Genomic DNA, 72089 nt, shown 5'->3' with positions numbered 1-72089 from the left:
GGAGACACCGAGCAGCTTCCAAAACTCAAGCCCCAACTCTCACCCCGGTCAATAAAAAAAAGGGAAACATGCCCGCTGCTGGCAAGATGCATCACAACAAGCTGTAACTTGGAAACATCTTGAACAATGTCACCACGACCAAAGAAGAGACAAGAGACCTCCTCAGTGAGGTGAGGAAACAATTGGATATGAATTGCTCCAGGTGTGTGATTTCTCTAACTTTGTTGTTAAAGATTGTATTTACCTTAATTTACTGCATTTTAAATTGTCGCACCTCAGGCTTATGAATAGTCCCAGGCTTTATGTTATATTAGTTGTCCATGTTTGTCCAGAGGGTGATGGGTCTTCCTAATTTGTTTCTCCCAGATGAAATCACAAGATGAGACCAAAACAAAAAACCAAAAACCAGAGGAAAGGCCATACCAGAGAGAAAAAGGCTGTACCACATGTGGCAATCATAGCAGTATTACAGAACGCATTTCAGACTAGGCTAATTCAATGGCTTAATAAAAGAGCACTGTAGATAATACCTACAAACATCTCCATTTCTTCCTTCCAAAGACCTCACTGAAAAACCCACCAGCAGTCTCATTTTTTTTTTAATCAAAGATGATTTCACACAAAATTATAATGCCCTTTTACAGCAAATGTCCTTATTCCAAGCATCCTGATTAAACAAAGAAAAACACAGGCCCAACAGTAGCTTAATACCAATTTCCATGTGTAAGAGCAAAGCCCCTGAGTCACAGCAAATCTATCCTGATCAGTCTTCACCTCAGGTTGCCACAGAAAAGCCCTCAAGGACAAGGAGAAAACGTGCTGTTTGCCTGACCCAGCCCCTAAATCTCTGAAATAACTCTTCTCCACACACTATAGAGCTCCTGCCAGATTGCAGCATAGGAGTAATTATTTGCTTGCTGGGTTAGCGTAGTTCTTCCACATTCCCTTTTCTGCTTTAGGCATTTGCATTGCACCTATCTGGCCCCCACTGAATGGGACTTGCACACCATTTGTTATGTGGCAAAATTTGAAACAAGAGGAACTGCAAATGCTTAATGGCTCATACCTGTCAATCACAAAACAAAAATTATAAATGTTAGAAGCCAGACAGGAACGTCTCACACAAGTATTTTTTTCCACTGGACAAAAAGGCAAGTCATCAAAACAAACAAAGTTGGTTTTAGGAAATCTCCTGACTCTATATGTTTTAATAGTTTTCAAGACTTTAAGTGAGGTTTTACAATATTTTTTAAAACAGGTTTCAATTAGTTTTAAAGCTCTTAAATAGTACATGAATACAAATTTAGTAAATTGAGACTGAGGTCTGATTGAGACTGATTGAGAAAAGGTCAAAATCTAAATGAAACATTTTGAACTTGTCTAAATAAATTGCTTCAATTGATCAGAAGTGAGATACTTTGCCATTTGTTGGTACATAACACACTTTGGAAATGTTAAATGTTTTTCAAGATCTTGGAAATGTTTATGAGTTGGTAGTAGGATCAGAGTGTTGTTGTAGCCAGAACAGTCTAGGAAAGGTTGGATGGGCAAGACGCTTTTGTGATACCTTTTATTGGACCAACTGTATACTTGGAAGAGCTGTTAGACAAAGTTTCAGATATCAGGTGCCCTTCCTCAGGTCTGAAGAAGCAGCAGACACATGCAGGCTATGCTAAATATTAAAGAAATATTCCCTGCAAATGCAAACAGTCTGCAGGGAGGAATGGAGGATGACCGGGAATGAAGAGGTATAAACAAGCCATTAGAGGACGTAAGTGCAGTGGCATAGACAATCAGCAAGACAGTTCAAGACAGAAGTAGCAGGAAGATGACTGTTGCAATGAGCCATTGTCTACATTAAAACCAGATGGTAAACTTGGGTCCTGTTAAGGTCAAACAAATAGGTGGCCTGTATTTGTTGACAGAACTGTTTTAAACATTAAATGCTCACTCAAATACAACAGAGAAAATGAGATTCTTTTGAAATCAAATCTTACATTCGATTTTAAAAGAATACACTGCAGTACCATCCCCCACTCCCTAGTTACAAGTAGACGCTATTGTATTCCCCCCACCCCTACCCTCACTGTCTTAAACTCTTGCATAATGCTGTAGGTCAGTGCAAAACAGCTGGTTTATTCCAATGCAGGCAAATGAGTCCTGTGTATATACCTAGAAAGCAGAATCGGGATCATTTCAAGGTCAATGGCCCTAAATAGCATGGACCAAATCCCGTTGCAGATGTAAATGAGTTTAGCTCCACTGAAATCAATAGAGCTAAAGAGTTATGTTAGTTTACAGCATTTGGGGGCCCGGGCTTCTAAATGACAGGTCTGGTTCTTAAAGGTGGTAGATAAAGTGTGTGGTAGATAAAGTGTCTTTCTTCTGTATGTTAACAAGCACCTTTCATGTACATAGCAACCACTGTAGAGAATGTGAAAATTAATGCATTAACATAAAGACAAAAAGGGAGAGATTGCAAAGGCTTGCCTTGCTGTGTTTCCAGCTTCCCAGGGAGTACAGGCAACACGCAGCTGAGATGCAGCGCACCTGCTCTTCAGGTGGGAGTACTGAATGTACATCTGCTTCTCCCTGCTAGAGTAGTTGTGACCATTGGCCCTCCTTTTAATAAACCTGCTTCTTCTCATTCCCCAGTCACCATAAACTAAAGTATGCTGTAAACAACACAAGCTATCATTCATTGCTTGGATCTGTACTGTTGCCAGGTATCAGTACCACTGTAACTTGGTGAATGCCGAGTCGGGCATCACAGCGTATATTGAGATACAATCCATATATGGGGAATAACCTTTTGCAAATAAGTGCATGTCAGTGCAGAAATGCAAGGTGTTTCTAACTCTTTCACTGCACCAGCATAACTTCACCTTCCTGCCAGTTCCTACAATTCTCAGCTGCGTATCTGTTTTTCAAAGCCAGCCTGATTAGAGGATGTAACATTTCCATGTGCTAACATATTCTCATGCAGCGCTCGACATGCGAATGTGATGTGACGAATTCTATGAAGTGCAAGATTAGGGCTTTTAAAATAATTGTGATAAATGATAGCATCTGCATGCGCTAATTTTCCTCAAGATGTGTTAGATTAAATTAATGAAGTGAATGTCCAGAATAGCAAACATTAGCCATTTGTGTGACCACTGCTTGGAATCCTCCCACTTCTTTATGTGCTTTCAAGCCATTGTGAGGGTAGGTAGAAGGAAGAAAAAGAGTAAGTTAACCCTATTTTCTCCCTGAACATCTAGTGGATAAATGGAATTTGCTCACCCAACCAAAATGCCCAGATTTGAAAACTGAGTTTATAGTGTCACAAGATGGCTAAGGGCCCATGTTTCCTTTGATTCTATAACTTGAAACAAAGACATGTTCATGTTATATATTTATTACTATTGACGTACAATATTCAAGCCTGACCCTGAAACTGAATCATGACAAATTTCCACTGGACTACAATGGCCTTTTGCCCAAGCAAAAATTGTTGGATTGGGTCTGTTCTTGTGAAGACCATGAATTATTAGCGATAGCCCTGGATTTAGGACTCTGGATTCTGACTTTCCAAGAGTCTGCCAAGATGCAGAAGTAAGTGGTGAGGGGGAAGGGAGAAGCGTGCACCAAAAACTTGTTTCCCCATTATTGCACCCTTGCAAGAATCTGTGCATCTGTAACAACGTATGCCACTTTTCCTCTACTGGGCCGATCCCCCTCCCAACAGATTGTGCCAATGATCAAAATTGCTGTGATCAGTTCTCTAGGTCCCCCTTAGAGTGGTTCAGGGTGCAGGTTTGGGAAGGCACCAGCTTGAGTCAGACATCAGAATCTCAGCTTTAAAGTTAATTGTGTCTAGCCCTGCTAGTTTGAAGTAAAGCTCAAACATGTGGCTCAGATATAACAATGCAGCAATATCAGCTTGAACCTGTAGAATGAATGAGAGGCAAAAACAGGCACTAATTCCAGGGAAGAACTCACCTCCCTGGCCCTCCCAAAGTGTTGAAGGTATAGACACCTCAGCAAGCTCTATAGAGTTGACTTCCTGATGGTAATCCATTGCACTGCTTGCTTCTTTCTGCTTCTTAAGTCAGACTTGGGGGAAAAGTGGCAGACCTCTCTCAAACACCGTCCATTCGCGGGGGACAAAATGAAAAATCATTGACAGAGGGTTATGAAGATCACAAAGGTTTCTCTCCCTTCCCTCTTTCCTTCCTTACATGCTTTAAATCAGCATTAAAATAAGTAACAACAATGAAAGCTTGGATGCTCGTTGTGATAATGATAAAACCCCCATTTGAATAAATGTGGCGGTTAGCAATAAAGCTATTGTTTCAGGGTCTTTGGACTGCATCAGCTCTACTGGTTTCATATTTTCAAGGTTTCCTCTGCAACCAGTTCAAATGAAAACTCTGTTTCTGGAAAAGAATATGACAGCCTTAGAAATAAATGTTAGGTGAGCAACCTAATCCAATATAGCCCAGACAAATGCCAAACCTGTGTGCTCTATAATCAGAGTGAAGCTGCATTGATTTTCCTTCTGCCAAATATCTAATTTGCCTTATTTTGCAGCTCTTACACATATGAACAGTCCCACTCAAATCAGTAAATTACTTGATGAGTAAGTGATTTAGTTTTTGGTTTAAGGGGTTCAACCCAACACTTTATGATATATGGTTTCTCCTCATGTATTAGTTTGACTGTTGATGTTAGAAGTAAAACAGTCTTACAGTATTTGCTGGACACTAATAGATATCTAAGGACCAAACCTAATGCATATGTGGTTTTTGGCTTTCTACACAGTGGACAGTGAGGTATTACCTACCCATGGCAAAGCACAGCAGCTGTAGAATCAGCTTAGCTGCAATTTTCCTTTTTCTAACTGGCTCCAGAGATTAGTATTGGGTAGCAGTTCTCAACAGCCTTCACACAGGGAGTGTTGTAACACTTAATCATGCTCTTTCTTCTTGTCAAGATGCAAGACCTTTGGGGGGATGTCAAAATATTCAGCTATTTACAGAAGCCTATTGCTAAAGTAGTGCTTAATGTATGTATATATGTAAATAGTTAATAGCTAAGGTGCCAGTAGACAGCATTCAAAAGTACTTCCAGTTCCTGGGTTTTGTCTAATCCATGCTCTGAAAGGAGCTTCCTCTCTGTAGTTCTTCCATAAAGTCCTTTACTCTAGCAGGAAGGAGGAATGTGAATGAGGACCCGAAAAGAAGAGAAGATACATATGCACCAAAACAAAGGATAAAAAAAAGTAAATTGTTTGAACTTAAACCCAGTACTTTTATGCCCATCCTGATACTAGGTTTGATACCTATGTATTATGGCAGTGGCTAGCTTTAAATGAGATTAACCATAGATTCTTCATTAAAAAGGAAGGCATTATGGAAAGTGCAAAGATTATTTCATTTACCTTAGAAGGTGTAGCACTTTAATTGGCTATACAACCAGTCAGATATGCAGCATACACACAGCTTCTCTCTGAGCAGGAACAACTGAATACACATTTTTGAAAATATATAAAGTATAATTTTTATTAATAAAACTGTAAAGGTAGTTGTTGTCTACCAAAATAATTTGTGACATTTAAGTAATGTTATATTTAAAATCTTACTGGGTATTAAATGAATTTGAAATTTAAAACATTTTTAGAGAAACTATATTAAAATGTAGTGCTTTGTGCAGTGGTTGTTCACCATTTCTTTCCAGTTTTAAGCTAACTTTGAATGCTGTACAATCAACAGCTCAGCTCAACTTCTTCCATCTAAAGTAGTAAAGCCATGACCAAGCCAGAAACCTGTTTCATAACACACTGGAAATATCAGAGACATCCAGATCTGAACCTGAACTTCACCATTGAGACCTCTTCATAAAATATGCCTGAACTGGTATCTCACTTTGGGAGACCTTGTATTTTAGGAAATCTTGATTTTGGATGTATAATTAGATTGACACAAAATGGGGTATATTTCAGATTAAGATTTGCCTTAGGCAAAGGAGAAAAAAGCCCCAGAAAAGATTAAATAATGAGAGTGGAAACTATGATTACAGTCACTAAGAGACAGACCTTTATTTCATTTTCATCTATAGATGTATTAAGCCAAATGTGACGTATTTCTGTCAAAAAGTGCATTTCATCCCACCATAAAATAGGCCATTTTCATGGTGTCTGGATAGAGAAGATATCAGTAGGGATCTCCATGGCATGTATGCAAAATGTTCACATAACGCACACCCTTTTAGTTTTCTTTCCAATGGAAAAAAGACGGCTTTGTTCAGCATAAGACTCTCATGACAGGACTGAGATTGAAATGAGACTTGTCACATTCACTTAACAGAAAGCATTTACAAAAATAGCTTTAGTTTTAAACCACATGGATTTATTTCCCCACCAGAATATTAGGATGAAATGCACACTTTCTTCTCCTCTTTAAATCCAGGCAAAATTCCTATGATCAACCAAGTTCTACATTTTGACCACGCGGCATCACAATTCAGAGGTCTAACCTATTGCTTGATTGAGAAGTTTGATCTTTATGGCCTCTTTTTTAACCAAAGAAATGTGTTTCTTAAAAGGAAGACTCACTGAAGGATAAAATTTGTTTTATTTAAGTCCATGATTTTAAAATTACAATTTAACCCTTTAAAAATAATATATTGATATCATTTGCAGCTACTTTTCATCTGTTTGAATGTGATATTGCGTTACTGGGTTCCAGGATTATGGTTAATATCAGCCATTTCCTCAGGTCCTGTTTGTGATCTGAAGAGTTTGTGAAAAACATGAGTCCCAGTTCCTAATCTTCATAGTTTCATCATTTCATAGTTAGTAGGGTTGGAAGGGACCTGAGCAGATCATCAAGTCCGACCCCTGCCGCCACGGCAGGAAAAAGTACTAGGGTCAAACGACCCCAGCAAGGTGTACATCTAGCCTCCTCTTAAAGATCCCCAGGGTAGGAGCCAGCACCACTTCTCTTGGAAGTTGTGTGAGGGATAATGAAGCTCTTTACTAGATTAGTTTATTCATGAAACTTAGGGTATAGACAGACATTCATTTGAAGCACTCCAAATCTCTCTCCAATTTAGAATACTCCAAATTCAAAATATTTCATCTCTATGCAGAAGTGTAGCCCCCATCCTCTCCCTCTGGAGTGCTTCAAAATGGCTGAAGGGATGCAGCAGGGAAGCTACTTTTGAGCCAAGAAATCCAAGGGGCTGGAGACCAGGAATGCATCTCAGCTTCCAAAGATCCAAGAGCCAAGCATGCAGCAAAGTTCATCGGCCGTCTCCACTTGAGGTTGTGGGGAGTGGAGCACTGAGGAGTGCTGGAAAACAGAGAAATCTCCTGTGGCAATAGGCTGGGGGGTGCATGCATTTCAGGAGTCACTTTAAAATGAAGCACTTCACAGAGATCCCTCTTTTTTTTAGGGGCATTTTTGAAACCCTTCTTTGAGCCTGAACATCTGTACCCTTGCTAGGTGTAGTGTTTCAGGAGGACTTAGACTGCTTCAAACAGCACATCTGTCTACAGCCTACAACACACGGTGGCATGATACATTTCATATAATTGGCTAGATGTCAAAACATTTTTTTTTTTTTTATTTGGAATCATATTCAAAGATTATCTTTCTGGTCATTATGATGAGTGAAACGAACAATTCACTATTCCCAGGAAGAACAGATTGTAGCTAGCTATCAAGATAAAAGCAGAGCCCTACCAGCCGACAAAGGCTGACTGTCAAAATTAGAAGGCTTTTTCCAATAGAAAAGCCTACATTTCAGCTTAATGCTCAGATAATCTCTCTCAACCTTTATTCACTTTAATGGGTGTGAACAGAGGACTGACTTGTCTATTTTCAACCAAAGAAGATGTAAGAAGATAGTAAATGTGCAGTGGAAGTGACACCAGAAGCAAGCACTTCTTGGTCAAATTAAAATGTATGGTGTTAAGCTGTTTGTGTGTGGGCACACAGAACCTGTAAGCATATGACCTTAAGTTGGAGATGTTTAATGTTTTTTTCTCAGGAAGTACATTTTGCCATAGCTTGAGCTTGTTTAATTGAGGCTGTCAATTAACTATAACAGAACTGATATGGATAGAGCTCAATGTTTAATTCAGAAGGGCAACCTGAAAAAAGTTCCTCAGAGATGCACATGGAATCCCCCACCGAGACAAGAGCACCCATCTACAAAATACATTATACAGAGTTGTTTTCCTCCGTTCTTGTGCCCAACGTCACAAAAGAGAACTACTTAATTTTGTGGTGCTGCTTCTGGACTAAGAGCTCAGGAGAAATCAGTAGTGTTTGGTCACTAAATGGAAAAGATCCTTCATAGCTGCATGGCACAATACACAATGGCAAAGATACAGTATTGCAAATACATTGGAAAACTACAAACCATTACCTAAAGTTTGATTTCCTTGGTCCATTCCTTCCCAGCCTCTGTCCTCTCCCTCTACAAACTCCTGTTTTCTCATCTTTTCAAGACGTACCAGCGGCACATTGCTTAGTCCACAAGACAGACTGCTATACTGTATGGATGGGCCACGGCAGTACTACTGCCAACCCTTATGACTATGGTGGGCCTTGAGACATTTGGAGTTTCTCTACATCCCAGCTCTTAGAGTTAAATAATTAAAAAAAATCTGAAAGCTAAAAGAGTCTTAATTCATTTCTACACTTCATGATGAGAGGGGAAAGCTTGGCAATGCAACCAGTGTATTCTAAAGGCTCAAAACCCAGAAGGCAATGACAAAGCAGCAACAATATTGGTTTTTTTTCTATTCAAAATCTTATGATTCAAGTCACTCATGAATTGGTGATGGGTTCTGGCTCTCAGTTTTGAACACTTGGGGTTGGCAATAGTCTAGCAGACATTTCTTTTCTGCAAAGAAAAGACATTTCTGCAAAGGCAGGCAAACGCTATTCTTTTATCTTCCATAATCAAGTGCAGTTTGGAAATAAGGTTAAAAGCTTTTCCTGATGCTGGTACATGAGCCTGGATCCAAACACTTTTTAAAGGCATAGTTGGAAGTGGCTGTGGGGTAAAGAAAATTATTCTGTCATCATTAATCTATAGCCAATGCTTAGGAGGGAAAATGCTAGTCTTCAAAGCATTTGCACTGATTCTGAACACACAGAGGATAGTGTAAGAGGATGCCATTTCTTTGTAGTTACTTCACAATAGAGCCACTTTTTAAAAAGTAAAAGACTAAGCTCTGGGTCTTCTGTGAACCCAGTCACAAGGAAGAGGCAGATGGCTAAGCAAAAGACTATATGCCAATTGAAATAATTTAATGAAACAGAAATAACTTAATTTTTTTCAGTTACTTGGAAAAGCCACAGAAATAATAGAAATAGAAGAAATGTAGATGTTGAGGGAGAACCCCTTCCCCCACCAGTGTTTCCACTACCTCTCCAACCAAAAACCTGACCTGTAGTAAAGCTAAATTTTGATTTTTCAAATTGGAAGGCAGATTCAATTTGGCAGTTTGAGATTTGAATTAGAAAAACAGGTAGATGATCAATCAAAGCATCTGAGAGAGACACAGTTCAAATATCTCTGGAATTTGGCGAGTGGAAGAAAAAAAAAGCAGCAGCAGCAAAAACAGTTTTACCCTAAACAAAAAAAAAAAAAAATCCCCTCTCTTTTCATTTCACCAATTGAAAAAAAAATGATCTCCCAGATAGAGTAAAACTGTTACTATAATTGAACTAGAGTGCAATCGTACTACAGCCAGTGCTAGTAATAACATTTATTCAGTCCAAATCTTTGTTCTTTGTGGTTTCAAATACATCAATGCATTTGCCTAGGACAGCCTTCCTGTTTTACTATTTCATTTGCTCTTGGGTGGGAAGAGGAGTCCTAGAAAAGCACAGCATACATTTCAGTTTCTCGATTCCCCCCCTAACCATGCGAACCCTCTCCTCTCAAAAAACAAAGTGTAAGCTCTCACTGTACACTGAGAATGTTTACAATATCCAAAATGAAAAATAATGTTTTACAGGTGTAAAAAGATGTTGTTGACAATCCTTTTGGCACTGTGTCTGGTGTACACCATTCATTTCACTTGCATTAGCAGCTAGAACTCGGTGTACACTTACGAGCATTTTGATTTTGTCTCTCTATTGTTTTCAATTAGAAGCTTTTTTGCATGTGATGCACCAAGGGAAAAACAACACTTAGAGTTAGGAATAAGGTACTCCCGGAGACAAATATGATTAATGGGATAATCTTGTAGATTACAATAGTTAGAGGCAGTTCCTGCCATTTCCCACTCTCTGAGGACTGGTTCTGCTCGCATCCAATACAAACAGCTGTAGATTCCTCAATACCATTATTATCCAATGTAGGACTATGTTCTGCATGTTAAAACTCCTATAACATGCATCTTCTATAATTGTCTATTGTCTAGCATGAGCTTTACAAGCTAAATCTTCTAATTTTGTGATTGCTTGATTAAGGGAGGATTTGTGAAGTTACAATTAAGTTTTAAAGTGTGTGTGTGTGGGGGGGGGGGGGTTTATACAAACGTATCAATCTATATATAGATTCCACAGGATTACAAATGCACAGACTGTTCAGGTATATTGTTGATACACTATTTTAAAAACTTTAATCAGATCCTACATCAAGATCTAGTAGACCACATTCTATCAATTGCCTTCATTAGAAAAAAAGTGATCAAAAGGGATTACCTGACTGATAATATTATTTGCTGACTTCTTAATGTGATTTCTATTCGAGTGGGGTTTAAACATATAGAATAAGCAAGGCCCTCTATTCTCTATAGGAAGCTAGACCTAAATTCTGGGGCAAGATGCTTATGTTGTATAGCACTACATGCTACAGAAGTGAGAAGCTGGGGCAGCTCTTGATACATTTAAAACTTAAGTGTCTATCAATTAAATTAGAACTGAAAACTTTGATACTGAGCTCAGTTTATTATATACTGCCCCTTTAATTTAGAGTGTACTGGAGAAATATATTGAACACAAATCTATATGCTGGACATTTTTCACAGAAGCTAGAGATCTTGGCAAATATTTTGGCAGGCTATTTTAGGAGTAGCATTCCTGAATTCATACAGGGGGTTGGATCAGATGAATCTTGAGGTCCCTTCCAACCCTATGGCTACAAACAGATGTCACATCTGTCCCAGAATAAACCACATTATCCCAGAACAAGAGTGCAGTTGCGCAGATGTCCATGTTCATTGGTCCAGGGTAAAAGGTTGGGATAACCTAAAAAGGTTATCTTAAAAAGGTTCACAGAATAAGAAGTATAGGGTGCCATCATTGAATCAGCAACAGAAAAGTGATAGTGCATTAGGGGACTCACTAAACCCTAATTAAAAGGGCAATGCGAGTTACACGTCAGTTCTGGGATATTTCTGTTCTGGGACAGACACGGGCACAACTTGTCCAGAGACAAATTCAACATTTGTTCCTACCCCGAGATTCTATGATCAGTTCAGTGTTGTAGCATAAGCATACGAGAATGATGTTTCAATTAAAATCATCAGGAGTGGAAAAAAATTAATAATAGTTGTATATAAACTATTGCCACTAGTCTTCATACGTAACACCACACAGATGCGTGAAGTATGCTCCTTCTAAAGAATTCTTTTGAGTTGCTCTGAAAAAATCAGATGAGATAAAAAGCATAATGCTTCCCATGCTAGGGGAAAAATTAAATACAATAGAGGATAAGTCTGGTAAACTCCACTGCTACCAAATTTCAGAGTAAACAAGTTATATGCATTATCCTAGAAGCCCTTTCAAGTATGCATGGTCTGCCTGGACACCTGCACCCCTGCCTCAAACTTTTTGGTCTGTATTTCTGAATTCATTTTCGTATATACCTTTCATCATCTCAAATCTATTCCTACTCATATACAATAGGTATCACAGATACCGACACAAAGTTAACGTTTAATTACATCAACGTTCTCTCTCAAATAAAAAAAGAAAAACAAGTGTAACCTTACCCATTGGTATCACCAAGGACGTTTCTGTTTCTGTAATCTCCCTTTCATAGAAATCCTTCCTTTGCCTTCTTCCTCATAGCTATCCTCATTTTCTCCCTACTTAATAAGACTTTGAATAATCTTTGTGCAGTTATTCCTCCAAGAGCAAGAAACAAACTTGAAATTACTTATCTGGATATAGCTGATTCTTTCCTCCTTTAATATTGTTTCATTCCATCAATTAGAACTTCCTCCTTGTTTGGTCTTATTTCAGAAGTACAACTGAGCATGGGGAAACTGGAAAGTTCAGGGAGCAAGATAGTTCAAGGATTAAACCTGAATTACTTTGCTCCCAATTGTTGACGTCCATAGTATTTTGCTTTTTGATTACATTGGTCATTGTCTGTGGCCCCTTGACTATGACTGACAAAACTTTTTTTTTAAATGAATTTCTTCAAAGTAAACATGTAGGGCTCTCAGAACTTAGTGCCATATATCTGTGCCCACTGACAACTTCATTTTTGAAATCCCCTTAAGATACAGCCTTCAATCAGAAGAAACCCAAATTTGTATTTCCTTCTCTTTGCTAACAAAAATGTATCTTCAGAAATATTGCCTTCCTATCTAGCTGAAGAAATACTCCAACTGGGAAGTAGTCCTAGACACAGGCATCTTCAAATGTTAGTCCTACACACACCAGCATTTGTAAGATCCTTTCACCTGTCAAGAGGCTTAAATCCCCATCACTTCACTCTACTCCCTTCCCAGGCTCCACAGAAGTAATCAACTCTTCCTGAACTTTAGTTTCCCTATGCTCAAATGTTCTTCTGAAATCTTGGCCAGGGGATACACATGCCCAGTGCATGACAATTAAGATAATATGTGCAATCTGGTAAAGCAATCCAATATTGCTAATTGTATTGTATATAAAATGATTTTTTTTAAATGTAAGGCAACAGAAAACTGGTCAAAGTAGAGCTCAGAAAAGTAAAGGGAAAATCCCTAAAGAGCTCCTGAGAACCAACTGAAATACTTGTAGAATGGCAGTGACTGTGTTTTAAATGTGCTGTTAATGACATCTAGTGGAGAAAACAGGAAACTAGCATTTATATTTCTATTTATTATGCTTATTATGAATGCAAATGGACCAAACAAAATATGAGCTCTATTGTCCTTAGATGCTGCATATGCAGAGGAAATCTTGGTCTTGAAGAGCTTCAAATAGGTACATTTTACTCTATCAAAATACCATGAAAAAAATCAAGTTCAGTGCCACATGCAGTATTGCTAAACCAAAGTATTATGACTCAATGTCCAAAATACTACATTGCCTTAAAAATGAGAATTTTTAAAGTAATACACTTTGAAATCTTGTTTACTTTTTGGAGTTTGAGCCTCCTGGGAATATAATTGTGTTGGACTTTCAAATTCCTGGTGCAATGCTGTTATAAAAAGGGCTAACACAACGGTAGGAGGGATGGACACAGAAACTGCAACTAGACTGGGGGAAAATATGTGAATCATTTATACAGTCATGGCAAGACTGAGGCTGAAATGCTGCATTTGGTTCCAGTGCCAACATTTTAAAAAGGTACAAAGGTTAGAGAAAAGAGCTACAAAAAAGAAAAAAGTTTGGAGGGGTGCCGATGGCTGGAAAAGGCTTAAATTAATACACTTAAGTGGCTTGATTGATTTAGCTTATCAATGATTTTCTATAGTTTATAAGTAAATGCCTTCAGAGAGAGAAAAGACTGTGCATTTTAGGATTTTATTACATAATTTCTACATCTATAAAGAATGTTTCTGGCTATTTGATTTCACTATAACTTGGCTGAAACCAGCCAAAATCATCTGAAAATCTTGAGGTCTGTAAAAGAGAGAGTTTTAGAAAAAAAAAGCATTGCAATTCTCAGACAAATTTTGACACAGCAACTTTAGACAGAATTATTTGACATGGAGCATAGCCAAGTTTTCCTTTGAGGTTGCCTTAGACTAGTAACCTACCGTGGTTTATTCAAAAAAAAGAGGGGCTCCCAGCGTTGTACTGGGATTTTATTATCCAAAAAACCCCATAAAAACAAAACATTCACCTTTATGAGGAAGCTGTAAGCACCCTAGAGCAAGTAAATTTACAACAGTAAGGACTATTCAGCAGTGTTAAGAAGTGGCGATTAAGCACTAGACCAGATTACCAATAGGGACTGGAATCTCCAGCATTCATCAAATCATAGAAAATTAGGGTCGGGAGGGAGCTCAGAAGGCCATCTAGTCCAGGGGTTCCCAACTTCTTTATGCTGAGGACCAGCAAATCCTGCAGGCAGCAGCCAACCCTTTTTTTTTTTTCATACTGAGTATGAAAAAAAGGAGTTGGCTGCTAGCGTGAAATATGCCGGTCACTTCCGATCCGCAGTTTCCTGGTCCACAGTCACTTCCAGTCTGCGGCAGCGAACCCTTTGTGGTCAGCTACCAGGCCAGATCCCGGGGGTTGGGAACCCCTGATTCTAGCGCAACCCCTGCTCAAAGCAGGACCATCCCCAACTTGATCATGCCAGGCAAAGCTTTGTCTAGCCAGGTTTTGAAAGCCTCCAAGGACGGAGCTTCCACCACCTCTCTGGGGAACCTGTCCCAGTGTTTTACTCCCCTCCTAGTGAGAACATTCTTCCCAATATCTAACCTCAACTTCCCTTGTTGCCACTTGTGACCATTGCTCCTTGTTCTGTCATCTGCCACCACTGAGAACCATCCAGCTCCATCCTCTTTCGAACCCTGCTTCAGGTAGTTGAAGGCTGATATTAAATCCCCTCTCTCTAGACTAAAGCCCAGTTCCTGCAGTCTTTCCTCATAAGTCATGTCCTCCAGCCCCGTCACCATTTTTGTTGCCCTCCAGTAGACTCTCCAAATGTGTCCACATCCTTTCTGTAGTGGGGGGCCCAAAACTGGACACAATATTCCAGATGTGGTCTCACCAGTGCTGAACAGAGGGTAATAATCACTTCCCTGGACCGCGGGCAACACTACTACCAATGCAGACCAGCATGCTGGTAGCCTTCTTGGTAACAAGGGCAAACTGTTGGCTCATATTCAGCTCATTGTCCACTTTAACCCCCCCGGTTCTTTTCTGCAGAGCTGCTGCCCAGCCAGTCAGCCCCCAACCTGTACCTGTGCATGGGATTGTTTCATCCTAAGTGCAGGACTTTGCATTTGTCCTTGTTGAACCTCATGAGATTCCTTTTGGCCCAGTCCTGCAATTAGTGTAGGTCACTCTGAATCCTAGGCCTATCCTTCAGCTTATCTACTACGCCCCGCAGCTTGATGTCATCTGCAGACTTGCTGAAGGTGCACTGTATGCATCTTACCAGTTGCTGATGAAGACATTAAACAAAACCGGCTCCAGGACTGACTCCTGAGGCACTCCACTTGATACCAGCTGCCATGAAGCCATTGATTTACTACCCTCTGAGCCTGATGCTCCATCCAGTTCTCTCTCCACCTCAGTCCATTCATCCAGCTCGTACTTCCTTAGGTTGCCTGCAAGAATGTTGGGGGAGACAATATCAGAAGTCTTGCTAAAATCAGCACATCCACCGAGCCAGTCATCTCCTTGTAGAAGGCAATCAGATTGGTGAGGCAAGACTTGCGCCTGGTGAATCCATGGAGGTTCTTAGGTGCAGGTGACCCAAACATTTGTCAATGATGAGTTAGGTAAGGATGATCCTGCCTTAAGCAGGGAGGGGGTTGAACTAGTGACTTCCTGAGGTTTTTCCAGCCCAGGTTTTTTCTTAATAATTAAGTATTCATGTACAAGTAACATGCCAGCCAGCTCAGCCATCCATAAACAACTCACTCACAAAGACAATCAAAGCAAAATGATAGCCCAACTCTATACCCGTTCTTCCCACTGCTTGTGAACTCTGTTTCTTTGATAAAGGTTGAAATAACAGGGAAATTCCAGAACGCAAGGTTTGCAACATTCTGTTAATATTTAAGAATACCAACTCTACGCCATTTACCTGGACATCAAAGTAAAGGAAAAGCATACAAAGCATTTGATCGATAAAGAATTAAAAGGACAGACTATAATTAATGCCAACCAAATTGTTTTTATGCAAACTGTCTCATCAGACAAACCAGATTCCACTTGTTGGAAAGATTACAAGTCTGACTGAAAAAGTAAGTGCATAGATACTTAGATTTTCACACTGAACAATCTAATTAAAATAATGAGCACTATGCACAGAAACACCACACTGACTGGACTAATTGACTGACTGAAAGAGGTCAAAATAGTTATCCGTCCACAATCATCATCCAACAGGTGGGGTCCTGCAGGGATTCATTTCTCTTCTTCTATGAGTGGGCTGGCAGTAAATATAAAAATGCTTGTGGATACAACTTATAAATTGCACAAAGATTGACAGAGGAATGAACGATGATGACAAGCAGTGATTGGCAGCTATCTAGGTTACCTGGTAACCTGAACCCCATTCAAACATAAATCATTTTATTCTGTAGTAGAAATGCAAAGAGCTAGAATGCAGGCCATTTCTATGCAATGGGAAAATATGTCCCAAAATACATCAAGGCTGAAAATACATTCTCAGCCAAAAGGAGCAAGGCAAAAGCCTGCATGCACTTCTGCTTGGACACTGAAAAGGGACAGGATGCCATTTTTGTTTCTACCTTACTTTCTCATTACATTGTATACTGGCTAGGTTTCATTCTAGAGATCTGATTCCAAGTGAATACAAAAAAGCTTTAATTAAACATTTTAAATATTTAACAATATTATGGGAATGGCTGCTCACTGCAGATAGTGCTGCTGGAGCAGCTGGGATGAGCTGCCTCTTCTTTCGTACGGCTGCCTTGGAGCAACAATTATAAGTCCAGTTTAAGTTTAGTTAACCAGTTTAATGCTCCTGATGAAGAGGGAATGTATCTCTGCAATGTCACCTTCAAATTTGTACGGAGGGCAGAGTGTTATGTGGTTCACAGGTTGAGCTGAGAAGACTGGAGCAAGCTTATATAGGCAAGGTAAAAAAAAAAAAAAAAAGTGTATGGAGGTAGGACTTTGGAAGCAGACTTGCACTAGGGGCAGGCTCCCCAGTTTCAGAAAAGGGAAGGAAAAAACCCCACAGGTGACATGAGGAGCGTACGGACTGGAAAATGGGATCAGTAGAGGTGGTTATTAGTCTAGTAATCTGTCTGATAACAACCAAAACCAGATGCTTCAGAGAAAGGTGCTGGAGACTGAGGGAACCAATGACATGGTCAGGAGACAGAAGTGTGTCTAGAACTGGAGCGGTATGAAGGGCTTTTAAGAAACGGGTAGTCTTAAAATAAGGCATCTCATTCTGTTACAGTCTGGGTGAGATTCTCACATTCGCTAGTTTAATTTGTGATACTTCCCCCCCACTCCACCCCCTTAACGAGTATTTAATTTATTGCAACATTTTGTTATTTAATTGAATGTAACATGATACCCGTATGACAAGCAGACTAACCAGATTAACACTGACGCTGTAATGGTCATTATTAGGTTTTAGAATCAACGGTCCTGGGTTCATAAGCATTTTTGAAAGTCTTCACAAGCATAAGCAATAACATCATTTTTTATTTTAAAAACTCTAAGCGAGAGAGATCCTGCAGAACAAATTTGTAAATTCCACAGCCATGACATGTATATTTGATAAAGTGACATAGAGGAAAAGGAAGCCTTACCATCTTACCCACGTATGTTCATACATTGAAAATTGTCACCCACAACATTTTAAGCACTTGGACCAAAAATATCTCCCTCCAATATCAACTTCCCCCTTTCCCATACTAGGGGTAACTTCTCTCCCCACCCCCAACCCCTCATCCTCCGCCAGCAGCCTTTCATCAATACATCTGGCCTTGTAAAATTCTACAGGAATGTGGTTTTGGGTTCAAGATCAGAACAGGATCCTTTTCCTTGGCCCTAAAGTTTAGGCAGATGCATCATATCAGGCATGGGAGCAGTCCCTCTCATATATGAGTGCATAGGGGTACATAGGCATTAACTTTCAGCAGTCAAAAAAAGATTTTACCAAAAAGTAACACTTCAATAAGTTGCATAAGATGAAGAAAAAGATGCTTCAAGAGTCCAGTTAACTCCCAAAAACATTAAAGCTCTTAATTTCTGTATGAAATTGAGGATGTTAAAAGTCTATATACATTTATGCAACAGGTTATATGGTTTTAAACTAGATCACTGATAAACCAGATTCAGTTAAATCAGTACAATTTATGTTTATACAAGTCCTTTTTCAATATTGTTGAACAAGTGGGATATAAAACAAAACAAAACAAAAAACAGGTGCTTCTAAGTCCATGTGAAATTCTGTTTTACAGGACAAATTAGGCTTGTGCCCATTTTTAAAAAGCATGTGATGGATATTGAGAAAATGGAAGGGAACAAAAATAAAGGTATTACAAATTCAGGTCCCTTCTAGCCAGGAAGACTATAGAGACTAGAAAAAAAAACCAAGTAATGAATGATAAAACAGGATAAAAAGTGAACCATAGAAGGGTTAGCACCTACATAGCTTCAACAACTAATATGCCCTTGAAGGGTAACCTGGGGACGACTTTATACATCCTCCCCTCACAATAAACACATTCAGCAAAAGCAGGCAAGAGCACTATTACTGAAGACAAAAAACCACCAACCAACCACAGAAGCCAGGTAATACATTCAAGGGGAAATAAATGCTTTTTGGCCATGCAGCTGACCTTAAGAAGTCCTGAAACTTGTGATAAATGTAACAGAGCAACAATTGCAAACATTACAAAAATTAAAATTGAACATTAGTAATTGAATGGCTTTCTATAGCAAACCAGTTTAGCTCAACTGATTGAATGGTTCCTTATGGTCCTACAGAACCGCAACCCCTCCCCCCCGTAATTATTAACAAGTTTGTCAGTTGAAGGCACTGATTATGCAGAAATTCCAACCAGTTTACCATTTTTTTAAAAGATCAAAATGGGACAATTATCCCAGAATAACTGTACAGACACATACTTGCACCAAAATAAACAACCCATCCTCCCACCAACCAAGCAATCTAAACCCCCATATTTTGCTGCAAGTTAAACTAGTGGAAGCCTGAATACATTACAACCCCCCCACAACTTTTTCCAAATAAATCTGACAAAGCCTTTCGTGCATCAGAAAACACCAAACTGAAATTTAAATAGTCCTTTGCAAGTCACCTCTAATTACAACTTTTCAGCAATATACCAAACTGTAAAACCATTTTATGTGATCTGTCTGATCGCAAATTAATATCACTTACAGGGATGCACAGAATACGCACATGAAAATAAGCAGTCAAAGATTAGAAACAGGCTGAATTAAATGACTGCATGAATTTATTATAAATATAGAAACAAATGTTAGCGATTTGCTCATTTGGGCCAACAAATTCTGTTAAATGGGCACAACATTTGGATGGTATTAAGCGGTGTGAAACCACATGCTATAAGTAGCAAAATACTTCTGAGTCTATTAACATAATTGTGAAATACAAAATCAAATTCCTATTGAGAAGCCAGTTAAATAACTAAAGGACTATTTCTCTTCTATATCCTTGCATGTTTGTTTTAATAGCCAAGAATACTTCATAATACCTTCTTTTTTTGACAATTTCACTACTAGAAGAAAATACTGTCTCAGGGTTCAGTTTTGTATTTTAAATTGATAATGCAGAACTTTAATACCACTTTCCATTAAGTGAAACATGTTACAGTTACCTCTAAACATTCATTTAGATCTATGTACATAAAGTATGCAAGGTATGCACTATGCAACCAGTGATGTCACAGAAAAGTCTTGTAAACAATATAAATCTAACTAATCTTTTACAAAGATGAGAATCACTAAGTTATCAAATTCTTTCAGGTATAAATAGTATGAGGTAAGCAATACTTAAGATGAGGCACTTCAACAATAACCCAAAAGGTAGTTAAGTGTACAAAATTATAAACAGGAACAGTTGTTCATATTGCCCTCAATTATATTTAAAAATGATTTTAAATTCTATATACAGTGTCACTTACGTGCCTCATAACCCCCATTTAAGCAAAATATTTAGAATTACAAAAGAAAATTGAGGCGTCAGTAAATACCTTCAAATATGTGCAATACAGACAGGTGAGTAAACATGGGTATGTAGCAGTACATTAAGAAAGTGCCTCATGTAAAAAAAGAAAAAAAAGTATGGTTTTCTGCACAATCCCAAACTTTCTGTTGAAAGAAAGTATCTCTGCACAGAAAGTTAGCTTGGTATTAATGTGTAAATCTGCCAAGCCAGAAAGGAAGAATCCCTACTGTGTTAAAGAAAACAATGCCAATTAGAACAGGATTTAATTCTTATTGGGATTTATTGTAATTAGAAATGTAACAAATTTAACTTTACAAAGAAACTAATTATGCCAATTAAAACACTTAGTAAAACTTCCTAGGAATTTATGTAGCACCGTGTATGTACACAGTGCTGATCAATGCATGATTTATTAAAATGACTTAGGGCACTTTTCCAGGGAAATTTACTGAAGGGGTTTAAGCAGTTGAGCATAGACTACAATACTTTTAAAGAATTCAGATTAAAATACAATAACCTTATCTACCAGGAGCACTTCTATATCAAGTTTCAGAGACAGGACACAATGCCCAATAAAATGTAGCAGTAAACAGAGGTATCTTGTTGACTTAAAGGTATCAAAAGCATTTGGTTATCACCTGCACTGTGTGTCCTTGTTCATTTGCCTGGCTAATAAGCTCAACATTTATTATAAAACTGGGAATATAGCTTTCAAAATAGTAGCAAGAGATCTTTATGCCAACTAATTTGTACTGAACTGTATCCTACTACCACTGTGTCATTTTTGACAATTACAGTTAAGTTGATATTGATGCAATAGTAACCTGATACATGCTTCCTCACCCTCATTTTGGAAAGGTAAAATGGAGACTTCCAAATAGAAAAAATTATTCCCTTTTGGGAATAATGTACCTGTATTATGTGAACACTGATCATAAATTAGCAGAGGCTTATTACAAGCCAGCTCTGGATTTTCTTTTTAAAATGTACTTTTAGAAAGCCAAGGATGTTTTACGTAAATTTGACATTTTGAACTAATTAAACAAATGCAGACTATGTTGAGTCTTCTGTTTTTAAAGATAAGTCAGTCCCGTTTTGAAATTTAAATGAAACAAACATTGAAAAAGCTTTAGTTACTAGAATGACAAAATTAAACTTGGCAAAATTAATGAATTTTATTTACAAATACATGTACCAAGATTACAACAGAAACACACTCTGAAACTCCATCTCAACAAAAGCAATGATTTATTGATAATGACATTAAATGAAACAGATTGACAGTCTCTGGCTACAGTCAAGCAATTATCCAGGAGCTGGAGATAAACTGAAGATCTCATTCGATTGAAATAAGGCCTTCCAGTGTCATTTCCATCTTAGTGACTCTCTCCTTTCTTGCCTACTACCTGATAAAAGAAAAATAGAAGATAACCACTAATGTATGTTTGCAATTGCACAAAAAATGTAATAGCCCTTAGTAATTTAAGTGCTCTTAAATTTTCAACTATATTCATTTTTCAGCATGCATCTTAATGCTGGCAGTAGAGGGAGCTGTAAATCCCTCCTGGAATTAAGTTGGACATGGAATGCATGTGAGAGAATCCTGTTTTCTAGTATTAATCCAGATAGCAAAGCAAGATCTCTTTTGAGACAAGTTAGGAAACAGTAACTGCAATACCAAAACAGCCCGCACTATTAAAAATATACACCAAACAAGGTACATATGAAGGGTCAGAGCCAAATACAATGTAAAAAATAAAAATACTATTCTTGAAGACTGCAACAAGCCCCTCCCTTTTGTACTCATACCCCAATTAGCTTTTCATTTCCTGCAACTATGTATACATTAAAGATAGGAGGTCTTGATCAGGAATTTTTGCATTGTAACGCAATTCAACACTGAAAAGTAACTAAAAATGGCGTATAGGAGCTTCCCAGTTTTGCTTAATTACTGCTGTATCAAACAGATTTGGTGTATGGGTAAGAAGCTTCCAATTCCAGATCTGCAAACCTAAATCAGGAACCAGTCAAACTGGATTATTTTTTTCTTGCACATCACCAGCAAGTAATGACCTTTTGGAACACGGATTAGCCCTCCAATTTCTGTGCAACCCTGTTACCTCCATAAGGTGGCACAGAGGCAGCTGACTTGACCTCAATCTTGTTTCTGCACAGAATGGAACAGAATCACTCTTACTTGGCTAAGATGAGTCCGATACAAGACATAGGGAGTAGATCCATTGTTAAGATGGAACCATTTTTAGTCACTTTGCAGAGGAGAAGCGCTTTTAAATCTGGTGTCTTGTAACCCAAGACAGTAAGCAGTTATTAGCCAGGGGGGGAGAGGTGGGGGAATAAACTGATTTAATGATCACTGTACCAGACTGGAAGATGGAACTTTCTAATATCAGTTTAGCCTCTTGATTTACAGATATGGCCCCATTTCTCCCTCCGAGTTGAAAATACTTACTTACCCGACAAGGTTTTGCCAGGAGTCCAATTAGGAAAGGGTTCTGAAACTGTTAAATCCTATGTTTCTAATAAAGCCACATTGTTTAATAAGCCCAATTTTACACTTCATTACTTGAGATTATTATGAGCAATGGTGACACTAATATTTCTAGGGAGTAAAAATTTATTTTAATAAATTGACTCCTGGGCTAAAATGTGTTAGAAGGATGGTTCTCACTGTGGTTCACTGGATCCTAAGGACAGGTCCTTGCCTGGCATGATTCGTAAAGCTCCATTCTTTACTACTGGCTGAAACAATTTATCCAGGCAAGACAAGAGGAACTGACTTCTCCCAGGATGTCAGTGAGGAACACAACCTACCCCATAATCTATGCCCGGTCTCACTCCTGCCCTGTCCTCTGCCCCCAGGGGGAATAGCCAAAGGCTTTCACCACTCAGCTCTTTCCATCAGATCTCCAAGCACTTTTCAAAGTAGGTCAGTCAGCATGTCTCCTAGAGCTATGTAAGAGCCATCATTATCATCTCCTCCTCCTCCAAAGAGCTGATGGACAGGAGTGTATTTACAGAGTTGTGAGACCTAGTGCTTAAAGCTAGAACAATACCAGTCCAGAAAATAAAATCCAAAAGTGCAGAAAAGAAATAGTTCATTTACTTGGGTTAAGATTCCATTAAGTCAAGTTAAAAATATAAGATTAAACTTGGCAAATAAGTGAGAGTGTAATATTTATTGTTTGGCTGTGTTTCTTAAGCACCAAGCAGTGTTCAGGTATGCATTAAGCATGAAAACACCAATATATTAAAGATTAAAGATGTTAGCAGGTATATAACATCAATCAAAAAATAAATCTATACCAGTCAGAGGTGGAAATTGTCAACACTCCCATGTGTATTATCTGCAAAAGTTAAGCATGCCAGTATGGATATTTTGTCATCATGGGCCAAAGAGATTCATTTGCTCCCAATCCAAATACAGAACAGCTGTAAGAATTTACACTACACAAATACTGCTATTCTTTCCATGGGCATTTGGTCTATCTCCCTGTCGTTGCTTTTTAAGATAACCCATATGGCAGTTGCTTGTTAAGACTTCAGATCTGAAGAAGGCTATGCAATTGTAACCTAATACAAAATGTTTGTAAATAAAATTTAAAAAATCAAATTCCCAGACCACTTCACAACAGTCTAAAAACAACAGGGAGTCACTCAAAATACTCTATTTATGTAAAATGCTAACCAACTAGTCAATTTATGTAGTGTGCTCAATTTGTACATTTTGAAACAGAAATCAGAAATTAAGAAGCCAGAGGTTATCCTTACCATTGACCGAAATAATATGGTATGATGATGTAATTGTTATACCCCATTAAACTCTCATAAAAAGAAAGAAAAGGAAGTACAATACTTTGCAGTCTTTTAAAAGCTGCATCTCAAACTGCTTTGAAGAATGAAATACAAGACAGAGCATGTTACATAAAACAAGTGGAAAAATGCTTCATGGCAAATCTTTAAGGCAGCTAGTTTTAAGGATAACAAAAGGATGGAAATCAAAAAACAAGGTGATAAAAGATCATATTTTTAAGATAGGAGATCAAAAAAAATAGCTGATGAGAAGGAGACACACGGGAAGGCTGCTCCAGATGACAGAAGCTGCAGAGAAGGCTCTTGTACCATTGGTGAGATTGTGGGAAAGGAGAGACAGGTGGTACTAGATGAGCGGAGGAAGCAAGAAGGGGAGCAGTGCGAGACAAGATCAATTAAAAAAATTATAGTTCTTCTGCATTTTTAGTTCTTTGGGGTTGGGAAGTTAAGCTGAAAAATAAACAAACAAAATGTTACAAGAAGCAGCTTGGAGTGCAAACGAGTAGCATTGAGACAAAAGAAAAAGCTACACTAATTCAAGGGGGGAAGAAGTAGAGGGAAAGGGGAGAGGAAATTTTTTTTCACATGCATAAGTCCCACCCTAAAACAGGTGCTTGCAGACATTAAAAAAGGAAACCAAAAGAAACCCGAAAGAAAAATGGTGCTTTACTTTAAACTTGGCACGTTCCCATGCTGAGCCCCATGCATGCCCAGAGAGTCAGCACATTACTTTAATCTTGCTCCGCAGCGTCTGTAAAGATCAGGCACATTAATGGGGCTATTTTGGTACTTCTAGCTACAGCGGATACAATCAGCTATTACATAAGTGCCAAAAATCCTGACTGAAGCACTGGATCTTTACAGATGCTGTGGAGGCAGGTTAAAGTAATGCGCTGCTTCTTCCACTAAAGAGCACTTTCAAAAATCTGCAAGCAGCCTATGTTACTTGTTGTAAAGGTTCTTTACTTCTGTTAATAATGAGTATAACAATGCACAGTAGGTTAAAAGCATTTTTGATATCAAATAAAAGTTCATTTTAAAAAAAAGCCTGCAAATCATCACAAGATTCAGTAACAAGTTACCTAAACTCTAGGGAACTAATAGGAAATAAAATAAAACCAATATCCTTGAAATAGTTACTGTTTTTACTGGTCTGGTTAACAGGGCAACTCGGCCTAGAAAAAGTGTGTGGTATAAAACATTTTAAAATTAATCAGCTACAGTAATTTAGTCTGCATTACAGATTGGGTAGAAAAGTAAAACCTTAAGTACCAACATATCCATGATGTTTGATTCCCATTACTACCACACATCCTACACACCACTTTTATTTATAAAGATGGCTGTTAAAGCAAGCAACCAAAATGTTTTGTTGTTGTTGTTTTTCGGGGGGGGGGGGGAGGAGGGTTGTTTTTTGTTTATAATGCAGCAAATTCAAAAGAAAATTCAAGTAAATTTACCCTCTGGCTGCTCAGGACCACTCTACTTAGGCAGGGCAAAAAGTCTCTCCTATCTCCCCAACCGCTCACCATAATTCAGTGCACCTACTTTGTACTAAAAATTTGTTCTGAAGTCAAGTTTACACTTCTCACAAGCTACAGTTCAGTTGTGAAAAGAGAAGCAGTAGCTACTCCTTCAGAAGGAGTGATTTGTTTGGTATCGTTTTGTTCAATTGACTGTAAATGAATAGCTGCATCCCTGTATTCCAATGAACTGATGAAATTACTTTTGAGATGCTTCTGCTAGTGGCTCTGCTGATTTTCAGAAAAAGATGTACACCACACTTGTTTTTTTAATACTGGCTACCTTTTTTGGGCAAACACATTAACTGATTGAAAGTATTTTTTGTGGCATATTTGTTGTCATTAATACTGGAAATAAGATTACCCTTGCTTGACTATTATTTAAGATAAAAAAAAGTATTAGGACAACAGAAGATAAGAAATGAAGAGAAGAGGAAGGAGTATTTTCTATCAGGAACAGAATTTATGAGAATGTGTACACCTACTACATAACTATTTCTATAACTATAAAGTTAGGTGAAAAGTGAGGGGCAGTTAGAGCCAAAGTTAAGACTAGTGAGTGAAGCAGAGTTGAAAATAGAAAGGTGTAATGAAGGTAACTTTGCACAAGAAGTGGAACCAAAAAATATTTAGTTAAACTTTATTCAGTATATTTTACCAATGAATAAAAATAATTTCCAGCACTAAATTAATAGAACAGTATGGTTTTGCAGTAAAATTGCAAAATGTCTGTCATAAATAGGTTAGAAACAACAGAGGAAGATTTAAATGTTCCAGACTGATTATATACATACAAGATATACATAAAATCTTGATGCCCATCTTGCTGTGGTCATCTGATCCCAGCAGTCTTTCCTGCCCAAGTGCAGGGGGACTGGAGTTAATGATCTGTAAGGTCCCTTCTAGGCCCTAACATTTATGAAACTATGAAAATCCCACATATCAAGTAAACTATTTAATGAGAGAATGTAAAAAATACATGTCTGAGAAATTAAAGGGGGGGGGGGGGAGAGGATTCACATTTGTCAGCAGCCAATTAACCCAGTTCCCTGAGCCTCTCTTTAAAAGTCATGTGCCCCAGCCCCTGAACCATTTTCATTGCCCTCACTGGACTCTCTCCAATTTGTCCACACCCTTTCTGTAGTAGGAGGTCCCAAAACTGAACACAGTGCTCCAGAAGTGGCCTCATCAGTGCTGAACAGAGGGGAAGAATCACTTCCCCTCAATCTTCTGGCAACACTAATACCAATTCAGCCCAGTATGCCCTTAGCCTTCTTGGCAACAAGGGCACACTGGTGACTCATATCCAGCTTATTGTCCACTGTAAGCCCCAGGTCCTTTCCTGCAGAACTGCTGCTTGGGTCTCTCTGAACCCTAGCTTTACCCTCCAGTGCATCTACTACTGCCCCCAGCTTAAATCTGTTCTGAATTAGTCCTTTTAATTCATTCTCTCATTTAAAGTGTTCACCTTTATGTTTCTTTGATAATGGTACATTTAAAGTTTCCTATACCTTTCTAAATAGAAGTCACATAGGGACACAAATATACACCTCTCTGCTATTATGAAGTATGCATTCCTTTTACTGTATCACATACATGTACAAGTCAGTGGAACTGGCTCAGTATTTACCAACACCGACAGGAGCTTTTCTAGGTTTAAAAACCTGAGCTTCAGAGCTAGGAACTGATGTGTAGATTCCCCCAACAAACCAGTTTTTTCTAGCTGCTTGTTCTATGTGCTTTTGCCATTTTATAAAGGACAAAGAGTGGGGATTCAGTGTACATGACTGCATTAAAAAGATCACTGGAAGCTACTCATAAAATAACATACAAGCTTAAAGGTTAAGATACACCAGTTGGGCAAAGCTGTGCAAATGTGCAACCTTAAACTGTAAAACTTAATTTTTTAATGAAGTTTTCTATTGTGGAAGCTCAGTCCTACCAGTGAAGAAGTTTGAAACCCTTCCCTGAACAGAAGTTCACCAATGAGGCTTGTTCATGTGTAAAATGCATGATTTATCCAATCATTTATAGGTAAAAAACTAAAAACAAACAACCAAAAGAATCCCCTTGGTGTTTTTAAAATCCTTCAGGTTCAGTTTTAGCTTTCAACTCAAATCCATTTCCTTTAGCAGTTAAAGCTTCCCTTCAAATGGAAACCAAGCCTACAAAGTTTCACTGTAAAAAATATTCCCAGAATCTTGTGAAATTCTGAAGGTTATAATAAATATTGACCCCATTCTTGACAGTAGTCACTACCCTGCTGTGATGCTACAGAAGGCAGGGAGGAAGGAGAAATTGAAATGTTTTTAAAAACTGCCATTTACACCGAGTAATCAAGACACTTCTAATATTTTGATACTTCTAATCTACACATTTCTTCTCCTTTTAACAACTGAAATGAAAAGAATGCATTAAACCACTATAAGCTGTAAATCCAATCACTCCTAGTACATTTATTATGACAGCTTTTTTAGCAAGTCTTTTCAGGTTTCCCTATAAGCTAAAAACTGTCAAACTGTTAAACTCCAATTAGTTTTTTTGCAGGAACCTATTTAAAGCAATGGGATACAAGTTGATCAATACATCCTTGCAATAGTTTTATCAAACGTTTCCAAGACTAGGACTGGAAAGTTTATCAAGACTTTTAAATAAATGAAATCTTGGCAAACAGAAGCCCTTAACTTCTTATGCCAAACATACTTGTTTTAAAGGAATTATGTTGTGAGTATAACTGTGATGTTATCACCTTCAAAAGTTTAAATAGTTCACTGACAGAAGACAAGTAATTTTATCTAGTTAGTGTGAGATGGAGATAAGGTAAAAGAGTTATAAATATCTTATCTCAAGTTAATTGCCTATTAAGGACTCTTTTTATTAAGATTTCAAAATCCCCATTTTCAGTTTGATTGAGGCTCTCCAGGAGCAGATACCAAAGAATAGCTTAATAGAATTTTCTTAGGAATAAAATGTTTTTAAGTTATACTAGAAGAACTGAAAAATTACATTATAAAATTGCATAAGGATTAAATACACTGGTTAGCGTAAAATTAGAAGCTCTCATATGCCTGCTTAATAACATCAATAAGATAAAATTGTCTGGTCAAGCATCTTTTCAGCTGACTCCTGCTTTCTGTTTTCCTCTGTTCAATGGTATTTCCAGAAACTGACCATCATGAAGACATAGGACAATATCCCATTTGAAACACTGCAAATATTAAAAATGATTTTTGCATCTTTTCCTCAAGTGGTTACTGCTGCTGTTTATCTTTCTCTCTCATGTTCTTCTTTTACACTGCTGGAGTGTTCCAATTTAATGATAGCCACGCACTTTATAAATAGTATCAGAGTAAGCACTTCAGTTTAAGATAAATAGGCATTGTTCTGAAAGGTGCAAGAGTTACTTTAAGTCAAGATGTGGAATTATAAAACATCAACTAAAGTGGATTTTTCAATTAATGACATTTTTATTAAAAACTTAAAATCTGCATTTCAGAATTAAACACCACTTACTCGCTTGAAGTCATTCATGTTTGTTGCCTGGACTGGAGTTCCAATAAATGTAAAATATGTAATTCTTGTTGTTTCTTCATCGCCATGATTTGATTGGACAAATAACTAATGAAGGACAAAACAATAGATGTAATATATGCAAACAGTCTTTCCCTTAAGGGAAACATTGCCATTTCCCCAAATCTTTAGAAACAGTGAGGCCAGGACAACAGATAACTTCAGCAGTACAATCCAAATTCAGACTCCCTACCACCGCCCTAACCCCTTTAAAAGAAAGATTCCTGCCTTCACGTTGCCAACACAAGGGAGATCTGTAGCTGACAACACAGGAAGTTCTTCCAATAATTGGTATTTGCTAAATTCAAGAGCAATTCAATATGGAAAACATACTGTTCTGAGTGCTTTGCTGGATGGATTATGAATTCCCCATTAGAAAAATTCAAAATATTCCTTTTCAAAGAGTTAATGCCAATTTATATACTCATTGCTAATTTGGTTCAACTTAACTTTAAAATTTAGACAACTTATAAAGCAGGCAAAAACACATAATTTTTTGTAGAGAGGGGAAACTGACAAGGAGTTGGGGCTAGAAGACATATAGGAAGGCAGAAGAGGGATTCAAGGACTGGAACAGACCTCATAGCTTTCCTGACTTTGCCTTGCTTGAAAGCAGCCATTGGTGCCTTACCTCCAAGTGACTGGAGTGGTGGCAGACTGAAGGGGGAATGCATACGTCTGTCTTTGAATACCATGGATGCATGGCTCCATTTCATAGGCAGTAGAAATAATGCTTTAAAATTATTTTCAACTACCACAAAGCTGATTTTTCCTCTAAGGCAGGGGTTCTCAATCTTTTTAGAGAGTCAAGGCACCTTGGATAAACTTGAGGTATCCCTCTGAAGATGCAAGCTCTTAGTTTTCACTCTTTTTTGATCACAGAAAAATAAAGCAGTTTTTCTGTTGCAAAGAACTCAGAAAGACGCTAACTACAAATTTCTTTTGGAAATTGGTTTATCTCGTAAATCATGTTTGTGCTAAAATTGTGTGGAACCTCTGGCATTTTTGAAAGGGCATCAAGGCACCTGGGATGGGCACCCTGGTTGAAAACCATTGCTCTAGGGCCTGAATAATCTGAAAGGACAGAATCTAGGCTAGTAAGAGTTATGAAGAAATCCAACTGTAGGAGGACAGAAGCAGCAGAACAGAGTATAGGACATGGTGCTGAAGTGTGGTAATATATTAGGTTGGTGTCTTCGATTATTCTGATGAATACTGAGGACCCTGCAAGTACTTGTATGTAACTTAACTTTAAGACAAAAAATAATCCTATAAATGCAAGAAGACTGTTCACATGCACACAATTGCAGGTCTGGGGACTATACTTGTACTCAGTGATTTGATGCAACTAGACTCAGATTTGGTCAATATTCTTAGAGGAGCCAACTGGCAAAGACAGTCTTTGAACGTTGCATTATCCGGGAGAGCACAGGCAGCCTCAGAGAGAGGCTGGCAGAAAGGGCAGAGAGCAGAAGTCAGAGCAGCAGATCAGCTAGGAAGCACAGGGCAGAATGCAGAGCAGCAGATTGTGTTGGGGGCAGGACTAATTTGTGGCAAGCCTGCCAAAAAGATTGCCCGCCCCTCTGTCTTGGGGTATGGACATATGAAGCAGTTTCAAAAGGGCAGCAGCTGGTGCTTTGTATCTGCTGTGGGTGGACAAGCTGGGAATGATACAAATGTAGCAAAACCACTCTGGATGAAGCAGTGTTAAAAGCCTGAGCTTTTCTGCTATATTAGTATCACTCCAGGCTTGTTCACATACAACCATTAAAATGAAACAGCCATTGCCCTTTGAAGCAACTCCAAAACATACGAGTGTCCATACCCCCTTAAGGAAGCCTTCAAATGGTACGCTCAAGGACAGGATATAATTCAGTAAAATTTTTGTGTCGACCCTTTCCTTTTAAGCTGTTCTTATCCGCTCCCACAAATGAAACTTAAAGGAAGTGAGTTTTATTAGGTATACAGTCAGAGATGATCCAAGCATGGTGCAGGGCCTGGGACATGTCGTCCTGCCCCTGGACATGGGGAAGCCAGCAGCGGATTTGGCGGGGGGGGGAAGAGGGGTGGACACGCTGAATTCAGCAGTGGGGCGGGGGGGTGCCAAGTGATCGCCGTGCCGCTTTGCCCGGCTCTGCGGGGCCCGGGGCAGTTGCCCTGATTCATACGCCCTAGGGACGGCCCTGTATACAGTACACTGCTTAAGAGTTGCACAGTATTTCATAGTTCCACAGGAAGTTTCTCAAGCAACACTTGAGAAGATAAACTTACAAGTACATATATGAATCCATGAACCTGGAAGAGGACCACTGGAAATTATCAAGCAGTGGATATGAGCAAGATGTCAGAAGAGACAAAGAAACATTACTATGTATCAAAGAAGGTGTTATACAAATTTAATCTGAAAACTTTTCAGGTGAGCTGTAGGGTCCCATAAAAATATCCTGGATCTTGTTAAACATAATTCTGTACAAGTGTTTTGCTTGTTCTAGGTTGGCTTCTGAAACTACTTACTGAGACAATTTACCTTTGATATCATGCCTTCTGTAAAGCATTATATTCTAGGTATCTGGCACAGAATGACTATGTCTAGCCTTCATTAAACAGAGGCTGTTGCCATTCATTTTCTTAAGGGATGGACTGGGTAACAAAGTTGATGATTCCAGACAAATGAGGTTCAATGGCAGGTTGCAAGTAGTCATTAGAAATAAAAAGTACTATGTAATAATGGAAAGAGGAATATAAATAGAAATGATACAATTAGAAACTATGAAGTATAGAAAGACGATAAAGGAATTTAACATCAGGGGAGAAAACAGAGCTGATACAGCTAAGGAAAATTGAGAATTAAATATATTAAAAACCTAAAAAAACCTTTATAGTAATAAGGCTTATTAAAGATAGAAAACAAAATTGTTCACATATAATGAAGCAGACTTGAATAAATATTTTTGATCTGTATTTGGAAAGGAAGAGAACAATTTACACCTATGACATGAGGACAGGCCTCCTAGTCCATTAGTAACTAGGGAGGATATTAAAGTGACATCTACCAGAGATAAGCAGCTTTAAATCAATGGATTTGATGGCATGCACCAAGGAACAGCTGGCAGAGGAAATCTCTGGTTTCATACTAGTATTTAATAAACCTCTGGATACTAGAATTTTTGAAATGCAAAAGACCAAGTACTGGCACAATGTTAGCACCCTCCCAAAAGGGATGAGCAGGATGATCAAGGTAAATTTAATGTTGTTAGTCTGACTTCAATTTCAGAAAAGATGAGATAAGATTCCAGCACCAGTGATCAGGTTTTATGTAAAAATAAATGTCTGACATGAATGGACTTTCAAAATTAAAATTATGAGTTTGGTTGAAAGAGAAACCATAGACATATTACTTCTGTAAAGACTTTGACTTAGGTCTGCATGAACTTCTGATTAATGACAGCATTATTGAGAGTCAATAAACTGAACATTAGCTAGAATAAGAACTAGTTAAATGGAAGATCTCAAAAAAACAGTCATCAACAAGGTGTTTATTAGCAAGGTTTCCCCAGAGATCAATACTAAGTTTGACGCATGCAACACTTCATAAACATTTTGGAAGTAAATATAAAGAAGTTCCTGCTGATGGAAAAACCTGTGAATGACAAAAATCTGTAGAAAGTCCTACGTATCAACTTGGACTTCCTAGAATGGGGCCCAATTCAAACAAAAAGCATTTAGTACAACCTAATGCAAGATCATAGTTCTAAACAGAAAGAATGCAGGACAAGCCTATAGAATTGGAAAAGGTATCTTGAAAAGCATTGCCTGAAGAAATTTAGGGTTCACAGTGGATAAACATGCTGATGAATTTGAAGCATAAAAATCTGCCAAAGCGCTAATACAATCCTCTCCTCCTCTTTTTTTTTCTTCCATATTTAAAAAAGAGAGAGAAAAAACCCAGAGAAAATAGTGAAGAGAGCTACAATAATGATTTAGCGTCTGGAGAAAATGCCTTGGAGAGACTAAAGAACTTGGTATGTTCAGCTTAGCAAGAAGTGACTGAGATAACAACAGTGTATTAGTATCTGCAAAAGGTGAGAGTCTGGCATACTACACTGCTTTCAAAAAGTAAAGAAATGCACAGAAAAAGTAATGATGGCTGGGAGCTCAAATCAGACAGAAAATTCTGTCTTTATCTTAACAGCGAGGGTTGCAGTTCTGAGCTCCACATTTTAGGCCACTTATGGAGTTTTGGTGAGCTGTTGCAGGCTTGGGAGGGAGGCAGGAAAGAGGGCAGTGCTGACCCAGCACAGTGGGGGAGAGCAGCAATTGAAGAGCCTTGGGAGGTGCCTGACAGAACAGGCAGGTGTGGTCTCCAACAAGATCGGCCTGGGACCCCTTCAGGAAGGCCATGCTCAGCCAGGTGAATTGAATGGGTCCACAGGGACCTGTGAGCAGTGTCTGGGTGCAGGACAGGCAGGGCTGGGATTGTGGGGAAGTAACAGCATGGGGCTGGGGCTCACGGAAGACCTACGATCCGCTCCCCACACGTCCCCGCGACAGGCACCAGTTCTGCAGGCAGGCATGTGTGGGGAGTGTATCAGGGCTATGCCCTAGGCTCCAGCCCTGCACTGTAACCTTCCTACGATCCCAGCCACAGCCCTGCTCCCTGCCTGTGTTCCTAAGGCCACATCCCATCCATCTGGCTGAGCACACCCTGCCTGAGGGGGCCCGCCCATATGGAGACCTCACCTGCCTGCCCACTCCATCTAGTGTCCCCAGGCAGCAGCAGTCAGCCAAAATAAGCTGCTGCAGCTCAGGCTGCCAGGAAACTGATTCAGGCCACTGTACCACCCCTACCCCACTGCATGCCTGGGTGAAACTGGCTGCATGTGCCACAGCCTGGGCTGCTCCCCATTCCTAGGCCAGGTAGAACCAAGGGACCCACTGCAGGCCAGATAGAACCCCTTGGCAGGCTGGATCTGGTCTGTGAGTTGTGTTTTGCCCACCCCTGGTCCACAGGCAGATGAAAAAAAATGATAAAGGGGCTTGATGCCAAGGAATATGAGAAAGGGTGACAGAATTAGACATGCTTAACTTGAAAAGGCAATCAAGGGAAGATGTAATAGCAGACTTCAAATGAAATGCTGCTATAAAGATGATGGAGAAGCAGCGTTTCCTTTGCTGCAGAAGGCAGGACACAAAGCAATAGCTTTAAATTGCAACAAAACAGATTTAAATTAGACCTCCAAGAACTCCATTCCTGTTAAAACAACAAGGCACTGGAACTGACTGTCCAGAAAAGCTGGGAAGTCTTCTTCATTGGCTAGTTTCAAGGACAGGTCGGATAAAGATTATATAAGGATGATTTAAGAGTATCATATCTGCATAGGATTGGGTCAGATTGCCTATGAAGTCCCTTCTAGTCCTGGGGGTCTATGAACCCGAGCTGGTCATTAATGTACAGATATTCTCGACTGTCATATGCCTTATTCAAATCTTTAATTCAATCTTCAATTTTCCCTAAATGTTTTGAAAGTTTTATATTAGTCTGTATGAAACTGGAGAGAAAGCTTTACTTACAGTTACACTGTTAACATTCTGAAACTTTACATAGCGAAGTGGGATAATACCATCCTCTTTAATGTCATCTGGTGTTAGTTCCAGGGCTTGGGTTGGTTCACTTCTCTCTGCCTCTTCAAAATCCATTGATCGTGGGAGGTTTATAAAGATTTTTACATATTTAGGACCTTGACCTGTGTTAAGAAATTTAAGTGATTGAGCCACTTTTTACAAATATAAGATTCCAAAAATATTTTAGGGGAGACAATATTGGTTTGTTATATACTACCACCTGGTGGTAATTTAATTTTTACCACCTAAAAAACCCACTTTGCCACCTAAAAAAGAAATAAAGTAGTTTAGTAATTATAGCTTCATCCTAAATAATTTTTAAGTATGTTCCCCTTTCATACCATGCACTGTCAGTATAAGCACCTGTGACCTATCAAAAACAAAAGATGTTTTAAACTACATGCAACAAAGAATGGGCACGGTTATTCTATTGATTACTTATTCCATTTTATTAACCCCTGTTTTTAGTATTTCAGTGAAGATACTGAAGGATTTCCAGAGGGCACCGGGATCCGGGGACAAAGCTGCCAAAATTAGTTGCCTTTGCTGTGATAATGTGGTATTTACAAATAATAATCATACTGCTCAGGAAACAGGTACTGCAGCAATTAGGTTTTGGATACTTGAAAGTCTAGTTAAAATCTGGACACCCACTAAAAACTATAAAATGGAAACTAATTGGGAGCAAGTTTATTGTGTGAACAAACAAATGCACATTACTCACCATTATCTGGTCCTTGAAGCTTCATAGAATAAAGCTTGACAGGCTGATTAAAAGCTACAGTAATAAGCAGCTGTGGAAAAAAAAAAAAAAGCATGAGGCATTCCTGAATCCAGGACACTTTGAAACAGAAAGCAATAGTTAACTAAATGAAAAGTGAAAATTCTTATTAATTCACAGGAAATGGCAAAATGTGAATCCTTCCATAAAACAATTAAAACATGACTACCATTTAATACTGCTCAAGCAAAAAGCCTTTGCTGAAAGCCATTTCACCAGAAACTTGAAGATTGTAGTCAGAGGTAAGAGTAAGTAGGTATCTAAAAATCAAAGTCCTAAACCTAGAAAATCTTGCTTATGGTATCTGATTAGGCTCATACTTTTGGGTAGCTCCAAATCTAGATGCTACATCTAAGGTGCCTAAAAGTGGCCCTGTAGACACCCAAAAACAACACCCACAAGTTTTCAGAAATGAAAAGCTTGAAGCCTAAAGGTCAAGATAACTCCAACACATTTCATTCTCTGAAAGGCTCCAGACAATTTAAGATTCTGTTGATAATACCAAGCACATTTTAAAGTATTTGCTCTATGCTTTGAGTGCATCTAACAGACTATTTCTATCCTTTTTTTGAAATGTCATAGGTAGGGTAAAACTAATTTACTCCTTACCTCCTTTTAAAAAGGTACTGCGAATTGAAAAACAGAACTGTTTTACTATTTTAATTCTATGATGTTAATGTTTTAACTGTCTTTACAGCTGGCTATTGTAAGGTTGCTGGTAAAAGCTTTGGTACTCAGCATTTTGGTTTAACCAAAAACAGAAAATGAGAAAAGCTATTATAGTTTTCTTACACAGTTTTTACTTATTTCTCCTTCCCCTTAAACTTTTGGCTTCTATAAGCCAACAAGAATGAAATAACTGTTAGCCAATACACAAAGGAAAACCTGTTTTTGTGAAGGAGCTATTCTAAATTGCAAGACACGCATGGACAAAGCCCTCCAGCCCCAATCTCCCACAGCATACCTGCTCATCACAGTCTGATTCCAGATAGGTAGAGTCTTTACGTAAACAGTTATCAAACCCATGCTCGTCACTTTCGTTAAGACATTCACAGCCGGCTTTATTAATAAATGGCATTAAATCCATCTGAAAGAGAAAGTGTTACTAAGTACCTGAAAGTCAACTCACTCAACAGCACTAGTATGTCTCAGCTAGTAAAACTTCTCATCATGAACAGAATGAAATCTAAAGAAACAGTATTTCTCTCTTCCCCAGTTTTTAAAACAAAAAAATAACCTTATTATGAAGGCATTACAGTAAGACCATATTCATTTGATATCTGATAGTTCAAAGTATTGGATACCTCAAAACTATTGTCACTCCCCATCTGAAAGGATACGTTTTTGTATGCCTTATCATGCAAATAATTTGAAATGTCTCCGTTACATCTGAAGCTGTTTTCCGGTCCCTTAGACCAGGAAAGACTCGTTAATTTGAAACGCAGGGAACCAAAAAAATACCAACTTTGAAATACTTTAAATAGGTTCAATATAAATGTATTAAAAGTAATTTGTATGCACCTAAATTCTTATGGGGATGTATAGACTTAGTTCACCCTTGGGGGCAAGGCTGGGGTTGAAGGGATCAGGGATAACTCCTCACTTTATCAGTTAGTAAGTCCTGCATGCGAGTGAACTACGTCTGTATATACCCACAATAATTTACATGCATGTAAATTCCCATGTGTACATTTATTTTGAACACATTTATTCCAAAGTTGCTAATATTTGTCCCCCACATTTCAAAATTTACAAGGTTTATACAACTCCACTGTATGAGTTGTATAAACATCCTCCCCCACGCCCATTTACAAGATTTGTAACCACACATTCCCTGGACCATATATTTACTAAGATCTCAGTCAGGGAAGAGAGAGTTATCTGAGGCTGTGTTCTGACTGCTTTATCAAACCTGTATCCCCAAAACTTTTTTGACATGCAGTTTCAGGACAGGGATTATAACTTATGTTTTAATGATCTTGTAGGAAAATCCAGAAGTGTACCTCTTCAAAGATAAACCATACACCATAATAGAACAGTCTAGTAACACTTGGAGCAATATACTCTAGGCTCCATTTGCAAAGCTAATCTTTTTATATCTTTCACATGGAGGGTTGGGGAAAAAAAAAAAAAGAAACTGCTAGTTTCATAAAAGGCTTTGATGACTAGACAGCACACATTTCCAGCAGGTTTGGTATTTAATGAAGACTTACCAGGTGTTAAGAATTCCCCAGCCTTTTTGAGAACAGCAAAGAACAACAATTGCTATATTTACTGTATACCAAATTTCTTCATAGCTGAGCTCTCTTATATAAAGAATCTTGCTAAGGTTCTTCACGCTTTAAGAAGAATGAAGAGAGAACACCAACAGGCTACCATTAGGTTACAACTTTTGACTGAAGGTATGATCTATGCTGCGGTGAGCAAAATATGGCCCACCCGGCAATTTTATCCAGCACAAGGCAGGAGGACCCCACCCAGCCCAAGCGTATGGGACAGCCTAGGCTGCAGTGCATGTGGCCGTCCCATTGCCTCCAGGGACAGAGGTGCTACCTGGGGCAGAACACAGCCTGACCTATCCCTGCACACGGCACTCAGGCAGGCCAGGAGCTGTAGTCCACAGGGCTGGGTGGTACAGTGGTTGGACTCAGCTTCCTGGTAGCACCTGCAGTGGTGACTCGCTCTACCCTCACACTCCTGGCTGCTGCTGCCAGCATGTCTGCTGTCAACACTCCCAGACTTGCTGATCAGGCACCCCAAACCATCCGCCTTGCACCTACTGCCTGGGGTGCCAGATGGAGTGGACAGGGTGTCCATGGAGACCAGGCTGGGACCTCATGAGCAGGCAAACTCAGCTGGGCAGATGGGATGGGGCTGTAGGCAGGCAGGGAGAGGCATCTGGGAACAGGAACAGATGAGTAGTGATCATATCATGGGGCAGGGACAGCACAGGGCCAAGTCCCAGGGCAGAATTGTGAGCCGCTCCCCACATGTCTCTGCCCTGGCCCTGGCCCTGGCCCCATGATCCCAGGCCTGCCCACTGGTTCCACTCCCTGCCTGCCCACAGCCCCATCCCATCCACCTGGCTGAGTGCACCCTGCCTGTGGGGGTCCCAGCAGTCTCCGGCAGGACCCCCACCCACACACCTGCTTCATCAGGTACCCTCAGTGGTGGGTGTGGGATACATGAGCCCAGAGAGAATCAACTAGCATCTCTCCAGCTGCCTCCCCACCCGGGGGTGGTGTAAACAGCTGCGTTTCAGGGCTCAAGCCGGGTTAGCACCCTGCCCTCTGGTTCAACAGCTCACCAAGATTCCTGAAGTTGCCCTCCGGCCCAAATAAATTGCTCACCCCCGTCTACATTTTTGCACACATTTATTTAGCATTTTTGGTTTCAACACAAAAAATGTCCTAAAAACAATATATATTAGGTTCCCCTCCAACAGCCCTAGATGAAAAAAAACAAGTGCCTGGCAGTGCTGCTCCCTGCCTGCTTCCCCTTTCTCTATGTCACTCAGCTGAGAAGTGGGGACAACAATTTAAAAGCTAGAGGGATCAGGTGTTTGGTTTGGGGAACACCTCTGTATCCCCAGCTCCCAGGCCTTTCACCTTCTCCTTGCCATCCAGTGCCCAGCTGACTCGGAGCAGAGCAGGATGAGGCAGGATGCTGTCACAGCAGCAAGTCTTGTGAACCTTACCACCATGGCAAAATGCCCCTGCCTCACCCTGCACTCAAACGCCAGAGTAAGCAGCAGGCAGGGAGCAGCTGGCAGCTGCCCCTCCCTCCCCTCCCGGTCTGTGGGTTGAGGATAGTGACTGCCCCCCCACCAATCCCTCTACCTTCTCCAGACTGATGACTCCAGTCTTGGGAAGATATGGGAGCGATTCCCCCAGATCAACTCCTTTTGGTCCTAAAGAGAAGTTAAAAGCCAAGGGAAACTGTGCAGATATTCAGTCTTCTGAGAGACGGGAGCAATTTAACTCCCATTGGTTCCTAGCTATTTTCCTCCCAGTGGCTATTTTTTCTCCAGGAGAAAAAGCTTGAATATCTGCACACTTTGAGTTTCTCCCAAGAGAACAGTGATTCTCCCAGTAGAAAATGAACGCTTGTATATGACCAAGGTTTCTTTTAAATTATTTTACGGTAGAACATCTCCCTACCACCCCACAAAATAGCCAAAAGATAACTGAAGATAGTCTACATGCTCAGACTCTTGGTTTAGTGTTGTCTTAACTACTGTTATAAAAGGTAAGGTAGCCTAAGTCCCTTTTCTGCCAGAAGCTCCAGCACCACACACAAAAACATGAAATCTCCCAACCTAGCTAACTCATAAGCCTGAAACTTTTGTTTCAAACTGCCCAGATACCTCCAGCCTAGATAATAGAAAAATGTCAACCCTAAGTGTCAAGGTTTCGGAAATCAGCATGCAAATAAAGAATTGGACTCCAATTATAACTGTGTGCATAATGGTGTGCCTTCAATGTTACCAAATTAATTTTAACCTAGAAAAAAAACCTCTTAATTTTATGAACTTTCTCTAGTTAAAAAGAAAGACCATCCACCTTACATACTTTGCATTCATTTTACTTATTTTTAATGTGTTTGGGGCTGTGAAGCCAAAAAGCAAAACCTTTTATAGCTCTGCATTACAATGTTGCCACTCAGAATGTGACATTATCTATTAGCATAAGTATTTACATTCACATCTCGATGCAATGCACACTGTGGTACAGTCAACAAGTAATTGGACTACTGCAAATTTGAGTGGTCTATATTCCTGTGCTTTATTTACATAAGAAAGATTCAGCTGGAAAGGTAACCTGCTTGTATTTGTAGTGGAGTGTGGCTCTATTTAGCTATGAATTCAAAGTACTTAACATTCAAAGAGATGCGTTTTTGCATTTAACAACATAATTCTAGGTTTCACAGATACTCTTCATAGTTAAATTTAATACACCAGATTTGCTAATGCTAACTGCAAACCATCATGCTACTGCACCATAGCTATCAAATTACTGACTATGAGAGGTTCTAGTCTTTGAAATAATAGAACATATTCAAACAAGTGCTTTTATATTTCTGGCAGGAAAAAAATAAGTGATCTCTTTTTAGGGAGAAACATTATACCAAATATTGCTTAGCGAACGCCACCTAAGATGACAGCTCCAGGAGAGTGTTTTGTCACATTAAGTTACTCATTTACATGTGTTTGTTAGTACAGCTGTCAGACATGCTTATGATTTGCAATGCACAGTTGCCTTGAGGTAATATGAAAACAAGCAGAGGATGGTGAAAATAATTTCCCGAGAGCACTAAGCATTTCAAATCAAAATACTCCTTAATGTCGCAGTTTAAAGAGATACTTGGAGTTGAGGCCAAAGTGTGAAAGTGTTACCTGCACTTTCAGCAGCTACTAGAAAAAGAAGGCTGTGACAAAATGCTTCAATACTGTAATTTTTTTCAAGCTTTTGTTACAAAGAACATTTTTTCTTGTTTATTCAGGTCCAGTGCTGTTTTTATTATAAAACTAAGAGTTTAAAACAGTTTAACAGTAATGCTTCAATAAACTGTTTAAATTACCACTTGGTTTGTGCCGAACGCGATATTCCCTTACAATTGAAGCATTGTGGTAAAGCCCTGGTGAGAGTTAAAAATTAAACTTGTTCGTAAGTTTTTTGGTTAGTGTTACCTAGTCTATTTTCATTAACCAACATGAAAGGATACAAGTGATCAGCATTAACAATATTTAAATTTACTACATGAAAAATCTTTGTTTTCAATATTTACCTTGAACATTACTACACAAATAAAAGTTTATAATTTAGAATGTTACTTTTCCTCCACAGAAGTCTACAAATTACTACAAAATTTAGAGGAAAGTGGTAGAGGAGGGAAAAAAGCTGCCAAAAATAAAGAAATTCCTAAAAGACTTTTTAATACAAAAATAATTAATGTATTATTAAGCGAGAAGAACACTTTTTAAAAGAAGCTTGACCTGACAGAAAAATTGGCTTCAGCAGTTTTTACAGCCTAACCTAAAACATATTTCTTTTTAGGCTTACCCTTTTTTCCCCAACTGTTAAACTGTAGTCTGTATTTAATGTGTTGTTATTCTTTTAATTTGTTTCTTTAATTTTCAAAATGCTGATGGTAAAGTATTTCTCCAAATATCTATCCCTCCAAAAATGGTAAGTTGATTTTCACTTCAATGAAGATTTATGTTGGTTGGGCCAAGGAAAAAAAAAAAAAAAAAAAGTTACAGGGTCCTGCTACTGCAGCTACATTAAACCACAGTTTTCTGACAGACAAAACACTTGCTTACATTTTTAAAAGAGCAAATAAATGAAAATTCACGCACTTCAATCCTTCCAGATGCAAAAGAAGAGATGCATGACAAAATAAAAAAGTGACTGTAAACTTACAATAACCAAAAGAATAACTGTTGTCGTGCTTTAACTGAAAGAACTCCTACTGAGCTGGGTATTACTTTGAACATCTTTCTTATCACCAGACGACTGCTACTTATACACTTGTGTTCTACAGGTGAGGGAGAGTAGCCATATTCTGTGATGTGGTCCAGTTTTGCAGAAGTCATCAGAAATTATAGAAGGCCATAACATACATCATTTGACTATGCTCCCAATAAGCTGCTTCCAGCAAACGTCTGGGCAGAACTGCATCATTACAGCACAGTGAACGCTTGCACATCACAAGGATGGGAAACTGAAGCCCATTACTGTGGGTTTAGGGACTACAGTATTTTAGCTCCATCATCATAATGAATGATATTTTAACCACACAAGGCATTCAGCAATTAATATTACATTTTACTCACTAAACCAAGTTTACAAGGGATGTTTAGGTTCTTGTGATTTACCTTGTCTACTACTTCCCTTTTACTATTGTGCTTTATAGAGAGCCAGTATGTGCTCCACAAAGGAACTGCAAAGTGCCAGAACAATTAAAAAAATGTGAAAGGAAGACAAATGAATATGCAGTAAGAAAAAAGGCCTACGGAAAATACTGAACAGGTAGCAGAGAGGCAAGACTAGGCTACATTTCAGAGAATAAACTTTAAAGATTTTTGCCTGTTCCTGAAATAACTGCCATTTTCTGGATGAAACTTCTAGAAATGCTTGAGGAACACAGATGGAGAAGTCTGAGGGAAAAAACCTGCTCATTAAGCAACCGTAGTAAAGTTTTCAGAATGAAATTTAAAAAAAAAAAAAAAAAAAAAAAATCAATATCCTAAATGATGGGAAGAAATCTCCAATGATAAGAATAAATAACCAAATTTGTTCCAAGACTGGAGCTTAATGGGCACCTATACATGCACACTGACGCTGCTCTGATGTGCTGTAATTACAGTGCGTTGGAGCAGGATCAATTATTACTAATTACTATGCTCCAGCAGACTCCAGCATCTCGTATATCAGCATCCCCGCACTGAGAAACAGCAGCAAGGGTGCTTTAACTAAAGTTAGTTCGACAAACTTTAGTTATAGTGCCACCACTGCCATTTTTCAGAGCGGGGACACCAATACACGATATGCTCTGGGTGCTCTAATTAAAGCACCCCCTCTCTCCCCTGCTTTCCAGACCATGTGTATAAACACCCAATAAGCTAGCAAACAGAATTTTTAAATGCTATATTAGCTCCCTAGTATGCATACAAATCTCCAACAGTTTTGAGGAAAATGAAAACTAAATGAATGTTCTTCCCAAAAATTGCAACACACTTCTGCCTAACATTACTCAACTTAGATAAAAAGTTCATTTTTAAAGAGATTGTTTTGATACAGCTCTTAAATATTTACTTAAACCTTTTAGAGATACTTACATATCCTTTTGGAATATCTGTGTCCTCATTATTTCCAGGATCATTCTCAAGATGCTGTTTAATTTTTTCTTCTAATCCTACAGCATCTGCTCCTTGATACTGGTCAATTCGCACTTTGTTTCGGAAAAACAGAAATGTTGGTGTTGCTGATATATTATTGGTTGCAGCTGTTCCCTAGAATAAATTAGTTATTAGTGTAGCACAATAAAACTAATATCAAATAAAAATTACTAAACTCAAAAACAGTCCCATGGTCAAAGGAGTATCTTTATTAATAGGCAGAAATGTTAGCAATTATGATTATCTGCATCTTGGCATGTTTAAAAGGTAGTGCTGGTCTGGGGTAGCCTTAAAACTGAAGGCTTTGAGAGAAAGAGGCTTAAGAAACCTCTAGCTTACCTTGTTCTCCACCCCTTCAAAAAGAGGGTAAAGCCACATTTGGGTAGCAGATAAATACTGTTGCTGTTAAAATTAGGGAAAGAATGGAACAATCGCATTTGTTCCTTTTTCTGTTTGCTCTTTATCAGACATTACATCCTGCCAGCTCCCCCAGATGGGTTGGTTAGGGTATGCAGAGGTAACAATCACGCTGAGACATGCACTCACTTCATTAGACAGTTTGTTCTCCCGAGGCAATCATATCCATTAGGCTTAAAGAGCAAATTTCATTAGTGTTAAACCCAAAGGTTCCTCACTGACCTCCCTCTCCAACCAAGTTATTTTTAACACAATTTTTTTTCTGATTTTGATGATGCTGTTATTTTTAGATGCTAAAGCTACCTGATGAAGAAGAAAAAAGAAATTGCTTTGCTGTATTTAATACTACGCCACTAAAACTTCCTTTTTCAAAAATGTATTTCAGATTGTGATTATGAATATGCAATTTTAAAACTGCATTTTGCTGGGTACAATACCTTCCTGCATGCAATTGGTAAGCTTAACTTATCTTAAGAAACATTAATTTTAAACCTTACTTTTTTTACTTGGAATGCACAAAAAATTTAGAACGGTTGACTGGATTTTAGTGACATACTTGTTTAGTAAAAATTTTGTTGGTACATCTTAAAGATGTCTTGGCAATCCTTTCAAAATTAATGAGAAGTATTTACAGACTAACAAAAAAAAATGTGAGTGGTTTTCAACATTTTAAAGAGTCAGAGCATCCCTTAACAACTATTTTTAATTTGGACTCATCCCTGGTTGAGAACCACTGCTGTACTTGCCTCTCTTTCCCTCAGTGATTCTCAAGCTGGGTTCTGTTGCACGCTTCTGCCTGTATTGGGGTTTTCTGATAAGACTGAAGCAGGCAGGAGCAGAGCGATAACTAATGAATTTTCTGCCCTGGGCAAAAATCCCGTGTTGGTTGGGGGATGAGAGGAAGGGAGGAGGATGGGGTGTTACATGCCCTGGTTGTCCCCAGCTGCTCCAGCCAGCCAATGTAAAAGGCTGCTTCAGCCCAGACTAACCCCACTGGCCAAGCAGTGCAAAGGGCTGCTCCAGAGACTATGCAGAAGGGTTGGGCTGGGCTGTATAAAAGACTGTGGCCAGAACACACACCCTCACCACAACTCTTCCTAGTTTAACCCTACACACTCTTAAAGCAGTTACATGGTACGCCTGCCCATAGCCAAGTTTGTTTAAAGACGGAACCTGACATATTTATGAGCAAAACTCATGATGTGCAACTGCGACAGCAAGAGAACAGGTTTGACATCCCTTTCAGTCTCAGGTTCCTACTCCACATGTTATCCAATTATTCCTGGTTACACTTATTTATCCCAGTCCAGATAAAACATGAATGCTTTCATGAATCAGCACACTTCCAGCCATCTCACCCACCCAATAAAAGTACCTGTTGTCTTTGTACATGTACATTCTTTTTACTAGAGCAGTGATAAACTTCATCCTTTACAAACATATTTTCATTTTGTATTTTGTCTGCATTCCTAATACAGCTACATATTTTTCTACTTACCTATCCTTATTAGTTCTCATAACATGTCATAATTCAGCACTACATACAAAGTCTGTTAATATTCTTTAGTCATTCCCTTTTCCAATGAAAATAATACCTGTAGAAACTCAATACCTCTCTTGATTTTCAGCTTCCTGTTATTAATGTTTAACTTTTGGGTTTAGGTTCTTCAGTCAGATCTCAATTTTTGACCCTGTTACTATCCAAGTATATTGAAAATAGGCCCAAGTCATTAATAAGTGTTTTGCCAAACATTTATTTTGGTAAATATTTATGTTTACTAAAATATAAATCCATTTACAGAACTCCTTTTGGCTACTCTTTTGCTTTTTGTTTCCATTTATCCTCTAATTTATGGACAATTGTCAGTGTTCATAATCCTGTTCTACTGTTCTCTTGGGTTCTGTTGAACTTTCAACATTTAGTATTTCCCCCTGGACCCACTCCCACACACTTAATATATTGTTCAGTTCGGTTTTAGGAGTTTCAGGATGGTCATGGCTAAGGTCTTTTTCTTCTTGAAATAAATGAAATGAGTTATTCTGTCTTTTGTTAGAAGCTCAGTTTTCTAAGTCTTCTAATATCCTTCATTCATTAAGTTTTCATGTGTATTCTAAGACAATGTAAAAATGAATACAATTGACCAAGCTGACTTGCTTTTGTTAAACAATTTCCAGGGATTACATGTCCTAATGCCTCATCTCACAATTATTAAAATATATATTTGTACATTTCTCACCTGGCACTGGTGTACATCTACCTCCAAAAATGTTGCCTGGGGATATTTGTTACTCAGAGCATTGAAAGCCGGAGCTATCCTTAAACATGGGCCACATCTGTTTAAAAAAAAAAAAAAGTTTATGAGTGGAGGTGGTTTCTGAAGCTAGAAAAGACAAACGGAAGTCAACGAAAGTTGTGTATCCTCTGACTGGCTCTCAGACATCCTCTGTAGGTTTCAGAATACCCCTTCCCTGTTGGCAAACATTCAGCAAATGGATGCATGACTGAAAATGAAACACTGAAAGACAAGTATGCAAGCTGACTTGGCACTTCCTAGTTATGTTGTTACTGCACAGTGATAAATGCTTTTATCATTTATGTTTAGTCATGTTTACACTACCATGTTTAATTAGCCAGGAAGTACAGGGAAGTTCCACCCTTGGAGCAAATGGGAGATTGCCACTCTCAAACAGCACTGACTTATAATCACAGCAGAAAGATAGGGCCTGGACCACTGGTACCAATCTAGGATTTCAATTAATAGTTTCATGGTTACAAGGGTCAGAAGGGACCTGAACAGATCATCAAGTCCAACCCCCTGCTCTAGGCAGGAATGAGTGCTGGGACCATAATACCCCACCCAGATATCTATCCAATTCATATACTGGACTTTCACTTTATGGATTATTATTTAAATATCTCTTCACAAAAGCATCACCATTTCTGATATCCTGTGGTTTCCAGTAAAGACTTACTCTTCTATGATGGTATTCTCTACACCAGAGCTGTCCAGCTTCTGGTGGGGGACTGGGGGCTGATGGCTGTAAACCCCACATGTAGCAGTGGGTGACCCTCATTGTGCTGCACTGGCACCCCTGCACCATGCAGAGTCCCCCACAAACCCATAGCTGCAGGCTCCCGCAGCCCCACAGACTGCCCACCCCTATGAGTGGAGACAAGTAGCAGGTCAGAGGGGGGCACCTGGAGACTGGCAGCAGCAGCCCCAGGAGAACAGTGAGGAGTGGCACCTGGACAGGGTGCTCAGGGGCCACAGTTTAACATGTTTTACACAATGGATGGTATGCAGCACACCTTCCTCTTTTTCTCTTGGTCACTGATTCACAGAAGCATAATTGCTGCAGCAAGGCATACCTTTTGGTCATTTTTGTAATCCACAACTGGGTAATTTTTGTTGGATATAACCTCTTACCTAGTGTTCATGTGCTTTAAGAGTAGACCACACTTTAAGGCAGGGGTGTCAAACATATGGCATGCAGGACAGTGCCAGAGCCCTTGTAACTACAGTCCTAATTTCTACAAGTATCAAAGCTATTTCAAGGCAACACCAGAACTTATGGAGTTAATGCCACAGACAAATTAAATTTGCTTCTGTAGAAATTAATGAAACACTGTTCATTATAAGAAAGCTATGAGCTACCTTTGTTCCTTGTTTAGACAGTGCCTACTAAAATAAAAAGGCTCCTAAGCAGGTTGTCACTAACAGGGTTACAGATTCACATTAGTTTAGGGCTGGAAAGGACGTTGTGAAGTTATCATGTCCAGCCCCTTGCTCTGGGCAGGAAAGACTGCTGGGGTCAAATAACCCAGCAAAAGGGTCACAGACAAAGCCTAGCAAAACGAGCTCCCAACAAGAATTCATCGTGGTAGAGGAGATATCTTTTATTAGACAAACTCAGTTGCAAAAAAAAAGTATTTGCAAGTTTTTGGGCATATACGTGCCCTTCCTCAGGCAAGGAAGAAGGCAAAGATCGTAAAATTTCTCCCAGAAAGAAATAAAGTTTGATATTGTACAGGAAAACTGGAGCAAGACAAGTTCTCCTAGCTGGAAAAGTAACTCCCAACAAAAAGTTACTTGACCTCAGCGGTCCCAGAAAAAACTAAGAGACCGGACACCCCATCCCGGTGACTCCAATGCAGTGCTGACTTTTGACATGGTTGTTAAACTGCTGCGGGAATGCAAAACACTTAACGCCTTCTTTTATCTATATTTATACCTGTAAGTAAAAGAAAGCGCCAAGTTGTATTTCTCTTTATATCTACACAGCTAGAAGAAAAAGCGAAGTTATACGTAACCCGCCCCACAAGCTAGCAGCTGGGCCCTCCCCGCGCAGGCCCCGCACTCACCCCCGCATGGTGAACTTGACCACGGTGAGGCGGGAGCCGGCGGCGCTGAGCTCGGGCTGGAACTCGGTGTCGTTCGCGATCACCTTCACGCCGACCATCCTTCCGGCGCCGCCGCGGGGCCGCGATGTGCACAGTCACGGCGGGAAGGGGCGCGCCCAGCATGCACCGCTGCAGCGCAGGCGCAGCGGGACGCGCCCCCGCGCCGCGGCCTTCCGGGAGGAAGGGCCGGGAGAGCCACCGCGCCGCCCGGCGCGCCTGGGCGGCCATCTTGGCATAGGGCACGGAGAACGCATCCGTGGCGCCGGCGGCCATTTTGAGTGAGGGAAAGGGGGGGAATCCTGGCGGGGGTGGCGGCCGTCTTGGTTTGGGGCGGAAGAAGGCTCTCAGGGGAGTGTAACGGGATGAGCAGCCATTTTGGTTGGAGCGGAAGCAGGCTAGCGGGATTAGTAGCCATCTTGGTTTGGGGCGGAAGAAATCTTCCAGTGCAGTCTAGCGGGATTAGCAGCCATCTTGGTTTGGGGCAGAGAAGTCTTCCAGTGGGGCCCTAGGCGGATTAGCAGCCATTTTATCTTGGGGCAGAAGAAACTCCCAGTGTAGTCCAGTGGGATTAGCAGCCATCTTGGTTTGGGGCAAAGAAGTCTTCTAGCATAGGGTAGGATGATTAGCAGCCATCTTGGTTTAGAGCAGATGAAAACTCCCAGCTGTGGAGGCCTAGCGGGATTAGCACGTGTTTTGAGGTGTGGGGCTGGGCCCCACCTTCCCTGTGCATCTCCAACAAGGGGAGTTGGCCCTTAGGCTCCAGGGGCTGGAGAGGGACAAGCCACGGACTCACTTGGACCTTGTGGCCCTGGTTTGCAGGGGTTGCAGGTCTGTGCGTGGCCCCCCACCCCAGGGTGGGGGATGCCCTGAGCTGCCGGCAGGGGATTAACAGATCTGGTAGCTCCAGGCCTGGTTGCGGCCAAATCTCAGCACTCAGCTCATCTCATCTGTGCGCTCGGAAGCAGTTTGCAAAGGGTTGGACGCATATTTTCTAAAACACAGTTAAATGCCTCGGCAGAAGGTCTGACCTCTTCGAATACCTGCAGAGCGGTTACAGAGTGGAGAGGGGCTGTTTGCTGTAGACAGGACTAGGAGCAATGGCCTCAAAATGCAGCATGGGAAATTGTGGTTGGACATTAGGAGGAACTTCCTAACTGAGGGTGGTCAAGCATGCAACAGGCTACCCAGAGAAACTGTAGCATCATCATCTTTAGACGATTTCAAGAGTATGTTAGACAGACACTTGGCTGGGATGGTTTAGTCAAGGATGAACCTGCCTTGAGCAGGGGGCTCAAAATGACTTTATGAGGTCTCTTCTGGCCCTACTTTCCTATGCCCCTAGGGCATCAGGAAAGAAACCCACAGCCCAGCACTCTCTATACCTCCAGGTACATACACACTGGAGTTCCAGAAGTGACTACCATGTATCCTAGGTGCATGAGTGCTCTCTGAGCTCAGGTACCACTATTAATCCAGCTTCAACAGAGCAACACTCAGGACAGATGAATTTGCCCCATTTCTTGGCTGCCAGTGCTTAACTACCTCAGAAACAATAAGCCACAGAGTAATGGAAAAGTGGTATCATCTTGGAAGAGAAAGTCTGTTCTGTAGCTGTTGCTGGCTTAAGACTAGAGAAGACATTCATTCATGATGGGATTTTCCTGCTTCATTGCATTATTCCTTTCCATAGTTTAAAAACCTCCTTAGATTTTCTGGTTATCTGAGTAACAGGTTTGCTTTCAGAGACATAAATTGAAGGGTGTTAGAATGACTTGTGTTTGATTTTGCCTTGATGTGCATCAGTTAAGGTAGCTCAGGCTCATCAAAGACTGAACCAACTGCAAATGTGAAGACTTAATGGTACAGCAAAGATGGTGAGTCAGTAGGTAATAAAACATCTGACATGTTCACAAGAGGTTAGTTCCTGTAATTAGGACCAATCATTAAAAGCTATTTGACTCATGCTGTGTTTACCTATGTCTGACTTGCTTTGTCAAAAAAATCCTTTTTTATAAGAAAAGAAATAGCTTTTCAAGGTGATACCTTTTAGTGGCTTCCTTTTGTTAGCTAGGATGGTGGGGGAAGATGATTATATCATGCAATCAAAACAGTTACAGTGGCTCATGTGTAAATGGCATGTCAAAGATTATTACATATTTCCTGTTCACCCATAGTGGCATAATAAAGTAGTACATCATCTCCTAGGAACCCATCCTACTGTTCCTGGCACTTTTAACTGTAGTATCTTGTGAAAAAGCATGGGGTCCTATCACTCTAAGACTGGTGTTGGCAGGATTGCTTTTAACATACCAGCAAGTTCACCTGCATCTCTTGTCATATACTACTAAAGGTGCCAAATCTCACCCTTAGGGGCCATTTAGTACGCTAAACCACTTAATTAGTCCTGAGGGTCTCCAAAAGAAACAAGAATCAAGCCCAGAAGAAGGTTATCATTCTATTGACAGCATCAGATAAAGTAGGTTGTTGCTTGCAAAAATTCATGTCTGTCTGAGCTATATAGTCCCTAAGGCAGTGGTTCTCAAACTTTTTAGCCTCTCTTTAGTTTCCTAACTTTCACTTGTTCTGTTTTTTTTCTGTAGTCAAATAATAATTCATCTGTTGCAAACAATTCAGAAAGATGACAGGTCAGAATGTTTGGACACTGGATTTCTTTGAGTTTAATTTCCGAGTCATGCTTGCACACGTAAGTGCTAACTGTGTGGTTGGTACCAGCACCCTTGAAAGGATCTTCAGGCACCCCAGGGTTCTGTGGCATCGTGGTTGAGAATCACAGCTGTGAGGTGCCAGCCGCCCTACCTTCTGCCAGACTTTGGACTAACACAGTTAACCACCTCTCTGCCGATGCAGGCACCATGCCCAGCAAAGTGAAATGGACGGCAGTCAGTCTGCACATGAATCCTTACAGCATTTGACAAAATACAGCAGTTTGTTGTCTATGAAAGCTCATGCTTCTTGGAAACCTGCCCTGCCTCGTGCCTGACTTCAGATTATGGCCAACCACCTTTCACAGTACTGAAAAGGTCACAAATGTTTAGGAAGTCTTCACAGACAGCAAGGAACTGATCAGCTGTACTTCTTGAAAGCTCAGCTCAGTATATTCATTCGTTAATAGGGGGCTACTTGGATATTTCCTGGATGTGCTCCAGTGGCCCTGCTCCTTGGCACTAATTGGCAGAGAGGCCCTAGCAGGGAAGGGATGAGGGGTTCCACCACCTTGTCTGTTGGCTGCGCTTTATGCAGCCCCACCCCTCAGTACCAATTGGCAGAAAGGCCTCAGTGGATGGGAGGAGCAAGGCCACCATCTTGTCTGTTGCCCTTCATGCCACCCCGCCAGCTAGTACCTTCCCAAATATTTTTGGTGCTGCTCAAAAGACAAAAGGTTCCTACACTACAGACTTCAAAAAAATATAGACAAACTTCTACAAAAAAAGAAAGCAAGAAAAGTTATCTATACCTCTTGTATTGTCATGCCATACAATCTTGACCAGCATTGGCTCTACGGTGATTTTTTTTCCTAGGCCAACTGGAAAATCTCAACACTTCCAGCTGAAAGTAATTTGCATGCAGATAGCTTGTTGTTCCAGACAAGTGTCTGTTCTCTTTAGATGTCAGGATGTCCAGGCTCATTTGCCAGGAGTCAGACAGCTGTATATAATTTGCATATTATATACTTCTGCATGATTTTTATCACCCAAAATAGATCCACACAGCACAGAATTTATACTTTTATCTTCCACAGTAGATGCATAGAAATTGCTTGTTAGTTCACCAGCAATAAAAATTTAAGAGTTGATCAAGTTGGTCTTCACCCAGTGGTTATAGGGAATTGGTGGTTGGAAATACATGTAGTCCATGTTTAGGTGGCATGCTATGTGCCAATGTACATCCTAAAGCAAGTCATGAACTAGTTTCCTTAATTTAACTGCTTTTAGCCAACATAAAATGCTGCCTCTAGCTTCAAATGCAGAAGTTATTTTTCACTTTCTGTCCCAAACAGTTGTGACGCGTTGCTGTGCACTGTTAAACAGATAAGGAAAAAATAAATAAATTTGCACTGTAACTCCATTAATATCACTGAAGAATTTGGTTTGTTTTTGCACTATAACACTGTTACAGCTACAATAGAAAAAACAAAGTAATTATATACTGCGTGCAAAATTCCCACATTAAATGAATAGCATTCAGATTTCAAAGTCAAGGACTTAAAAGTTAGGAAATGCCGGAAATAAAGCTGATAACACAACGGACTCCTCAGGAAATTTGGGTCAGTTGATACACAGGACAGACAGCACTCACGAAACAAAAAAGGCACGTGCAGTTATAACGAAGCCATCACTTGCAAGACACTTTCTTATTTGCTGTAGAAGCTGGAAGGGGTGTATGAAATGATGCTGAAGCCAGCACAAAGAAAAGGTATGGTTGTAGCTAAGGCTACTATATAGAAGCCCTCAAGGTGGTCCTTGGCCTTGTCAGTCTTCCTCCATGATGGGGGATAAGTGATATAAATCAGTGGCTTTCAACTGATGGTCCACAGCCCCAGACAATCCTGCCAAGACTTTGCCACTCCACAGAACAGCTACAAAGAGTCAATTAGCCCATTGATCACAGCTGTGATATTGCTTCCCTTCCAGGTTACACCTGTGGAGCTACCCATGGTTGTGCTGCTCTACACCAACATAATACAAAGGAGATTAGACAAGCACCTGGCTGGAGTTACATAGCCCCAGTGCTCTTTCCTGCCCAGAGCAGGGGGGTGGACTTAATAACCTACTGAGGTCCTTTCTGACCCTAGAGATCTGTCACTGAGGCAGCTCCTGTGCACTACTTCCAGAACCAATCCAAATGCCCTCTGCCCAGTTAAGGTGGGCTGCAGGATTGAAAGCCTTAACATAACTTAAACCAAACATTTTGCAGTTACCCACCAATTACTCATTCCTCCTCTCTCAGGCATCACATTTAACACTTGGTTACCTGAAAAAAAAAAAAAAAAAAATATCAGGTGTTTCAACTGAAGTGACTCAGGGCCTCCCAAGGGCTTAATGCAATTGGGGTTAGATTGATCCCAAACAGCAGCTTCTGCCAACTCCAACCTAACCTGACAAATCACATTAAAACATGGAGAGGGGAGGAGGGGGAGCAAGTAAAACACCAGAAAATGAAATCACAGAACAGTTTCCCAAAAAGCTGATACTTTGGCAATTGCCACCCAACATTTGACACACACTTCACAAGCAGGGCAATACCCTTTCAAAATACCCTGCATCCTAGATACTGGGTATAAAAGCAGGGCCAGAGCCAGAGCTCTAGCTGAGCTGAGGCTGAACTATGAAGCACCAGCTTTCCTCACACCACCTCGTCAATCTTTTTATAACTCCTACCTCTCAACCCACTCTTCCCTCGCCCCGTCTGGGCATGGATGCCTTTTAACCTATGTTAGGGAAGGCGGGAGACCCTGCAAGCCCCGCCCCCCCTCCACTCCCCAGGCGGGGCGGGGCGCTTCCACCTCCCCGGTCTCCCTGGTTACCACCCCCCCCGCCTGCCGTCAGTCACGGCGGTTTTGCGACACTATCTGTGGGAGTCGCGGCCGCTGGCCGGTCAGCTACTTCGCTGCAGCGGCTCCGGGTTGCGGTCCCCGGTGAGTGAGCGCAGCGGGGGGGGCGCGGCCTGCTGCCCCGTGGGCTTGAAAGCAGCCCCGTGGAGGTGGGGGTGGGCGCCAGGCTGTTGTCAGCTCTCTTGGGCCCGCGGGTGCGGGGCCCCGGCTCTACCCGCTCTACCCGCCCCTGCAGGCGGCCGGGGCTGGGGGGAAGGGGCTGCACCGCTGTGTGCAAGCAGAGGCATCTCTGGGCCCTGCTGGCTGCCCCCTTTCTCGGTTTGAAGCCTCCCTCGGAGGCAGGGGGCTTTGGGGTGTCACTGGGACTAAAAGCTGGAGGATCCTGGAGGGGCTGCTCTGCTCAGCATTGGATTTGGGGCCAGGAAAGGATGGTCAGATGAGTATGGATGCAGCCCCCTTGCTCTGTCGCAGGGGGACATAGCCCTTGACGGGGGTCTCTGAGCAGGCATTTCTTGAAAGCGGGACTTCCTTGGAGCAGGTGGTGGCCGCAGTTCCTCGGGAGGGGTTTTGGGACACGAGGTACCGCAGCATTAGGGAGTGGAAATTATTTTAATCTCTTAAGGAAGCTGAGCACCTCTTCTGCGTAGGCTGCCAGCCCTGCAGGGGGGTCATAACTGTGACATTGGTGCGGGGTTGGGCTGGCTTCTGGGCACTTGGCAGATTGTGATGCTCCAACATCCTTTTCAGGGTGTCACCAGGCAGGTGCATAACATCAGTGCCATTAGAAGTGCAAATACCCACATGTGGTTTGCAAGAGGAGCCCTCAGAGGGCCACCCTATTGTCAGCAATGTCCCAACCTGTGTCTCCTGAGTTTTCTGCAAGAGAAACCTTAGTTGTTTTTTGCTGTACTCAAAAAAAAATGGTAAAAGCAAAGAGCTGACGTTTTCTGAGGGAAGCCTCTTGCCTAAAAGAAGATTGAGTACTCAAGATAGAGATCCAGATTATGCCAATGTGATGACACTTTTTGCTCATCTGACGGAAAGGCGCTGTGATTTGGTAGGGTAGAAAGATTGCTAACTTTTAGACATGACTTCATACTAGCTGGGAAATTATTTCTCTTCCTTCTGACTTCAGGATTTCATTACTGATGTTTCCCAGTTACTTACTTATTTGATTTATATGCCATCTTCCCCCAAAAAGGCTCAGGGTGGCTTATAGTGAAAAACTAGACAACTTGTACGTAAAATGTTATGTAAACCTTTGGTGTTATTAAAGTCAGTGTGTCTAACCACACAGGAACACCCTGCATAGGTATTCATTTTTGCCTTATTTGGTTCTTCATTGCAGCTTTAAAACTATTTGCATCTTTTAGAAAGTGTTCCTAGTGAGAGGAATTTCCACTGTGTTAGGACAGAAAGCCTGGTAACATGAGTGAGAGGGTGATGGTTGAGGATACTTTTTATAGACTTAGGAACTGATCTTTCTCACTCATACACACTTAACATGATGCAGGTAGAAAAGCTCACTGAAGACCGTAGGACTCCTCATGCTTAGCTACATCAGTGGAGGCTGTATCTAGGATAGACACTTAATGAATTCAGTAAACTGATTGAAATAACACCTTCTGTTTGGTGATAATTGTAATAGCTTCAAATATTCCTCAGGAACAGAAGGATATTCCCCTTCATTTTCCTTCAGTTGCCGAAAGCGAAGTGGTAATTGTCATCTTCATATTGTTTGCGGTCTAATATGTATAACATTCAGTTAGCGACAGAGGACAAATTGGTGCACTTTTTGCTCTGGTAAAGGGAAGTTTGCTAAGAAACTGGCAGCTTTGGAAATAACCGCATTAAGGGAACTTCTGTGAGTTTTATAAGGAAAGTCATCATCATCATATGGTCTTTCTTGTTTTATGTAATTTTTTCTTGAGTAATAGATTATTTTAGCCAAGAGGCCTAAATTTGGACTATTTTATCATTCTTGAATAACTTTTGTTCTTCAGTTGTTATGATAACTCGAATGAGGAAGGTAGAAGTTGGAGTTTTTTAATGTTTCATCAAAATGCTTCCTTAAAGTGTTTTTGTATTACAGAATTGAGAGGTTTTTCAAACCTGTATAAAATCAATCCTAAAAATATTTAATAAAATGAGAGGGGTTGGAAATAATCTTCTCTTTAAATGGCAAACACTGAGTTTTTTCAGCATGTTTAAAAATACATGTGTGTGTGCTATGCATCTGTGTTGAATTGGTCTTTCATACTTCCTATAATTTTATCTTTAAGTTAAAGTGTTCTGTCTCAGCTGGTACTTTATTTTTATGAATATTCTTCATGTGATTAAGGTCTTTTTTTCCTAGGAGATCTGCCTATTTATGATTATTTATTTGGGATGTATCAGAATGCTATTGCCAAACCTTTCTAAGCGTATTTATCATTTACATTCTAGTAGCATGTAAGGGCTAAATCAAGGATGAGGGTCACCATGGTGCCAGGTACAGTACAAACAAAAAAAACAGTTCAAATTGTAGGTAGTTAAACATAAATTTAAGATGCAACAGGTAGAAGACAGGCAGATGAACAAGGATGAGATGGAAAAATTAAAACGACAAGGTGACGATAAAATAAATGAACGTTGCGCATACAGCATTAATGTCTGTTCAGTTGCCTAAGATAAGTTTGCAGCTATTTTGCACAGATTCTTATTAAAAAAAATTAAAACCTTATACTGCAAATATATAATCACACTGAACCTATTCATTATATGCCATGCATAACACTAAATATCTGCAAGTCTTTAAGAATGGAAGCTTAGGTTGAAGGCAAGTGGAATGAAATGACCTCGTTAGTATGAGGCAGCTAAACTTTTCACATGCTTATTAACCTGTTTTATTCACATTCTTTGGATCTTTCAGACTATCATTTTTATAATGGTTAGAAAATTAATGTACTTGTGCAACTCTTACCCTATACTGTACTCACAGCTGTATATAGAGTACTCAATTTCATGGGCGACTGATGCCTCCCAAGTCTGGGGGGGCGCACACAGGTGCTGCTGCCAGCATCAGCGGCAGGACTGGAGCTAGTGAGCTCCCATAGGCGGCGGTGGGGCCGGAGCTGGCCTGCTCCTGCGGGCAACACTATTGATGGGTCTGGAGCTGGTGAGCTCCTGCAGGTGCCACTGTTGGCCCTGTTAGAGTGGGTGAGTGGGGCACGTGCTATCTCATCTACAGTACTGCAGCCTAGCCAATCATTCCCCAGTCTGTACTCGTCATGCAATTATTATGTCCCAAGTGCACAACTTTGCATATGTCCCTGATGAATCTCATCTGATTGACTGTTTCTCCAGTCTATCTAAGTTAATCTGGATCCTAGTTCTGCCCTACGGACTATCTGCAGTTCCAACTTGGTGTCATCTGCAAATTTTGTAATTGTGCACTCGATCCCATCATCCAAATCATTAATGCAGATGATAAGCAATACCGGACCCAGGACAGGCCCCTGGGGAACCCCATTTGATACTTCTTCCCAACTAGAAATTGAGTCATTGATGACTACTTGCTGAGTACAATGATCCAGCCAGTTATGTATCCACCTTACAGTACTTTCATCCAGTCTCTATTTCCATAGCTTATTAATGAAAAAGTTGTGGGAGACCATGTCAAAAGCCTGTACCTATATTTCAGGTGTCACATCCTGCCCCCCATCCACAGAACCGTGTCACCTTATAGAAGGAAATCAGGTTGGTGAGGCATGACTTGCTCTTGGTGAATTCTTGCCAGCTGTTCCTGATCACATTGTTCTTCTCTGGTGTTTCATAGTGGATTCCTTGAGCGCCTGTTCTATGATCTGTCCAGGTGTAGAGATCAGGATGACCGATATGTAGTTTCCAAGATCCTCCTCCTTTCCTTTCTTAAAGAAGGGCATTATATTTATCCTTTTCCAGTTGTCTGGGATGTCACCCTACTTCTACGAGTCATGAAAGAGGATAGCTGATGACTCTGAAATTACCTGAGTCAATTCCTTCAATACCTTCTTTCAGCACATCTCATCCAGCCCTGCTGACTTGAAAACATGTAGTTTTTCTAAGTAATTCCTAACCTGTTCTGCCTTTATTTTAGTCTAGGCTGTTTGTCTCTCCCCAGCTTTGCTGTCAATTACACTCATCAATCAGTTGCATCTGGGCATGTATGTGTATATGGGTGACAGTCTCATTAAAACATGCCAGTCTACATATCTATTTGCTAGGCCTGCCTGCTGACTTACAGTGTGTAAGTAGTGGCCTCTGATGCCAGCACAGTAAAGCAAAATGAAAAAGTGAATTTGTCAATGTCGGGATTAATTGTGTTCTTAGAATTGGGGCTCGCTTTACCTGTTACTCCTTAAAGTTGCCTTTCTAGAAAAGTTGCATCAAAAATGCACAGATGTTTCATGCTTTTGCAGTTCATATTGAATATACCTGTTTTTAAGTACAACCGAAAGTAGTATTCGGACAGTTTATATATTCTTTGCAATTCAGTACAATGAAGTGAGGGAAAAATACAATTGTATAGTTGTCATCCTCTGGTTGGTAGGATCTGGTTCTACCCTTACCAGATGTCCACCCACGTCATAGTAAGAATTAGTGGTGTCTGTCGGAATTAAAGGACTCTCCTGAAAATCTTTTTGTAAACTTTGTATAATGCAGAATATAAACTCTAGAGCTGCACTTGCTGTAAGGATTTCCATGACTCCTGCTTTTTCAATGTATTTGTTTCATTGTAATGGTAGATTTGAAAACCACAAACACTGATTTACTGCTTTTGTTGCATTTATGTTATGTACTCCTGAATGCAAATCCATTCTTATAATGACTTTACTGATTTTGTGTTGGACACATAGCATTGTTAAAAAGCATCATCTAGTGGTTACAGCACAGGTCTTGGAGTTAGGTCACCTGGTTTCTATATCTAATTGCCACACATTTCTTTGTAACCTTGTGCAAATTACTTAATCCCATGTACTTTACCTTTGCCAGCCTTCAGGGGGTGATAGCTGTGTACCTCAATAGAACATTCCACCTAAATGTGTGTAGAGTTCTTTGAATGGATAGAATACCTCAAATGGAAAGCACGATCAAATGGAAAATATTTTACAATAAATGCGTGATCATCCTCATTAAGATGCTGTTAGGAACTCTGTAGTAAGGCTTAATTAACATCTGCAAATCTCACTGAAATTTTCATCCAAAATGCTCTAATAATGGAAAATTACATAAATAAGTCTTTTTTACCTTAAAATGCCATACTTCAGTTAGATTTGTGCTGATGTCATGGATTACAATCCCCTCTGTATTGGTGTGGGACCTTGTATAAACCATTTGATTTAAATTTTGTGAAAACATAGGAAAATGATATCAAAGCTTTTAAATAGAAAAGGATTAAACTCACAGGCAGTGTAATGATTATTTCTAGCCCTTCTGGCTTATTTTGCGATAGCATATGGTACTTGACAATCTTTTCTTTTCTTTGTTTTTTTAAACATGCAAGTAGATTTATAATGGTTCACTTTATAGCTGCTGTAGTTGATTTAGAAATAATCAGTGCTGATCCCAAGCATCATTTTGTAAGTGTGCATGCTTATAAAAACAGGGTTAAAGATAGCTTCTAATCTTGGATTCTAGAGCACAGATTTTCATGTTTTGTTAGTGGCTGATTACTTTCTTTTTAGTGGCATGATGTTTATCAGGGATGGATCCAGAATGTATATGTTAACATGGATACCCTCTTTGATTGCTTAGCTCAGTGGTACGTAACTTTTTGAACTCTCAAACAGGGCGGACTGGCTCTGTGCCATTCGTGGACTCATCTGCAAGCTTTGTACTGCCTCGATCCTGCCCTGCCTTGTGCACCTGGATTGATGCCCTGACTCTGTGGAGGGCCATACTGTCTAACCCAGGGGGTTCCCCATGGGTCTAGAAATTCGGCAACAAGGTAGCAATAATCCTTAATCTGAGGCTAGCTGTTGTAAGAGGAGGACTTTTTTTGTCTGAAGGTATTATTTGCAAAGCCTTATAGATCTTTACATTATTGCTTTGATTTTATTATTAATTTGCAGTCTGCAATACCTTGCAACATTCCCATGAAAGCGTCTTCAAGGGACATGAGACTGTTTGGGTTGTCTTGGGTTGCTGAGTCAAGTTGGTGGATAATTCAGGCCACTAAACTATATAAATACTGATAAATATATCAAGATCCATCTTAAAACTAGTTAAGGGGTGTGTGTGTGCATGCATGCTTACTATTGGAAAGCTGTTCCAGAATCTGAGGCCTTTGGCTGGAAATCTTCTAATTTCCATGAATACATTTTATTCATGATCAGTTTATATCCTTACAAACACCCTTCCCCTTCCTTCAACCCACCTATAATTGGTAAAGTAGATTCATTTGAAATAATTTACCAGAATATTATTCTTAATCCTTAATCCTTGTTTAATTTTTAACATTAAAAAAAAAAGTTGTTTTAATTTTTTTCCCTCCATTGTAGAATGTGTACTAAAAATGTTCTAAAAAACATTGAATTTACTTAATAAAATCACATGACACTTTTGGACACATATTAAAGTACCATTTTCACCTAATGTGTCCTTCTAATAACTATTTTTGTGCATGTTGATGTGTAGAAGGGATACTCTTGAAGTTTTCTTTAGTATAGAAAACAGAAGTGAAACATCTGTTAAGTATGTATGCTGATAGAGAACTTCCATCTGGAGTCAGCCTCCAGATTATTTAGAGGATTTTCTCTAACTGTCTCAAAAAGTGAATGCTGAAGAGGATATTCAACAATAACTAAAATCTGCCAGTGCTGCCTTTGGACAGCTCTCTAGTCATGTCTTAAATGATCATGACCTCAGGACCCAAACTTTTCATTTATCAGGTTATTGTCCCTATTTTGTATTGATGTAAAATGTGAACAACATACCAGAAACATCTGAAAGCCTTGGAACATTACCATTGATGACCTCTCCGGAAAATCCTCCATATCAATTGGAAGGACAGAAAAACCAAAGCCAGTATTCTGGCTCAGGCAAACACCACCAGCATTGAAGCCATGGCTATATGGTGCCAGCTGCTTTTGACAGGACACGTCATAATGATGTTTGACAACCAGCTTCCAAAATGTGTCCTATATTCCTAACTGACTGGTGGTTACCACTAGAGGTGGTGAAAAAGAAGAGACTCAAGGACATATTGAAGGCCAGTCTGACGAAATGCAATATTAACATCAGTGCTTGGGGAAACTTGAGCACTAAACCATTCCCACTGGCACCATGATGTTCAACAAGGTATTGATCATTTTAAGCAAACTTACTTCACTGTGTGTCTCGGCTATCCAAAGGGAAAGAGCTGTGACCCAACATCACCAGAATCTACGATATTCCTTCCTCCTGGAACTATTTGCCATTTCTTCATTTGAACATGCAGCTCTCAGATTGGTCTTGATCATCTGTGGACTCGCCAATAACTTACCTATTTACTGGAAGACTGTCATCCTTGTATTGAGGAATTGCTGCTGCCAGCATGTAAAATATTTTAGCACATTTTGAAGACTTCCATAGCTGTTAAGATGGGATAGAGATTGGCATTTGAAGTAAACCAACACTGAAGTTTCTGTATTTTACACTTTATTAATGAATATCTTTTAATTTTCTAATTTGGCACAATATCACTTAAGATAGCAAGTGGATTTTCTATAGCTTTTGTTTTGTTTTTAAAGGAAACATTTATTGACTTTTGCCAACCCTCTCAACCTCCCACTGCCCCTGCACCTTAAAGTGCTATTTTCTTGAAATTTAGCTGTTTTGCACATGCACTTCTTTGCATACCCCATGTGGAACAGTTACGGTTTTCACCACAAGGCTCCGTGCAAAGTTTTATACATATTTGTTAAGGTCATGGATATAATTGCTCAATACACAGTTACTTACATAATTGGGAGCTAATGTTTTGAATTGTGCAAAAAACTAACCATCAGGATGTTCAGATCCAGCAGGTGTTTTGAACTTACTCCATAGCAGAGGAATGTGGGATGCAGGATGTATGTTGGACCACAGGAACAGAGATACAAGGGGTGACTGGGGATATATTTATTGGGTTGGGAACAGAAGGAGAAATTACCAGGTCTTAAATCACTCCCTCACATGCCCTTAAAGATACTACATTTGGTCTGTGTGTGGGGGGGTGGTGAACCGCTGTGGGTCGCTGACCCTCCTCCCCCACTCGGGGACCGCCTCCTGCCTGCAGCAGTCATTCTTGGACTCTCACGCGCCGCTGACTCGCCTGCCACGACTTTGATGGTTCCGGTTCAGTTCGACTGTTCGGCGCGTGTCAGTCCAGGACTGGGACTCGCTGCACATGCAGGGTCCTGCGTTTCTGAGGGCTCCTCCTCCCCTACACCCTCACCCGGTCCTCCGGTTACGTGACCGCCTGTCTAGGCTGGTCACGTCAAGATGCCAGTCCAAGCCTCCGCTTAGTAGAAGCAGATTACCTTGACAGTCACTACCAGGGATTCCCCCTTTGCGGGGAGTCTGCCTCCTCCCAGCAGGCGTGCCAACGTTCCCCTGGGTAATGCGGGGTTAAGACCCCCCCCCTTCGTTCCCTTCCGGGCACTCCTCCGCCCTGATTAAGGATCCTCAGGGCAATGCCATCCTATGCTGCTGGAGCACCGGTAGTGCTCCCCTCTTACAGTTTATACGGTATCCGGCCCTCTGCCGGCGCCAGCTGCTCCCGGCGGCCTTAAGCAGTCCGGAGCTACGTCCAGCCAATTCCCTCGACTCACCAACCCCGCTGGGGCTTGCCCTTGCCCCAGAAGGTCCTGCAGCCTCCACGGGCGGCTCGCTTCTGCATCCGGGAGCTCTCTCTGGCGGCAGCTCCTCTGTCCTGTCCTTCCGGTCCCGCCGCTGCCTTATCCGGCTCTGATGCCTCCTTTATGCAGCCGCCGTCCGTTCCGGGCCTTCTCTCTTCTGGGGACCTGAAAGAGGTGAGTTTCCGCCCGGTGTGTTGAGTCTGCGCCTGGCGGGCTTGCCTGACAACGCCGGGGCAGGGCAACTCCGAGACCACGGGCTCCTTACCTCCCTCAGTCTGGAAGAGAAGAATTTTGTTTCCAAGGATCTGTGTTAGAATTGTGAGTCAAGGTTGTACAGGAGATCTAGAATAAAGAATAGTTGAATATATTTGCAAAGGCCTAATGCTGCTGTCCAATTTCCTGGCACAGTGTGTTTTGCAGACATTGAAGTATCCAGAGATTCTGGGAGGGAGCAAGAGAAGTTTGAATGGGGGGGGGAAGTAAATACAGACTGCACTGGTTTTGAAGTTGTTTTGGTATATTCAAACAATCATTGTTTTTCCTTAAGACTTTTATCTTGATTTCTCCTTCTTCTAGTAGTTAGGTACCACTGGCAGTTTTGGAGCTGTGTTTAAAAACTGAACTCTCCAGCTGGAGATAGAGGAGGTACAAGTATTAGAATGGGAGATTTGGAGTCCAGTTTTGGACTTTTAATTTCAATGCCACGTTCCAGGTCCTTCAAAAATTGTCAAAGTCCTTCATGAAAAAGATACAGATAATTAAAATGTCATGTTGCACTGTGGAATTCATTTCCCTTCTGCTTTTTGAGTATTTGTTAGGTGCAACATTTATCTGTTTACAGTAGTTTGTCATCACTGATGTAAAAAAAAATATTGATTGCTTACTAGTGTTAAAGGAGGTTGTCTTACATGTGATGTATTTGGTATTTGTTAATACTAGAGAAGCCATCCTCTGTTTTAGCTCATTTTCATCATCAGTTAACATGACTTCGTGGTGTTTTTTGAAAACAAAGTTCTTAATGAAGTTATTGAGATACCGTAATAAAAAACTGGAAGAAAACAGGTAGCTATGAAGATTAATTCCTCTCTTTTGTAAACAACTTAACATTGGGATTTTGAGTGTATTTGTTCTGTGTTTAGGTGCAAAGCTTTAAAATGTTGTTATTCTTTTTTGTAGAAGTGTGTGAAGTTTTACTGGCTGTTCATGTTTAATTTCTTCTTTTCAGATAAATAGGTTTAAGTTTGAATGTGTTACACTGTTCATAGGTTGTAAATATTACTTTCCCCTAAATCTTATGGCTGTTACCTAACTTTTACTTAAATGTCATGAGGTTCTTTTTTCCTAAGTTTATAGAAATAGCTGATTTAAAACATTTAGTTTACACAAAAAAATTTGCAATGAAGAAAATCTAAGTCCCGTGCTTTAATAAAGAGACTTCTGCATTACCTTAAAAATGCTGTGATACTAGGAGATAACTTAAAGGCTGACTTACTGCAAATATAGACTCTGCTATCTGTTTCTTGGGCTTTAAGGAAATATAAGGGCATGTATACTGTACATTATGGAAAATAATGTTCTATCCTTTTAGGATTATCAGTGTCTTTTATCTATTGGGGGATTACCATGTCCATTTTTTTCTTCAAAATTGTAAGCAGCTAGATTATTTTCAGTGAGGTACCACTTACTGAGTTGCACAAACAATACAGAAACTTTTGGATAATTATCATGAAATCAAGAGTTTTAGTATGGTTTCTGAGTTAGTGTTCTGGCTAATCATAGAAGTGAGTGAAAAGACAAGGGCATCTATGTTTGTATGTATGAGGGTGTATGGGTAGAAACCTGGTCTCATGACTAGCACCAGCTGAGTTTTTTAATTCCCTTTTTTTTTTAGAATTGGTTGGGGTAAAGGATTGACTTCCTGGGAGGCAGAGAGCTCTTTAGGAAGGTGAAACTATAGCTCAAATATTGTAGGACTGCAGTAAGTCCTGATGAGGAAGTTTTTCCTCTTCTGTTGCTGATTTTAAGTTGTATATATGTGGCTATTGGTTATATTTGGTATAAATATTAGCTTTTATAGAGAAAATCCTATTAACTGCAGTGTTTTTTTTTGTAATCGTTCCACCAATATACAAGTCACTTATGTTTACGTCTGCGTTGTGATTTGTTGCAATTCTCTTATTCATATTGCTTTGAAAACCTGTTTTGTTAATTAAAGTGGTTCAGATTAACTTGTTCTCTCATGGATATTTTTTCAATATTGCTTTTTATTAGTTACCAGGAAAACTGCTGGAGGATTTAGGGTTTGTTTGTTTTTTTTTTCATATATATAAATTACATTATGATGTAGTAGCTCTGACTAGCCAGGCAGGATAAAATTAATCAGGTATATTGCTATAGAAACTCATTCTAATGTATAATTATACTTTTAAGTTGGTTTTGCATTATCTTTGTTCATTACCTTTTTTAAAGAACTATGGTTTAGTCTAATCATATACAAGAAACAGCCCATCAAAAAAGCCTGTTTCACAGTTAATGACTCCTTATGTTGCTTTAGACTTCACAGAAGTTTGCCACTTGGTAGATTTGATTTGCCCTTTAGAAGTTTCATGCTGTTCTTTTTCCTCTATTTATGTATATCTGAAAGTTCTCTTACAGCCCATCATTCATTTATAAATCTTATAATGTTGTATATCTCTAGCCATGTGCTCTGTTATTTTCACCATAAATGAGACGGCAGGTACTAAAACACATCCTAAAGAATGCTTATTTTTAGCTAAGTTTAATAAATGAGATGAGCTTTGTAATGTTTCTTGGCTTAACACAGTGATGCCCAATTTATCTGGCCCTGTGGGTCAGATTAGTGGCACAGGGATGGTCCATAGCAATTAATGCTGCTGCTGCTCTCCCACTACCACATTTTCAGACCTGTGGGCAGTCCCACGGGCCAGATGACATGGCTCCACAGGCTTTATCTGACCTGTGGCCAGATATCTTGGTCACCCATGCTTTAACCAGTTCTGTGATGCAAGCATCATAATGTAGAAAACTGAAGCTTTTGAGGAAGGATGATTGCTATCCAAGGGTTGCTTCTGGCAAGTTGGTGATTCCAAACACAACAGGCAGTTCCTTTTTCTCAGCCTTTTTCCCCATCTTTTCCCACTAAATGCTCTAGTAAAGGTGTTACAGTTTAAACTGAAATACAGCGTAGTGTTGAGACGCTGAATCTGGCCCTAAAATGAAATGGATAAGAAAAGTCAGTCATTCTTGACAGACTTTTTCTTTGCCTGTATATTTTATACTTATTACAATTTAACAATTTGAAGAAAATATTAGGAACTAGAATGACTCTTGTGTACTCTCTCTAGTTTAAAAAAACCCACAAACCTCGTATTTATTGTTTACTTTTACTCTGTGCAGACTTCATGCTTGATTGGTCTAAACATGTTCCATGCCAAAGGGGAGATATACAGTTCAGATAGCTTCTGTTTACATCAATCCTTTGCTCTCCATGGAACTGGAAAGAAATTGACAAACTCGGCTTAAGCCTGATTTAACTATGACTGATTTCAAGTGTGTGATTATAAACACTTCAAAGTGATGAGCAAATGTGTAGCAATATTAAGGCTAAAAGTAATTGTTGGTTAAGTGTGCTAAACGTGTTTTAGAATGCATGGTATTTTCTTCCCACCACCAAGAAGTCATTGATTTATACAAGCTTAAGATTTGTTCAGATGATGTGTCTCCTTGTATATAGCACATTAATGAAATACTAAATTTAAGGCACACAAAAGTAAATGGGTGTTAGGTAGTATCTGCAATAGTAGGTCGGTAGTAATGATGGGATCATAGTGCATCATTATGGACCCAGACTAATCTAATTTAATTAAGACACAAGAGGCGCATCAACACAAGATGCTATGGTGCTGTAGCATCCATTGGCAAAAACCGCGATGCCACCACTACATTTCCATAGCAACATACTCCCTTGTTATAGTGCATTGCTACGGCAACTTAGTGGCCAAAAATAACTGTGCACAGCCATTAAGTAACATGATGGTGCAGTAAGAAAGGCACCATACAACAATGTGTAGCTGTGCCCAAATAGTAGTTCCTTATTATGTGTTCTTTTGCAAGTGTGATTCTGTTTTGAAAAATGACTGGAAACCTGTAATGCCAAGTTTTTATAGATAGACTTTTAACTGTTGGCCATGCAAACTCAGAGACCTTAGTTTGTACCATACTTGTATTACTGTTATGGGTATGGACAGGCATTCAATTACAGTGCTGAGAATTCAGCCTAACAGAGCTCCCCTGTCTGGGCATACTGATAAGTTGATTGGCAGGACCAGGCAGGGGACAGCAGTGGTGGGAATCCCTGTCAGCATGATACTGGGCAGAGCTCTCACTCCCTCCCCCTCAGAGTAGGGAGAGGAGAGTGGGGGACTCCAGGGCCCCGATACACATTACAGTTAAGATATGATTAATAGGTTAATATGCCTTAAATAATAACTGGCTACACGCTCAAATCAATCAGGAGTTGCGATTGTGATCATAGATCAGATCCCATCATGCCTTTAAGGAACATCTGTGAGTGGCCTGTGATACATGTGGTCCTAGGGATCCTTATCATATACATTGAAAGTATATAGGGGTTGCACACGGTGCTAGAAAGTTTTTTTTTTCTGTCTCTGGAGAAATAAATGGCTAATGTTTTCTGGTTGGAGTTGTCACATTTTTCTCATCATGAGCCACTTGAATACCTGTACTTTCTCTCTTGTGCCCCTAAAAGGGCATATTCAGTGCTAGAGATATAATGCTTGTCCATAGCTTAAAATTAGGCAAATGTGTGACAGTTATTTCTGGTGTATAGACATTGGGGGCTGGAAGGGACCTCACAAAATTGAGTCCAACTCACAATCAGCCAACAGTCAGCTGGGGTTGGGGTTAGCTGATATTCAAAAGTCACCTTACAATTTATGTTTCAGTATCATCAATGAAGTTCCAAGGGTAAAATTTTCCCCTGGGTTACAAGCGTACAACACTTAATAGGAGAAGAACTGGGCCTTCAATTAGAAGTTGGTTAAACATTATGTTAAAGATGTGCAAACCAGAATCCATTCCATTCTCTAATAGCTTTGTTAGAATTGCAAGAATAACATGAGTAAAAAAAACAGTAAGGATTTTACAGAAAAAATATGACCATAATTATACTCTCAGTTGCATACTAAGGAACAAGTCTGAATAAGAAAGTATTTGTAGTGTTAAACTACACTTTGATATAACTACTATTTTTACTGTCTTCCTTATGGAAAAACTCCTGTAACCTTCTTATGAAGTAGTGCTAAAAATTGCTTCATGTTCCCATCTCTTTTACAGGAGAGGTCATGTACACGACCTGTTATGCCAGCATGGGTAGAAAATTGAGAAAGCCACTGACTAAACAACAAGAGAGCAGTTAATTCTTAACTTGATGCCTTCCAGGGGTATGGTAGTTTTATATGCTGGTGTTGGGGGCTGTGAGACCCAGGCTATACTTGCCTATCTCAGAATTTTATTTTACAATCTCTAGAAATAATGGAAAATGCAGTTGAGACAGGTAGAGGAAATGACACTAGTAAATGAATGAACCCTGTCTCCGTTCTAGTTTCTTCAGTTCTTAAAACTGAGAATTACAGAGGAGCACAGGTAATTTATTTATGGTTTGGGGTTCTTCTGGTTTAAATTGCAAGGTGACTTTTGAATATCGGGCTAAGCAGTTGCAACCTAAAAACAAATGACACAATTGTATGAAACCTTATCTTTGATATTTATGATCTTGATGAAATTTACAGGTGTGAAAGCAAAATGGCAGGAAATAGCCTTGTTCTACCTATAGTTCTTTGGGGTCGCAAAGCACCAACGCACTGCATATCAACCCTTCTGTTAATGGATGATGTGTCAATGATTGTCACAGGATGCCATGATGGACAGATATGTCTCTGGGACCTTTCATTAAATCTGGAGGTGAGTTGAAACTGTGTGCATCAGAAGTTCTGATTAATAACTTTATCCTTCACATTTGCTCTTTCATCTCTACCCTCTTTCCTTTTTCCCCCAAAATGCTTTGCATTATGAACAGTTCACCATGATACAGTAGGTTTAGGCTGTCATAAGTACCCCAGTAGCCAACTTAATTTACATTGTAGTGTTTTTAACGAAGTTACCTTAAGTTCCAAGCTTTTTTTAAACATTAAATAGAACAGAGCAAAACAAAACTAAGTTTACTCATTGTATAATTTCATGCTTTTTAATTTCATGCCTCGCAATCAGAATTAAGACTTTGAATATCACCATTTTACATGTTGTCATTGTAGGAACAGTTCAAGTACAAAATTGTAACATGGAAAATTGTTGAAACTAGCTGAAATATGACATGTTGCAATCACTCATTTCCTGGTCTTAGGTTTTGGAGAGAACTGCTAGATCAATTTGATGTGAACTATCAATGTGTAGGTATGGATGAGAGAAGCATTTTCCCTTCTCCTTTAGTCACTTTTTGGAACAAGCAAATACTGGCCTCAACTATAGCTGTTCTCAGTTCTTTCAGTTGCTTTTCCAGTCCTTTTTCTACATGAGCTAATTTAATTTAGCAAGGGTAATTAATTTTTAAAGTCATTATTTTCCTTCTTCTCATGATGTTTCTAGGCACCAGAGCCATAGGCTTATGTTTCTTTCAAACCAACAGTAGCCACCAGTAAAAATGAGCACCTGATTTCAGGAACCTGTGTTAAAGTTTTTAAAAATACTTTGGTGTTTTTATTGTTTGGTGTCAGTTTCCATAGAAACTGACTTGGAAAGATGGCTACCAGTTTGCTTACAACGAGATTGCTTGCTTGCATATTTCCATTTCTGGCTTTCAACTGAAAGCTGCAAGTGTCTATCCTAAATCGGCTCCTATGGTTTTTTATAGTGGTTTATTTGCATGCAGAAAGTCCCAAACTATGAAGGAGAAAAGTAGTATGATTTTTTTAACAAAAGCAGTACCATACATTAGGCAAACTATACTGCATACATGCAGTTCCCAAACTCAGAGGGATTTGCTTTCTGCACCCATGCCTCAGAAATCATATATGCTATGCAAGTGCCTATGATAAAAAAGCACTGCGGAGAGGTGTAGTTTATCAAAGGAAATGATAACTACAGGGCATGAACAAAGGATGGTCTTTCATAAATTGTGATCTAGCTTTTCTTTGTTTAATCTTTAAAACTCATTTTGGAGAGAGTCATATGCTGACTTGATTTAATAAGTAATGCATTAATCCTTATAGCAATACAGCATGATCCGTCCTTTTGATATATACAAATATGGGAGTGATCCAAAATGTTGGCAGAACAAGTTGAGTAAAAGCTTTCACATGTACCTTTGATCCAGCCCCTGTTGGAAACTGGTTCTCTTGCATAACAGACCAGCATTTCACATAGTTAACTCCTAGTGTAATTCTCTTTTAAAATATTGTTTCCATACATGTGCTACAAATATGTGTGTCTAATGTAATATTTATTTAAACCTTTGGAAACCTTTTTTTTTCTGGTTAAGCGATTAAGTGCTTTGTTAGTACATACACTCTGCTTACTGTATACTTTATGTTTCTGATTGCAGATTAATCCCAGAGCTCTGTTGTTTGGTCACACAGCTTCAATTACTTGTTTGTCCAAGGCCTCTGCCTCCAGTGAAAAACAGTATATAGTGAGTGCATCTGAAAGCGGGTGAGGTTTTGTTGTTGTTGTTTGTTTTTTTCCTTTTCTGATTGATTGATTAAAAACTAATGGAAATTGGAGATGGGAGAGAGATCAGGTCACTGACAGTAGGTCATCTTTTTCCATTGTAGGTTTGTTTCTTGTAGTGTCTTTATCTGGTCAGGGGTCAGCAGTGTTTTGCCCATGTGGCCTACCACATTGCAACCCAATCCTTCTCTGAAGGCCACAGGTCTCTTCTTTTCTGGAGCAGCCAGTTGCCCAAGTTTACATTTGCCATTGATCTCTAAACCCTGTGCAGCAAGGGTATGCAAAAGGGTATGGAGCAGCAGGCTCAACAGAGGGGATGGGTGGCACAGCACAGTTCTGTGCCACCAGTTTGCCCTGTACCAGTAAGACCGTAGATTGCTGACCCCTTATCCAGTCTGTTGTCCAACCTGATTTATACTATTCTGAGCCAGTCTGAGAACTTGATTCTTGAACTTTTTTGCCAGCAGTCACCTTTACCTATTTTAGTGGCTGCTGCTTTTTCTTTGCAACGTAACCAAATCTAACTTTCATTGTATAGCATCTATTCATTGATTTTTTGGGAGACCACTTGAAATCAGAGTTATCAAGAGGAAGCTGTTTTACTCATCTTCCCTCTTCTTGTCAATGGTGACACTCTCAGTGGGTTCAATATGACCAGGATGAAGTTCCAATATAGAGTTTTGGGGTTCATCTTCTGCTGACAAATATGTATTTTCCATTTATTTTCTTAAGTTTATCGTCTTATTTATATTTGCTACTAATTTCACATTCATTCACTATTGAAGCTTTTCTTGTCTATTATGGGAACTGATACTTCAGATATAAAGTTAAAGTAAATTTATTTCTAGCTAACAGGGATAATTTGTCATCAAAATGTGAAGGATTTAATCTCACAAATCCTGTTGATATTAAAGGAATTTCTAGTCATGTGATTAAATTCAGTGGTGGCAAGCTGAAAATTTGCCATGTAGTGTAAGCAATGCACCAATTTAAAAGAAATCATGGTATAGCAACTGGAAAGAAAAAACATTGTATACCTCAAAAACAAGTGATATACTAGTAAAATGCATTTCCTGTATTTGAACTACTTTAGTCCTAGATTTTAAGTTGGTAAACTTTCTAGAAATTAAGAAAAAATACTGTACTATAGAAATAGTTAAAATGCGTTCAATTTTTTGGCTTCTGACTTAGGTAACAGATAAAAGAGTAGCTTAATGTAACAGGTCAGGATCCCAAGGGTGGCTGTGATATCCCCTGGTGCTTTGTGACTGTACCAGCTCTGCCCTAGGGGCACCTTCTTATCTTGCCTGCTATGCCTTCTTGGTAGAAATAATAAATAGGGAGGCTGCCCACAAGCCTTTGTGAAGCCTCAGTCCCTCTGAACCCCACTAGGCCACACTGGTCCTCTGTCCCCTTGCTGGGGCCCACTCCAAGACAGTACCTCACAGGACACCTCAAGTCTTATGGGCTAATTGTGTGGCTACAAACCTTCCCTGCACCATGCCCCACGCCTCTTAGAAGTCGCATGGATGTTATCTCTGGGGCCTCAGCCTACTCCGCCTCTGTCCCTTTAATCTCACTAGGCTGGCTTGCCAAGGCCCACTACATTGGACCTGGCTTTGAGGCACTAGCGTCAACCCACCCAAATGTGTCAGCTTCAACCCACTTAAGTCTGTTAGGATCAAAAAGGGGACCCTACTCATTTAAGTATCCTACTATTTTTGGTCAGTGTTCATAGAAAATATCAAGTTTAGTTGTTTG

The 72089-nt window shown here is 39.9% G+C and overlaps 2 protein-coding genes across 5 annotated transcripts in view; one reads left to right on the top strand and one right to left on the bottom strand.

Annotated features, from left to right (window-relative positions):
• Nucleotides 1–21256: 21256 nt before the first annotated feature.
• Nucleotides 21257–48282, bottom strand: TXNL1 (thioredoxin like 1). Its single transcript, XM_019531755.1, has 8 exons — nt 48114–48282; nt 45988–46084; nt 43274–43447; nt 36398–36520; nt 35377–35446; nt 34602–34774; nt 28974–29078; nt 21257–21512 (listed from the first exon to the last, which is right to left on the bottom strand). The coding sequence occupies exons 1-8, from the start codon at nt 48209–48211 to the stop codon at nt 21483–21485; spliced, it is 870 nt and encodes a 289-aa protein (XP_019387300.1). The 5' UTR covers nt 48212–48282; the 3' UTR covers nt 21257–21482.
• Nucleotides 48283–53707: 5425 nt separating this feature from the next.
• Nucleotides 53708–72089, top strand: part of WDR7 (WD repeat domain 7) — a 299401-nt gene continuing 281019 nt past the window's right edge. For 3 of the 4 annotated variants that reach the window (XM_019531753.1, XM_019531750.1, XM_019531754.1), the window contains exons 1-3: nt 53708–53808; nt 68396–68567; nt 70204–70310. In XM_019531753.1, the coding sequence (XP_019387298.1) occupies nt 68409–68567; nt 70204–70310 (266 nt within the window). In that variant the 5' untranslated portion in view covers nt 53708–53808; nt 68396–68408. Of the gene's footprint in view, nt 53809–68090; nt 68161–68395; nt 68568–70203; nt 70311–72089 lie in introns of those variants that run through there. The other variant, XM_019531752.1, reaches the window with a different exon arrangement.

The sequence above is a fragment of the Crocodylus porosus genome, unplaced genomic scaffold (assembly GCF_001723895.1).
Source record: "Crocodylus porosus isolate Cpor-Errol unplaced genomic scaffold, CroPor_comp1, whole genome shotgun sequence".
NCBI classification, from domain to species: Eukaryota; Metazoa; Chordata; order Crocodylia; family Crocodylidae; genus Crocodylus; species Crocodylus porosus.
The sequence above is the reverse complement of the archived record's forward strand: the minus strand, read 5'-3'. Positions and strand labels throughout refer to the sequence as shown.

Coding starts and splice junctions, on each gene's coding strand:
- TXNL1 (XM_019531755.1), bottom strand. CDS start 48,211: ATGGTCGGCGTGAAGGTGATCGCGAACGACACCGAGTTCCAGCCCGAG. Junction 36,521..43,273: donor CAGATATTCCAAAAGGATAT/GTAAGTATCTCT, acceptor TTTCTCTTTCAG/ATGGATTTAATGCCATTTAT. Junction 35,447..36,397: donor AATCAGACTGTGATGAGCAG/GTATGCTGTGGG, acceptor TTTTTTCCACAG/CTGCTTATTACTGTAGCTTT.